At 38.6% G+C, this 60948-nt stretch overlaps 2 long non-coding RNA genes across 3 annotated transcripts; one reads left to right on the forward strand and one right to left on the reverse strand.

Moving 5' to 3' along the window:
* Window positions 1-21742: 21742 nt before the first annotated feature.
* On the reverse strand, window positions 21743-49560 carry LOC124903779 (uncharacterized). 2 transcript variants are annotated; one of them, XR_007065223.1, is made up of 2 exons: window positions 49440-49560; window positions 21743-21969 (listed from the first exon to the last, which is right to left on the reverse strand). It is a non-coding gene; the product is annotated as an uncharacterized LOC124903779 (long non-coding RNA). The 2 variants fall into 2 exon arrangements; XR_007065222.1 differs by having other exon boundaries at window positions 49396-49560.
* Window positions 43822-55304, forward strand: LOC105371313 (uncharacterized). Its single transcript, XR_933677.2, has 3 exons — window positions 43822-43855; window positions 47491-47572; window positions 54888-55304. It is a non-coding gene; the product is annotated as an uncharacterized LOC105371313 (long non-coding RNA).
* The last annotated feature ends 5644 nt before the right edge of the window (window positions 55305-60948 follow it).

Here is a 60948-nt window from a genome sequence, read left to right on the forward strand (position 1 = left end):
CCCGGCTCTGTGACTCATGCCTGTAATCCCAGCATTTTGGGAGGCTGAGGCGGGCAGATCACTTGACAAGGTCAGGAGTTCGAGACCAGCCTGGCCAACATGGTGAAACCCCATCTCTACTAAAAAAATGTAAAAATTAGCCAAGCATGGTAATGCATACCTGTAATCCCAGCTACTCAGGAGGTTGAGGCTGGAGAATCACTTTAACCCGGGAGGCGGAGGTTGCAGTGAGCCAAGATCATGTCACTGCATTGCAGCCTGAGTGACAGAGTGAGATTCTGTCTCAAGAAAAAAAAAAAAAAAAAGAGCAAGTTTTTCTGTGCTAGAATAGCAAAATGTCAGCTGGCAAGGTTGGTTTGAAATGCATCTGAGAAGCATGTTGAAGTTAAACGAGAGGGATTTTTTTGTTTGTTTTGAAAAACTCTCACTCTGCCACCCAGGTCTGGAGTGCAGTGGTGGAATCTTGGCTCATTGCAACTTCTGCCTCCCAGGCTCAAGCAATTCTCATGCCTCAGCCTCCCGAGTAGCTGGGATTATAGTGTATGTCGCCATATTCAGCTAATTTTTGTATTTTTAGTTGAGACAGCATTTCGCCATGTAGGCCAGGCTGGTCTCAAACTCCTGACCTCAAGTTATCCACCTGCCTCAGCGTCCCAAAGTGCTGAGATTACAGGCATGAGCCACTGCACCTGGCCCTCAGTGATAGATAAATGTTTATGCTGTGCCGATCAATTTAACTCTGAGAAAAATAGGAAACCAAAAAAAGTTTTTCAAACAAGAACTGAAGTTCTCAGATTTGAATTTGGAAGAGGCATTTGACAGTAAGTAGAGAGGCTTGACAGTGACTGGAGCATAAATAGACTAGACATAGGATATAAACACGAATGTTACTATAACAGACCAAGAGAGAGATGACAAGACAGACATAGGGCACTTGTAATTAGGATGAGAAGAAGAAGGAGAAAGAGGCAAGGGAAGGAAGGAGGAGGTGAGAGAGATGACAGAAGGCTACGTGAAAATAGGGGAAGAAATAATTTTACTCTTTAATTCTCTCCACAAATGCAGCTCAACTTGCCAGAGTCAGGTGGCTCTGGGGGAACTTGAACTAGGTGCACCCAAGTGGCAGACATTTTGGTGTAGGGTTTCAGTGGCAGGCATTGTTTTTGAAGTACCTCATGGGAAGAATCACCTAAATCTTGGGGATGCCTTATCCACTTTAAAAGCAAGTCTTTCCTGAAAGTACTGACCAGCGATAGTTTTTAAGCTGAAATAACATACCCATAATCCATTTATGAGTTCAGACTCCACTGAGGTTTTCAAAAGGCTATTATCATTATCTTCACTCAACATGCATTTGTTATGGGCAAAAGGCTGGGCCAGACTGCCCTTCTAAGCACTTTGCAGGCATTAACCTCGTACAGTTCTCACAATAGCCTATGAGACGGCAGTATAACAGTATACATTTATCTCCATTTTATGAATGAGAAAATTCTGGCTTAGGAGAAGTTCACGTTCAGGTAGGTTTTTTGTTTGTTAGTTTTCATGTACTAAATTCACCTTGTATAGACACATTAGTAATTTTGAAGAAAAAAAGGTGCTGAATATGTTTCCACTTCTTTATAGAATATTTGGAACCAGATTATAAGGATTAAATAATATTCAGTCAAATTGATGGATCATCACTTATTTTGGGGGCATTTAAGTCACTTCCACATTTTTTCTGGTATTGTAAACTATGCTATTATAAATACCCTTATTATAAAAGGGTGGATATCTGGTTATCCCCTGCAATGAATTCCTAGATATAGTTATAGTACTATGAACATGTCTTAGTCATAACACCTTTTTCCAAATTTTGAGAAAAGTTCCTAAAAACAATGCGGCAACTCAGTGATATTGTGGACAATCATAATTTTAAAACAAGGTTTGGAGGAAAAGTTACTTGCTTAATGAAGAAAGAGCTGGTAATGCAGTCAGTTACATTTCATACTGATTCAATTGGCCTTTTCTCCTCCTCATCACCAAATCATAATGCTTCCTTAGAAGAGTGAATCCTATTTCAATAAACAGAATTGTCCAGGTCTATAAATCAATGAGAGCTAAACTCTATTTTTTCTTAAATTATGAACCCCTATTTATTTTAAATTATTTTGTGCATTAATACATCTTTAGGTAAGGTAAATCATTTTTAGCAAGAAAATCATACAGCAATGGAAACATTCGCAAAATCTTTTCTCCATAGCATGTTTCTTTCAAAAAGAAGTTATTTTTATTTCTTCATGAATTAATAACTATATACTTAGGATAAGGTTTATTATGGATGTAGGAAATGAAAATATGTCTTTAAAGTGGCTTTCTTCCATTATCATCTCAAGTTTTTTTTATAGTTAATTGGCATTTTTTTCTTCATTGCCAGGATTTTCAGTTTATTCTATAATTATTTGTTCTCAATTCACCTTAAATTCTTTTAATAAGCTTTTTATTTTTGAAATAATTTTAAGTTTATGAAAAAGTTTAAAAGATAGCGTAGACTGTTCCTGTATAGCCATCACCCAGTTCCCATTAATGTTAAATACTTATGTAACCATTTGTTGAAACTATGAAATTAACATCCATGCAATACTACTCACTAAACTATAAATTTTATTTGGATTTCACTAGTTTTTCCACCAATGCCCTTTTTCTGTTCCGGAATCCAATTCAGAGTACTACATTGCAATTAGTCCATTTTGGAGTTTATCTAATTCATTATAATTCAGCCTAGGTGGTTGTTACGTTAACTTGAATTGTGGCTGATGAAGGCTCATACTCAGAAAGAGCAGTTTCTTTTCTTGTCTACGGCTCCATTTTGCATGTCTTATTAGTATTACTTTCGATCCATATTCTCTTTCCATGTATTTATAAAATTCACTTCTTTTTAAATTAGTTAATTTAATCAAACTCACATTATATAATCCATAAATTCACTTAACTGAGCAGCTCTAAACATCAGGACTTCACAGCAAAAGCAGTAGAATGATTGTTAAACTAGTGAGCTAGGGAACTTTCGCCTTTTTCGAGGATGCATCAAAGATTGTTCAAGATCTGCAACTCACTTAAACATGGATAGACTAATGGTGCCAGTTTCAATTAATGACTAAACATCAGAAAAAAAACATATTTTTGGATAAATGGATGTAAATTCCATGTATATCCATGAATATAAATATAGGTTCCAGCATGTCCAGCCCATATCCCCGTAGATTTGCTTGTGTACCCACTGGAAGGAGCTTGACCCGCTAGAAGACTTCCCTATTCCTGCAAGGCTTTCATGATGTTGGAGGGAAGTAGTAGTGCACACTGGGGCTGGACTGTTGTGCTCTCACCCCATAGCTTTTCTTTCTAGTCCTCATCACTCAGGAATGTATCCTTATTAAACCAGGCTCAGAAGCTCAATGTGTCTACTCTGAGTCACTGAAAATGCTCCTGAAATATGACATCTTCAGTGTTAGGGAGAGCAGGACTCTGTTGTTTGGGATTTAAACTTTCAGCAGGATCACAGAGCGTCTGTTATTTCAAGTTGGACTTGATTATTTTTTTTTAAACTGCCAGACTTTCAGACCATACAATACCAGCTTTCTTCAAATGTAACTCTTCCATTCCTTTTATGGTGAAGTTTAATACTGTGAACATATGGAGGGTCTGAACGTCTGCCAAATGTTTTAAAAGACAAGGTTATAAATACCCCAGCAGCGAGCTTTGTTCCTTAATGTATGGCTCTGTTACTCTGAGTCAACGTGGAAGATAAATCAGAACATAGAGCTGGCTTGGGCATTAACTTGATATTTCTGGCAAGAATTCATATAGTATCTCATTTCAGAGAGCAAAAGAGAAGTGGTTGTCTGAGGTAACATTAAGACAGTAAAAAAAATTAGCTTTTATAAAAAGCAAAAAGCAGAATTATAGCTTAACTAAAACATCTTAAATCCAAATACTCAGTCCAATTTTCTTACCATCAAATTTAAGCTTAAAGAGTCATAATCATGTCTGTGGGGTTGGTGATTACAATCTCTGGTCCCTGTACTCTAGATTTGGAATAGATACCTCTCAATTTCCTTGGTAGTACATTTCTCTGTCCCACCCCAGCTTGGTTTTTCTCTATTTCCCAGTACCCTATTCTCAAATGTTCCTCCACCCAAAACTGGGCTTGTCCCTGTTTGACTCAGTTCAGGGCCCACTTCTATCATCTCTCTGACTCTGCTGTTTCTCTGTAAATAGGAATTTGCTGAACTGCCCTCCACTCCCCAGCTTTTGACACAGCTGGTCCCATTTGTCACTGGGCTGACAGCTGAAAGGAACCCTTTCCATTTCTGCAACACAAGATGCACCATGCCTAACACTACTTTGAAAGGCGGCCTCTTGGGTGCATAAATTGCAGCATGGTATAAGAAAAGCCCTTTGCATGAACTTTCCAGGTCACTCGGATAATGTTCAATAATTCATGTCTTTCTCATAGTAAGTGCACTTAGTATCCCAAATGGTTTAATGTAGCTTCCAAAGAGTCCAGGAACTGCCTGGACTTAGCTCATTTTTGTAGCAGGATATGATTAAGGACAGAGAGATAAAAGAGGAATCAAGAGAACTTCACTAAGACTATTTTTTCCATTTCCTGAATGAGAATATTTTTTGTTTTTAGTAATCCATGTAAGCTTCAGCTTCTCTATATCTAAAATGGGAATACTAACAAATCTGACTTGCTTAGAATATTGATATGGGGCCCAAATGATATTAATGTAATGCGTAAGAAAGCATGCAAGACCCTGAAAAATGCCCTTACTATTTGTATTAATGAGCTGGGTTTTGCTGGCAGAACAAAAACCCTCCGATCTCAATGGTTTGCAACCAGAATATTGTCTCTCATTCATGCTACACGTTGTGGTTGCATGCCACTCTGCACCAAATGTCTTCTTCTTCATTCCAGAGTCAAGGCTAACCCTCTACCTGGGATATTATTACCTGATAGTAGAGAGAAAAAGCAATAGTAGAACCTCATGATGGTTCTTGAACCTTCTGCCCAAATGTGGTGCATGTCACTTCTGCTTAGATTTAATAGCCAAAACAATTCATGTTACCAAACCTGACCTCAATTAAAAGTGTACACCCAACAGGACGGAGCCCTATGGAAGAGCCCTATGGAGAGGGACTAGTAGAGAGGACCAGTGAATATCTTCAGCAAGTAATGCAAACATAAATCTCCCTGGAATTTGACCCAGCCAAGTCTCTGGGAGATGTTTCCTGGTTACTAGCTGTATTATTTAAAAACCACAAGAATAAAAACTCTTTAAAATTGTTTCTTTCCTTCCTTATATGAAGTTCTTAAATAGCTGTCATGAAATAGCCTAGAAGGAAGGGATTCATTTGCAATAAAATCGATAGGGACAGAATGGAGGATGAAGAATTTTTTGGGGGGGCGGGGGGGGCAGAAATTAGAGTAAAAGGCAATGAAGAGGGAAAAGGTGAAAAAGAAAGACTAAAACATCATTAATGAGAATTCTGTGACTAGGATTAGTAAAGAAGATGCTGTATTTGATAACACAAGTGTTAATGGCGCATTCTTAGTGAAAACCAGGGTTCACACACTCCATGTGTCAATCACTGTGACATCTTGGATTAGACTCTGGGTCTCAATGAGCCTTGGTTACTTGATTATAAACAAAAATAATTCATGTAAGTGCATCTCATTAGTTTCAGTGAGCTAAAGGACATAAAAGGATAAATCACAAAATGATGACGAAATAACAATTAAAGCAATGTTCTTTTAGGGGGTTGTCTATTTGTTACGTTTTTCTCATGTGAACAGTAATCACGGTAGATTGACCCAAGACCAATCAAACAATCTATGCCCCATCTACCTGGCCATGAACTGCTAAGTAATTTGTCTACTAATTTACTCTACAGTCTCCTACATAAATGACCTAAGAAATTCAGAGTACAGTGAAGATAACAAAAGTATTTGCTAAAGTCATTATCCTACAGCCATATTCATCATTATACACATTTAATTGTGAACAATTTTGAGTAGTACACTATAGTCCTCAATCCTTCCATCTGTAGAGTTGATGAGGCAAGGAAAACTCATAGAAATTTGGTTGCACAACCGGAGGTGGTGGCTCACACCTGTAGGAGGCAGAGGCAGGCAGATCAATGAGGTCAGGAATACAAGACCACCCTGGCCAACATGGCAAAACCCCGCCTCTACTAAAAAATACAAAAATTAGCTGAGTATGGTGGCGGGTGCCTGTAATCCCAGCTATCCAGGAGGCTGAGACAGGAGAATCGCTTGAACCCGAGCGGCCGAGGTTGCAGTGAGCCAAGATCGTGCCACTGCACTCCAGCCTGGACGACAGGGTGAGATTCCACCTCAAAAAAAAAAAGAAAAGAAAAGAAAAAAGAAAAAGAAAAAGAAAATTGGTCGCACAAAGTCCTGAGAACCCATCTCTAGAACACACTCCCCTCTCAGTCAGCCTGAGGACTCTTTCAGGACTGATTTTTGTTCTTTCTGCCTAGAACACTTCTCCCCCGTTGGTTAGCACGACTGGCTCCCTCATAGCCTTCAGTTCTCTATTTAGACGTTACCTTAAATGATGACTTTTGTGAAAATGTTACAGAAAACAATCATCCTGCAGCATGTTTGATTACAGATATAAGATTGCATATATATAAGATTGTGGGTGTATACATATATAAGATTATATACATGTGTATATAGTGTATACACACACACACACACACAAATGTAAACTCCATGAGAATACAGACTTTTTTTGTTGTTCACTGATCTATTTCTTAATAACTAGAATAGCATCTGCCTCAAAGTAGGCACATACAAATATACTTTGAATGAAGCCAACTGTGGTTTCTTTCAAAATTTTTCAGGTTTGTATGGTTCAACTTTTGCTTAAACAATGCCATGGGGGCAGGATGTGGGGGCTCATGTCTGGAATTTCTGCACTTTGGGAGGCCAAGGAAGGCAGATCACGAGGTCAGGAGATTGAGACCATCCTGGCCAACATGGTGAAACTCCATCGGTACTAAAAACACAAAAAATTAGCCAGCTGTGGTGGCGGGCACCTGTAGTCCCAGCTACTCGGGAGGCTGAGGCAGGAGAATTGCCTGAATCCAGGAGGCAGAGGCTGCAGTGAGCCAAGATCATGGCACTGCACTCCAGCCTGGGTGACAGAGCAAGATGCTGTCTCAGAAAAAAAAAAAAAAAAAGCAATGCCATGTAACAAATATCCCCCTAAAAATCTAAGTGACTTATCATGACAAGCATTTACTAATAAATCTGCAGGTAGTTTGTGCTTGGGTGCCAGTCTTCTCCCTGTGTTTCTAATTCCAATACTTAGGCTGCAAAAACAGAATGTGTTTAGTGTGCACTCTTCCCGTGGAAGAAGGCAGATATGAAAGAAGCAAGTCAAAACACAGACACACACAGACACACACAGACACACACACACACAGACGCACACACACACACACACACATTTAAAAATCTCCTCCTCGATGTGGCATATGTTATGCTCAATCACATTCCATTGGCCAAAGCAGATCATATGTCCGAGTCCAACTCTTTTAAGGTAAGAAATGTATGTCTGCCATGGAGAAGGGAAGGAAATAGGCAAATCCTCTTGACTGGGAAGTAGCTGCTGTAAGTCAGAGAGTTTCAAGAACTGAACCCAACACTTGGGTTTTTCTTACGCAAATGAATCCTAATTTTGACAATGTTATCTCTTCATAGCTGAGTGTCTATCACTCAGCAAGTCACTTCACCATTTTTTAATTCTGTGTTTTCATCTATAACATGGTAATGATAGTAGTGAGAATCAATGCATGGGGTGAAGAAATATAATTCAACTCAGTTGCTTAGTACCTGGCACTTATTTTAGCATTTTTTGATAAATCATAATGATGTAGAATCTTAACACTTTTGTCAGTTAAAACCTTTGAAGCCTATATGCATTGAGATTCTTGGATATGACCAACAGAAAGCAAAGTCAAGCCTAAGCAAGAAAGCTAGTTTATTGACTCCTATAACTGGGAAGATTGTAGGTGTATATGCACTCAGCAGATGCAAAGATATCATCCTCATCCTCTTCTCATTCTTTTTTGCCACCCTCTCTCCCCTCTCACATCTTTTCTTCCCTTTTGTTGTTCTCTGTGTCCCTACTTTTAGTTACCTAACAGACTGATTCTTTTCTGCTTCATGTATAGCATCTTCCTATAGCTGGAAAGATGGTTGTTGCCAGCAACAAACCCATATCCTCAAATTTATGACATAGGAGGAAAAAAACAACAACCTTGTATTCCCATATCTGTTCCTAATTTCATGGAAAAACTGCTTGAGTCAGGTATTCACCATTTGTACCCATCTCTGTCAACAGACAAATCATGCAAGACAATGTGCATGCAAGAAAAAGCATACAAGAGTCTCTGAAGAACCACACAGAGTGGGCAGGTGTAGCTCTCAATGGACCAGGACAGACACAAACAGATATTTTCTGAAAGTACTTAGATATATAGTGGTCATAACAACACTGTACTCATTATGCCAATAGGAATTTTTACTAGTGGAGCAATAACTGTCCACCTCTCCTACACTAAACAGTTAATATAAGCCTCCACTCCAAATCCCTAGATATCTCAGGTTTGCATTCCATCACCACAAAGTCAGAAGAAGCCTGATATACATGACCGCTACAGAGGATCCGTTCTTAAGACTAATAGAATATTACTTTGGTCTTTTTCTTTCCCTGTGCTCTGACCACCACGGGAACTGCAGAAACTTAACGATTATAATTTTTTATACACATTAAAAAATTAAAAGCAAAGTAAGCGAGGTTACAGTGCAAGTGTTATGGTGAGGAAGTTATTTTTTAAATGCATCAGTGACTCCTACCCAGTGGGACCTTAATAAATGTTTAATAATGACTATATTTGTTTACTTTCTATAATTGCTTCTGCCATTAAAATGCACTTCTGCTTTCTGGAGGAAAATGACAAGCGATGCCTTGTTGTGAGCATGTAAAGAAGGTTAAGATATGGAAACGGTATGCCACTAAGATGGGTGCAAGGGACATTATTCTGGCCAGAATAAAATAGCTCAGAGATTTTTACTTCTAAATTCCTGGTTTAATCACACATACTTTGTATATGTAGGGATTTCAGGATTTAGGGCCATTTTATTCACGTTGTTCCCAGTTCTGTGGTTTTTTGATAATCAGTAAACAGATCAATTCACCAAGCATTTTCAAAGTGCCTGAGTGAACAAATAAAAATGTCAGATGATGTAGATACTGCAGAGATAAAAATAGTGAGAGTTCCTGATTTGTTGGGAGGGAAAGATTTTTGCAAAATTAAATATAAAGCAGGTTATAAAATGTTTTGATGTGAGTGATTTGCATATGTGTGTATTGGTTTTATAAAGGCTCCCATTCATACAATATACAGAAACCATATTTTTGTAGACTCACGAACAAACATTCATTCAGGTTACTTAATGTCCTATTCCATATTTAATTACTTGCTGAGAACAACAAATTCCAATGCAATGTGTTAAATAATCTATTAAATTCCTCATCTAAAAATATCCAACGTTCTATTGTACTTCTGTGCTAACGTGCACAAACAAGTAACCAGCTTCTTTTTTTTTTTCTTGTTCTTATTTTTTTAACAGCCATGTAACTGACATTCTGAAAAATAACAAGTACTAGAAATTCTAAATGGTCAGAGAGACAAGGAAAAATGAAGAGATCTTTCACACCTTATCAAGTATTAGCTACTACTGCCTATACTTTTTTTTCACTAATCATAGATGTGTGATGTACTATTCTGTTTTATTTATATCATTGCACTCCCCGGAGTAACACACATGTGGTATATATTATTCTCCAGTGTTTCTGGTAATTAAACTTTCTCAGATACTAGAATGTGGAAGACCTGAAACCAGAGCTGGTCTTCCAATCCCTGCATCCCATGTGTTTGAAGTGTTTGAAAAACCCTAAATTGTTCTATATATCTGATCACACCAGCTGTGCATGGAGATATCTGAGGCAAGAATGACAGACAGCAGCTGGCATCAGGAGCCTTATCATGTCATAATGTGAGCATAGGGTAAACAATTGAAGATTTAAGCATTGATGTGGTTCGGTGTGTGTCTTAGAAATATCACCCTGATGTTTAGACCGTGGGCACCATGGCTTAGACAGAGAGGAGGAAGAATAGGAAGGTCAGTAAGGAGGCATTTTTCAAAATCACGGACAAGAATATAGATGGAGAAGGCAGAAGATTAAAAAGTATGAAGGAGGTAAACACTATTGGACTTATTAAACAGCTGAGTACGGGACTTAGGATTCAGGCATAATGGAAAAACAATCATATCAATATACCTTGTTGGTAACAATACCTGTAAGCTCTCCTGCATCATTTTCTTGTCCTATCCCTTGTCAGGAATTCTTAAAGGTAGTTTTATCTGTGAGAAAGCATATTTATGCAGAAATAAGGACAAGCCACTAAAACCAGTGTAGGTGAGAAGCCAGGCTGCCATCATTCTCCTTATTAGCAAAATATGGGACATGCTCATAGGTTTTTAAAATAGGTAGGGAAGTTCCTGCCTTCTTGTTCAAAAAATATTTTATTTTTGGCCTGAATAGATCTGCTAATTCATATTTGGGGGTGTGGAAATTACCTGTATATTATACTTGTAGTAAAAAAACAAAGAACACACCAAAAAAACCTTAATTTTCAGTACTAGTAATGATCTTTATAGCTAAATTTTATGTGGCAGAACTGTTGTGTTACTTTACATAGATTAACCTATTTAATCCTTGCAACACTTCTTGGAGGTAAGTACTATTACTAGCATTATTATGATGGATAAGATCAACTTATTTTACATAAAAAATCTTGCATCAAGAAGCTGCTTGTTAAGGAAAAATTTATCATTGTGAACTTAGACCTAAGGTCTGACTCCAAATTAGTCCACTAACCTTAGGACACAAGAGGACAGAGGGAACACAAAGTGAGGAAAAGTAGGCATGAATTTTGTTTCTGCTTCAAACTTTCAATATTACAGAATTGGAACCTTGGGTTTTTGATATGAGAAATGAAAAAAATTATACAAAATACTTTTTAAAATCTTTTTTTTTTTAAAGGTTCTATGGTTTAATAGAACTATATTTGTTAGAACAGGCCGGTCATTTGTGAAACTCTTTATGTCAGCATCCATTTCACACTATCCTAGTTATGACTCTGTCTCTCTGAGCCAAAATTGAAATAGGACCCTTCTCAACACAGAGATTTAGCAGCCATTACTAACTAGAGTTGCCACCTAAGATGAAACTTACATTCCATCCAAGTGATACAATATCTATCGTATTGCAAAAGAAACAAACACCTTTCCACAAAGGCATATCCCTCATGTAAATCTAAAACAATAAATGTTTCTGCAAACTCTTAAAGAGGACAGCATGCTAAGCCATGAAGCAGTGCTCAGAAAATTGAGTAATTTCTGCAATTCTCTCTTTAGATGTAAGTATCGCAACACCCTTTGTCCTGACTTTGTTAACAGATAAAGACCTGAGAAAATTCTGAGCTGAGAAAATCTCATTCAGAGACTGAAGAATTATTTTTAGTATCTGGAAGGATTAATAATAATGTTATCTAGGCAGTAGGTGTTAAATTAAAAAGAAAGCTGGTATATGAGTGTGTTAATGGGTCAACAGACAGACTTCAAGATCCACCACCTGGTGCATCCAAGCCCGCTGTTTCTCACATAGGCCCGAAAGTCTCACATAGGCCCGAAAGAAGGATCACACCCTCATTTTGTCTCTGAACTCAGAAGAGGTAGCTTGGGGCATGAAAAGAGCCTAGAAATAGAAGGCAGATTAATACAGTTGTGTATGGTGGTTGTGCTATTTGTTACTAGTTCTTGGGACTACAGACAGGTGCTTTCCAACTAACTAATAAAGTAAATGAGCTGATCTCTTGAGGAAGAAGCTAAGCATGACTCTCTGACTCATTAAAATTTAGATCTCTGGCTCTCTGGGCAAGATGACATGATCATTGCCTGGTTGAGAGGAATAACTTATGCCAAAGGCAGAGTGTGTCCATCCAAAAAGGTAAAAGGAAGTGATCTGTCAATGAGACCTAGAAAATGTGAGCTAGAGAGACACAGGCTGGCAGCATCTGTAGACATATGCAAGAGGAGGAACCTTAATTGGCCATTTCTCTTTTAAGATGTGGGGGGTCAGAGCAGCAATTCTATATTTCAAGGGGCTTCATCAAATGCATTCAGATAACATCTTCCAAGGAAATGGAAATGTCCCTAAATCCCCAAACAATCTTCTTTTTCTTTTTTTTTCAAAAGTCCAGAGTTGTACATTTCAAAGTAGAAACTTTAAAACCAAAATATCTAATCACGAATAAAAGGCTATAGCTTAGCTCTTGAAGAATTGCCCTGACTGGGTTGTTCTAGCAGTAAGAACAAATTCTTTTCATCAATACTCTTGTCTAAAAGCCAACGTTTTATGCTGAGAAGGGCAAGAGCGCTTTGAATCTCAGGGGAAACTTTCCTGACTTTAATTTTTAATTAAATCTTTTCTTGCCAGCAATAATATAGTTTAGGAAAAGGTCATCCACAAAAATCATGATTTTAAGTAGAGTCAAGAGAATGAGGATGGGGAATGTTTAACCTCTTCTTTAATACCCTGTAATACTTTTAGAGAGTGAGGCAATGTTTAGTTGAAAGACATCAACATTTATTGAGTACCTACTCTGTCCCAAATATTGTGTCCTGTGTTTAATAGAATTAATCATTTATTATCATCTCAAAACCTCCATGAGGGAGCTCCTAGTTTTGCCTGGTTTTCCAGGTGAGTGACCTATATTTGGATAGGATTAAGTAATGTATAGACCTAAAAAGAGGAAGGCCTAGGAGTTACCCTTCTGGCTTAGGAATTCAGTGCCTGCTTCCTCAGGCATAATCTTTCCCAGTAAAGGAACTAACTAAAGAAATTTAGAAAAAGCACAATGCAAACACTTAATAATGTGTACACCTAGAATCTGACATAAATTTAATTCCATAAACAATTTCCTATGAAATGTTACAAACATCCTTGCCCTTCTTTTTAAGTAGGAAACTATAATGCATTGGATTAATGTAATTCTTATTTTATTAATATTTGATATGTGCCTTTCTTCAGGAAACTTACTGTTTTGAGGATGTATAAGTGTATAATGTTTGTTTCCAAAAGAAGAGGGTCTGACACTCCTCCTTAAATGCCAATTCAAATTTACCGTGGAGAAGAAAGATTATATATTCATGATTTCTTTCTTTCTCTTTCTTTGGTTCTTTCTTTCTTCCTTCCTTCCTTCCTTCCTTTCCTTCCTTCCTTCCTTTCTCTTTCTTCCTTTCTTTTTCTTTCTTTCTTTCTTTCTTGCTTTCTTTCTTTCTTCTTTCTTTTCCTTCCTTTTACTGCTAATAGTAGTGTTATTAGTTAACAAGATAACACTATTAAATTATTTGTTTTGATTTGGAATATAATAAAATCTCATTTATTCTTTCAAAATGCAGAGAAACTTCACACTACTATGGATGCCACTTTTAAGTTTCTAAGTATATGGCAACCAATCATGCATTTATAAGGGAAATTATTTTTCTCTGGGGCAGAACTGCATAGCACTCTAGAAACATATAAATGAAATTCCAAAAAAAAATTAAAATACTTATGGAAATTAGAAAAAAGGGCTGCATCATCATCATGTGCTTGTAGTGGTTTTGGAGCACTCAGTCACCTGGTAAACACTTACAATATTAATAAGATTCTCATTGTCCCTACTCCAACAGGGTACTCTATGTATACTGCTTGTATAAAACAAGCAGAATCACAATTATCCTTAGGAAGTGGGGTAGCAATGCCTGAAATTCCTACAGCACTTTCTTATTTTTAAGAGTTTACTGTTTCATTAGTCTTCACAAAAATCACAGGAAGGGTCATAATTGTCCTTCTCTAGAGAGTGAAACAGAGGCCCAGGGACTTACATTGACTACCTAGTTTGATGCTGATAGTGACTTACAATACTCTCAGCTTCTGACACGAAGCCTAATGCCACAACTTCATACCAAAACTCCCCACAAAGGGCATCAGCATTTTAATTCCTTTACCTAGTACTGGACCATAGTTCTATATATCACTTATTCATTTACTAAGCAAAGGAGTCAGTGTCTACTAGTTGTTTAGAACAGTGCTGGGTACTGGGAATACTATATTGAGCAAAAACTGTCAGAGTTTCAAGGTGCAGGGGAGTAGTAAGCAATACAACCGCAAAAGTAAATGTATGGAAACTGACTATAATAGAAAGACGTTCGGGTAAGAAGCTGACCAAAGGTTCATGGAAGACATTTCTAATGAACAAAGAAGAAAGAACAATTTAGTGAGTATCTGAAGAGCGAGCAGGCATAAACATGTGTCTACAGCGTGGATGATTCAGTGTGTGTTAGGTCAAAGGCACAGTAGTGCAAAGGCCCTGTCATGTAAATAATACCAGCAAGGCTGGAGAAGCAGGTGGAGTTTTTCAGATTGTAACTAAGCCTTTAGGCCATCAAGGTTTAGCATGCTTCTAAAATCAGTGGGAAGAAACCCAAAGGTTTTTCCATCTTGGACAGAGAGATAGTGATGTGACTACATGGCAGCTGGCAATCTCAAGAAAACTCTACCTAGTTGGGATCCTCTGAAGTTAGCGAACGGTATCTCCACGACATTCTCAACTAAAATTTGCACTGTGAAATTAAACATCCCTAAATCAAATATCATGACCTTTTTTAAAAAACGTAGAAATCTTTTTTTGTTTGTTGCCATTTCTAACTAAAGAACATCTACTCTTCTTCTGGGTTGAAGGGATGACAATAACCTGGCTGCAAAAATTGAAGTGGTGATCGGCAATTCTTAAATCATTTTTAACTGAACAAACCTAACTATTTTCTTCTTCCTCCTTCTTCACTTTATCTTCCTTTTTTTGATTGCTAAAATATTTAATATTTAAAATATTTGATATTTAAAATATTTAATTCTTAAAATATTTAATATTTAAAACATTTAATTCTTAAAACATTTAATATTTAAAATATTTAATTCTTAAAATATTTAATTCTTAAAATATTTAATATTTAAAATATTTAATTCTTAAAATGTTAATTATGTTGGGATTATAGAAAACTGACAAAGCATATTATCAATTTTATAATTTCATAATATATTTCTATGCAAGTGCATGGAAACATATTGGACCAATATTTTAAGATGACAGAGCATGATTTAGACTCTCAGAGCTTGCTTACTATTATAATCATCATTTTTGCTAATTACAGATACAATAACAATAATTCATGTGTATGCTTTAAAAATTGTGGAAGTCTCTTTGAATATAATATAGATTCTAATGAAGCAATATTCTTCACCATTATTAGAATCTATTCTTTCTTTCTTTATTTCAGTAGGTTTCTGGGGAACGGGTAGTGTTTGATTACGTGAATAAGTTCTTTAGTGTTGATTTGTGAGATTTGGTTGCACCCATCACCCAAGCAGTGTACACTGCACTCAATGTGTAGTCTTTTATCCCTCACCCCCTCCCACCTTTTCCCTTGAGTCCCCAAAGTCTGCTGTATCATTCTTATGCCTTTGCGTTCTCATAGCTCAGCTCCCACTTAGAAATGAGGGCATACTACCTTTGGCTTTTCATTCCTGAATTACTTCACTAAGAATAATGGTCTTCGATTCCATCCAGGTTGCTGCAAATGCCGTTATTTCATCCCCTTGATGGCTGAGCAGTATTCCATGATATACATACGTATTGATTGATTGATGGGCATTTGGGCTGGTTCCATATTTTTGCAATTGCTAATTGTGCTGCTATAAACATGTGTGTGCAAGTATTTTTTTCATATAATGACTTATTTTCCTCTGGATATATACCCAGGAGTCTGGATCTGGATCAAATGGTAGATATACTTTTAGTTCTTTAAGGAGTCTCCACACTGTTTTCCATAGTGGTTGTTCTAGTTTACATTCCCATCAACAGTGTAAAAGTGTTCTCTTTTCGCCACGTCTACACCAAAGTCTTTTTTTTTTTTTTTATGGCCATTCTTGCAGGAGTAAGGTAGTATCACATTATGGTTTTGATTTGCAGTTCCCTGATAATTAGTGTTGTTGGGCATTTTTTCATATATTTGTTGGACATTTGTATATCTTTTTTTGAGATTTGTCTATTTGTGTCCTTAATCCACTTTTTGATGGGATTTTTTGTTTTGTTCTTGCTGATTTGTTTGAGTTCCCCGTAGATTCTAGATATTAGTCTTTTGTAGGATGTATAGATCGCGAAGATGTCCCCCCACTCTGTGGGTTGTCTGTTTACGCTGCTGATTATTTCTTTTGTTGTGCAGAAACTTTTTAGTTTAATTAAGTTCTATCTATTTATCTTTGTTTTTGTTGCATTTGCTTTTGGGTTCTTGGTCATGAAGTTCTTGCCTAAGCCAATGTCTAGAAGGTTATCCCAGCACTTTGGGAAGCTGAAGCGGGAGGATCACTTGATGCCAGGAGTTTGAGACCAGCCTGGCCAATATGGCAAAACCCTGTCTCTACTAAAAATGCAAAAATTAGCCAGGCATGGTGGTACATGTCTGTAATCCTAGTCACTCAGGAGGCTGAGGCAGGAGAATCGCTTGAACCTGGGAAATGCTTGAGCCCAGGGGTTGGAGGTTGCAGTGAGCTGAGATTGCACCACTGTACCCCAGACTGGGCAACAGAGCAAGACACTGTCTCAAAAAAAAATGAAGACCTCTTTTTTTTTTTTAACAAGAACATAATTTCATGGTATAAAAAGGTTAGAGTAAGGCCACAGTATTTATAATCAACCCCTAAATATTAGGAGTCTAAAAGATTGCACATAATTTCAAGAGTGGAGATAATTGGAGAAAATCTTGAGTCTTAGCCTTTTATTGTATAGTCAAGGAAAGTGAGGGTCAGGAATTGAGTTATCAGAATTCACAGAGTAAGTGAGAGTCAGAGAAATGATTTCTCTGGCTGCCTTAGCATTTTCCATTCCTAGAGAGACGTGAGTAAATTTCCAGGGAACTAATCTCCCCTCTTCATTCTGCACGATATGCAACCAAGATTGTATGGCACCTTCAGATAACAAAGAGCAACAGCTCTCAGAAGACTGGCAAATATCCATTTCAGAAGCAGTGGGAAAATTAAATGCAGGAGACACACACACATTTATGTATTTTCCATATCAGAAAATGACCTTGTTAACTGTCATCTTCCCATTGAGGCATCTCCTTCAGTACAACATATATTAAATTTATGGATACAAGGTATAAATACAGTCACCAACCATTCATTCCGCCAGCATGTATTAATCATTTGTGTGTATCATGCCAAAATTCAATTAAAATCAATTCATTTTTACAAGGATTTGAAAGGAAGCAAGAGAAAAGAACATCCGATGCAATATTGAATCATGGTTTCAGTACTTACTGACTGTAATGTTAAGTGAAACATATAACCCCCTGAGTCTCAGTTTCCTCATCAGTAAAAGGAGGAGGACTAATTATAATGACCTTGCTTTGTGCAGGAAAGAGTAAATGAAGTCATGCGATGCCCAATGCCTGGCACATAAGAGCTTAATAAATGTTTCCTAAAAAAATAAAAAAATAAATATTTTCTAATGCATGAGTAACTGAAATAAATACTCTTTTTCCTTTTAATGATTATAGCTGTTTCTGAACAGATACTTTGCTTATTTCTCTACTTGGAAACCTGTGCAAACCGGAATCCATCTATTCCTGTGGTAAAGCAAATGATTCCATCACTATAAAATAGCCCCTGGAGACTATGAAGTGGAGTGGAAAGGCTGGGCTAGGTTTTGCCAGGTGTTAGAACACCATCCCAAACAGGGAGGAGACCACAATGACCTGCCTTTCTCAGGCACCGGGAGACTGCTAGAATGATTATGTTTTCATAACAAAATGGAATTGGCTAGAAGCCTTTTTCCCTCTGTTCCTGCTGCACGGTGATTTGGCCCATTAGTGAATTGCCAATTGGCTTTCCAGTGGCCTGGGACTGTTCTGTGAACCCAGAGCTCCACTCAGCTGGGGAAGATGTGCTGTTTAATTACATTAGTCTTGACTGCCAATGACAGAATGACAGAATCCATGAGCTGCTGGGAGAACCATTTGTGTGTCCTATCTCGTTGACCGTATGGCACTTGCCATTTGTGTCAGTTTCTGGCTGGAGTCTGAGAAATGCCTTACAGTACCCATCTTTGAAATGGAGGAGATGATCACACTTGACTACTGAGCTTGCTGTTTGAGGAATTATATACTCTCTTTGTACTTTGAAAAATGAAGAATTTTACTGCATTGTGGTACACACATCCATATCCACAAATATAAGTGCCCTATGTACTTTACAATATGCTGGGCTTTTAAAAATCTACTGGTTGGTATAATGAAGAAGACATAGGGTCCAGAATAAGCTGGATTTGGCATTGATTCTAAACTCAAATTCTTATCAACCCCATGACTTTGAGCAAATTATTTCATCTCTCTGAGCAGGGCCAGGACTAAGGTGGTGTTAAGGAAGCATCTAGGGTGCAAAATTTAAAGAGACAAGCAGGACCCTATAGTATCCTCAACTTTTGTATACAGAGCATCTTGTTTGCCTCACCCTCATGCTGTCCATGTGTCTGGGCCTCAGAATCATAGGAACAGAGACATTTAAAGCACCTACTGCACAACATAGCGCAGCCACTTAGTAAATGCTGAGGTTTGTTTGTTTGTTTGTTTGTTTGTTTTGAGAAGGAGTCTCACTCTTGTTGCCTAGGCTGGAGTGCAATGACATGATCACGGCTCACCGCAACCTCCGCCTCCCAGATTCCAGCAATTCTCCTGCCTCAGCCTCCCGAGTAGCTGGGATTATAGGCATGCACCACCACACCTGGCTAATTTTGTATTTTAGTAGAGACAGGGTTTCTCTATGTTTGTCAGGCTGGTATTGAACTCCCGACCTCAGATGATCTGCCTGCCTCAGCCTCCCAAAGTGTTGGGATTACAGATGTGAGCCACTGTGCCTGGGCCATGCTAGCCTTTAATCGCAAATTTCACAAGCACAAGTGCCTGGTGCAGCCAGAACCACACCCAGATGTTATGCCTGGCTCCCTTCCATGTTAGGGTGAGGTGGGTGTCAGTGACCACCCAGTGACCCATGAGAAAGCAACCACTGATGGCCCAGCAGGACTGCTGAGACCCAGATCAAACATCAACCTGGTGGGCTTCTGGGGGAGAGTAAACCAGTCCATTTACACTGTACACGGAGCCACCCAAACAAAAGCAAAGGAATTCCAAAGTCACATTTGACATACCTTTCCTGCTTGAGTTAATTTTAAAGAAAAGATTTAATGTAAAACAAGAACAACCCAACAGTCCACAACAGAGTCACTATTGATTTCTAAGATAATTATTTCCTCTATTGTACACACTCTCACATAACATGGATTGGCTTTGCATATAAAGGTTTCTCTTTCATTTCTTACATAACATTGTGCTATGACTATTATCCCTCATCATGAAATGTTTCTCAATTTTAATGGTTGAGAAGTAGGTCATTTCATAGATCTAACATAACTGATGAATTTTACATTGTTGGATTTGCAGGTGGATCTGAAACATATAATTTGATGAATATCTTGTCTGCATTGATCAAACACGTTTATTTTAGTATTTATAAGTTGAATTATGCATCAATTATCATGAGCATTTTCAAGGCTTCCTATGTTAATTGTTGAATGTCTTTCTGGGGAAGTTGTACCAATTTAGATTCCCTACAGCTGGGTGTTACAGTGTACATATCACAGGACATTTGCACTCTACAATGGCTGGTGGTTGAGACAACAGACTTGGCTTTAAGCTATTTAGTCACAAGCAAACCTTTTAGGCCTGTGATGACTCTTCTCCTCCTAGCAGCGAGTTTTCCTCTCTTTGTTAGCTCTACCTTGTGTTCTATAGTTGGGGCTATAATATCTCAGGATCTGGCTGAAGGTTGGGACATTCTCTGATTATCCCTTCCTCTCTAAAGAGCACACTCTGTACAGTCTTTAAGAGTGAGTAGGCTCTGCTGAGCACAAATCAAGATGAAAGGCACAGGAAGTTGATCTTGTTTGCACAGCTGGAAAAGGGGGCAAGAAGTTTCTAGAAATTGGTTAAATATGGGAACAGCACGTTCTGCAACTCTGGGAGTATTGAGAAAATTGTTGAAAAGGTTGGTCTGGGCCCTTTATTTAAGTTACCATTTGTTAAGCACATGTATTTTACTTCCTTAATTCTTACTGAATTAAGAATGATCACTTGGGCAAGTGACATTATTCTCAAAATAGATGAGAAATTAGAGTCAGAGAAGTTCAGCAAGTTCCTCCAGAGCAATTAACTAGTGAATGACCAGGCTGAGATTCAACCCCAAGGCTGACCCAATGATTGCCCTCTTTGTGCAACATTCTCCTATCTGCTAAAGTACCTTTGGCTCCCAGCAAACTTATGTGGATATTGGACTTACCAAACAGATATTTTCAATCCTTCTTATCTTGGCGCTGTTTTGAAATTACTTGTTTATTTTTATGTATTTATTAATTTATTTTTTGAGATGGAGTCTCAGTCTGTCACATGGGCTTCAGTGCAGTAGTGTAATTTCAACTCACCACAACCTCCTCCTCCCAAGTTCAAGTGATTCTTCTACCTCAGCCTCCTGAATAGCTGGGATTACAGGCACATGCCACCATGCCCAGCTATTTTTTGTATTTTTAGTAGAGACGGGGCTTCACCATATTGGCCAGGCTGGTCTGGAACTCCTGACCCCAAGTGATTCACCCACCCTGGCCTCCCAAAATGCTGGGATTACAGGCATGAGCCACTGCACCCTGCTTACTTATTTATCGTTGATGCTCTCACTGAAGTGATTTAGTTTGTCCAACTCCTTTTGAAAACAATAATTGATAACTCGGCATTTGCACTCTTCCAGGTGCTTTTCCAAAGCTTTACCTCTTTCTTTGAAGTCATTTCACCCAAAACAGCTCTACAAGGTTATTATTATCCCCATCTTACAAATGAGTAAGCACAGGCCCTGAGAAGTTAAGTAATTGGTCTATGACTGCACAGTGACTGCATGACATAGTTAATTAAGTCTGTCACCAGATAACTACACACCCTTCTGCAGTGATGTTCCTGGTAGCACCTCACCATTGCAGATGACATGATGGAACCCATGAGAGGCGCCTGCACTGCATGGATAGCATAGGAGCAGTAGGTGACACTCACAGGAAGGTGGTTGTTAGACCTGGGGCTTGAAGGTTATTGAATGTGAATGAAAAATCAGCTGCTGCTATATCACTTTGCACCTAAAATATATTCAAAATCATCAATTTAGGCGGTATTACACCATCTCTTATGTGCTGGATTTTACAAGTCTGACCTTTAGTTACACACACTGGCTGCATGCCTGTGACCTACACTTGGCCCCTACTTGAGTGGGCGCGTGCTCAACATTAATGGCCTGAATGACTCCAACCGAGGAACGGCAGATGAATTTAAGCAGTCAACCATCCAACAAATAAATTTCTATTAATATTCACAGAACTTAGAGTGCAGTAGAGCAGAGAGTCAAATTGATGCTGGTTTTAATCTGGTGGTGAATACATTCCTATGCTTCTTGGTGGGAGGGAGTGAAGATAGTTCACTGACATAACCAAAAAACAGTGACGGTCTCATGCTCTGGTGTGGACACAGCCAAGTCTGTCTGCAATGGAGCCATCAGATAAAGAAAAAAAACATTTAAAATTCTTTAAGGACCATGATTATGTGATTATGTCCATGTGGTTCTACAGCATCTGAAAAGAAAGTGAAAAACATGGTTATTTTTCCAGACATGTTCTCCTTGTTGAGCATATACGTGTTTCCGTATCTTCAGGCATTTGGCAACAAACAGTGAAAAAAAAAAAACAAAAAAACAGGTGATATATTTCATGTTTCCTTTTACATCTACACATTTTTATGGCATATATCAAATGGTATGCCATAGGAATCTATTTCTGGTTTGAATGGATAAACTAGCCCGTGTGAGTTTTGCTATACTCAACAGTCACACAGCTTCCATTAGAAGTGTGACCTTGATAAAATTATTAACCCTCTCTGAGCTTTCATGTGAATGTCAGAGAGGCTGAAATGCTCTCCATTGCTGTCAAGTCTAATGAGGTAGCGTAGGTAAAGTCCTTACTAATATTGGGTGGTTTATATTGGCCATTTCATAACACACGCTATTCTAAGTTCTTTATGTGAATTTGCTCACTCATGTTATCCACAAAACAACTGTATCAGTTAGGAAATATCATTACACAAATGAGGAAACCGAGTTTCAGGGAGGTTAACACATCTGGCCTGTAAGTGACACAGCTGGGATTTGATCTAAGGTAATTTGACTCTGAAATCAATGTTATTAGCAATTATGCAATACTGCTTTTAATACATCAAAATTGATTTGTAAATGGCTACTATCTCATTATTGTTGGTTGCAGAGTTGACCATGTTCTCTTAACAAGCCAGTAACAATCAAAATACACACAAATGTGATCTCTAATGGTGGCCCAAGAGGTTTTAGACTTGTGATTTAAACACATAATGTGCCTCAAGCAAGATTCACCTGGAAATGAGGGGAAATATCCAATAGAAATAGAGAACATGGGCTTTGGAGTCAGTCTATGAGTCTGAAGCCCATTTTGCCACTCAGTTAGCTGAGTGGCCCATGCAGGGGCTTATACTGCTTTTCTGCTTGTCACAGGGAATAATAAACACCACAAACATAACACAGTTGAAGCTCAAGAGATATTACTAATTGTAATGGGAGGATCACAGTAGTGGTTGTAATAGTAGTAAGAAGAGCTATAGTTGCAATTGAAATCATAGTAGTAGTAGAAAAGTAAATGTATTCATTATGTGGGAATTCTATAACAATGCGCCACAGACTATGTGGCTTAAACAATGGAAATTTATTTTATCCAAAAAGTCTGGAAGCTGAATGTCCAACATTAAAGTGTCTGCAGGGTTCATTTATTTTGAGCCCTCTCTTCCTGGTTTATTGATGGCCATCTTCTCCCTGTGTCTGCACATGGTCTTTCCTCTTTGCATATCTATCCTTATTTCCTTTTTTTTTTTTTTAACAAGGACACCAGTCATATTGGTTTAGGGACCACCCTATTGACTTCATTTTAGCTTAATTTCATTTTTAAGACCTTATTTCCAAATAGTAGTAACATTCTGAGGGGCTGGGGGTTAGAACAACATATGAGTTTAGGGGGCGGAAACAGTTCACCTCTTAATATTAGGCCTTCCACATAAGAATTTCCCATGGGTCAGGAATCCTTTAGAATACTTCACGTGGAATTTAGGACAGTCAATTTCAGAAGTAATGACCTGTGCAATGGTTTGAGCAAGGCACTGGACTTGTGGCCTGCCACCAAGAGAGTATCACCTCTTTAGTATGAATGCTAAAAAAATCCATAAGGGATTGGGGTGTGTGTGTGTGTGTGTGTGTGTGTGTGTGTGTGTGTGTTGTGTTGTGTTCATTTTAGAGACAGGATCTCCCTCTGTCACCTAAGCTGGAATGCAGTGGCATGATCACAGCTCACTGCAGCCTCCAACTTCTAGGCTCATGCGATTCTCTTGCCTCAATCTCCTGAGTAGCAGAGACCACAGACCACAGACACACCCCACCATGCCTGGCTAATTTTCTTTTCTTTTCTTTTTCTTTTTTCTTTTTTTTTTTTTTTTTTGTAGACACAGGGTCTCACCATGTTCCCTAGGTTGGTCTTGAACTCCTGGCCTCAAGTGATCCTCCCACCTTGGCCTCCCAAATTGCTGGGATTACAGGCATAAGTCACCATGCCCAGGCAGTGTGTGTTTTAAAAATGGTGGGGATGAGGGGATCCTGGTTTTTTAATGGGTGGAGATGAGGGTTTCCATGAAAGAACAGTCCTGTTCAAAAAACCTATCCTGCATTCCATATGACTTTTTAGAGTCTATCAGGAAGACAGGTAGACTAGAAACTCTTTAAAATCATAGGTACTTAGATTTGCGTTCATTTTAGATATGAACGTGAGGAAATTATTTCATCGTTTGAAAATTTTTGAAATTTCCAGGAATACAACTTCAGTGTAAATTAGGAAACACTAGATTTTTTAAACTTTTGCCAAAAGTTGTTTAGCTTTTGGAAAAATCATAGTTACAGAAATATCCCTATTTATGTTTATGCTTCCATTACAGTACATCTGTTTGTCTATATTTTAGGCAGTCTCATTTTTCATGATTTTTTATATGGATGTAGGTATCTTGCTACTTCATTATATCTTCTTATAATGTCATGTCAGAATTCTTAACTTATGGGAAGTAGTTATCATTTTATTATACTCTATTTTCTTTAATTTCTTTTCTGCATTACAATCAGGGCATTGCATTGATTTTTAAAATTATGGATGTAGATAACTTATATTATCATGGGTTTTATTTCAGGATAATAAAGGAAATGTTTCAAAATACTTGTTGTAAAAGAAGGCATTGAATCAATAGAATTCCCAACAACTACAGTCATCAGTACTCCCGGGATTAGAAAGGCTACATGTGACTAAAGAGTCAAATGTTGGACCAGTGGAATTGAATCCAAGCCATCGAAAGCCAGAAAGGGAAACTGAGTCTAAGAGAAGACAGACAATTTGCGAAGGTTACAGAGCCAGAATCATAAGTCAGACTGCATTGTAGAAATATATACCATATTAGAAACTTAAGTCCAGACAAGCTTTCCCCACACTGGCTTTCACAGGGATGCAATCCAAACCATGGACAAAAACAGAAGGAGCTTTGGGTTTGTGGAGGGAAAGCAGAGTTTACATGCAAAGTTTGAACACTGTAATATGTCTCTTCTATTAGTTTCCTTCTGGGGGATAGTGGTTTTGTTTGTTCATAGTCCTAAATTAATTTTTCAAGTTTGTTCTTTCAGTTTAGAGTCTACAAAGGAAGAAGATGAAACACAATAATTAGCTTGTTGCCCTGCAATTATTAAAAGGCTACAGTGGCAGTCTCCACAGGAATCTCCCCCTTGGGTAACATTCTTGGAAGAAAATCTTACCTTATACTTAGCTTTGCATTCACTTATTTCATGGAAAGTTACATGCCTCTCCAAAAACATCCCTCCCTTAGTTTTAAATGTATGAACTGTGTCTCTTAGCTTCACAACAATCACCATGATTCAGATAAATATCTTGGTAAATTAAAGCCATTGACTGGCAAAACAAATGCCAACAAAATCTGCAATGATCCTTGCACACATCAGTGGCAAAATCTAGAGTCCTTAGAATAACATTTGCATTTTTCCCTGTGATATTATTTCTCCATTTGGAAATCAGCTTCGTCTCCCATCCTCTCTCCTCCAAACAGTGCCCAGTTCAGCCACACAAACTGCAGGCTATCCATTTCTTAGCATGTCTTGTTATCCAAATGATTTCCAGCATTTGGTTGTTCTAGTCAACTTGGTGAATGTACACTCAATATTGAAGACCCAGCTCAAGTGAGAAGCATTTCTGTTTCATCAGCTTTGACCTCTTTTCCTCATGTTCCAGTGTTTTTCTCACCATAAAACTTGTCAACTTAGAGTGTCATTATTAGTGACCCCATTTCTGGGGATCCCCATCCAATCAGACAATGAGTTCTTAAAAAAAATACCTTTTATTATTTATCATGTATTCCCAGAGACTAATATGGCGCCTGGGACATTGCTGCTTAGTAATGTTCAATGAGAAGAAAAGCTGAGGAGTACAGAGTAGAGAGAATTTGGTCTCCTTCTATTTCAACAGTGGTTGAAGTATTTTCTTATTTTAGTTGCCCCCTTTCAGGTTGAGCCTCCTTATCCTTCCATAGCCAAGAGCCCACATCTTATTAAATACACCATAAATGAGTTGACATCTCTCTATTTACTTATATGTAATTTCAGGCATGATTTCACACTGATGAAATCATGTGATCTCTCTTTCTCTCTCTTATGAATTCAGCACTAAGAGTGAAAGGAGAGAAGTGAAGAACTGAGAAAAATTAATCAGAATTGCTTGTAGAATCTTAAAAAGGGGCTTTGAGTGAAAGTAGTTTCCTCAAAATTATAAGCTGGTAAATCAACCCTGTTGGAAGTAGAGATCTTTGAATCTTTGGCAGAAGCCTGAGATAGAAGCCTTCTGGTGAGGCCATCGGTGTGTTACCGATGGCTACGGTGGGGGAGTGGTCAGCCGTCTTCCTGCTGAACTTACCAAAGCATCTGGGGTAGCTAAGGAGACACCCCCTCCTCAAGCACAGGTCACAAGACAAGGACATGATGCAAACTTTCTAGAAAGTAACTTCTGAGTGTATAGAAAATTTTGTTAATAAAGATGTAGAGATGTTCATTCTAGAATTATTGAAATTGGGAAACTAATGAAGAAACTAAATATGTAATAATAGAGATAAACAAATAAATTATAGGACATCTACATGATGAAATACTGTGGAAATACTAAATACTGCATTTATTAATTCAAAATAATACTACTAATAATTACCAAAAACAAAAGCCACAGCTAGACAAGTTTTGAAGAGGAACAGTTTTATCCTTTTACCATGCTTATGTTGTAGTTACTATCATCCCTATTTTACAGACAGGGAATCTAGGCTAAAAGAACAAGTAAAGTCTTGTTTACATCACATCACTGCTAATAAAAGCTGGGACTTCAAGTCAGATGTGCCAAACTTAAAAGTTCATGTTCTTTCCAGTATATATAATAGCTTATGAATACTTTTAGGGACATAAGAAAATGCTCAGGCTAGAGTGTTACATAACAAAGGTGAAAATAGATGCATGCATTGTATCAAGACCTTGAAGGGAAAATAGAAAAAGATGGAAGAGGAAGAGGAATTGGAGCAGGAGAAGAAGAAGGAAAAAAATGAAGTTGTGATTTGATTATATGCATCTTTTTCTTGTCCTTATGTTTTTCTTTTATTCTTTCTTTCTTTCTTTTTTTTTTTTCTTTTTTGAGACGGAGTCTTGCTTTGTCACTCAGGCTGGAGTGCAGTGGCGCAATCTCAGCTCACTGCAACCTCCGCTTCCCGGGTTCAAATGATTCTCCTGTCTCAGCTTCTGGGGTGACTGGGATTACAGGCGTGTGCCACCACCTGTGGCTAATTTCTGTATTTTTAGTAGAGATGGGGTTTCACCATGTTGGCCAGGCTTGTCTCAAACTCCTGACCTCAGGTGATCCACCCTCCTTGGCCTCCCTAAGTGCTGGGAATTACAGGCGAAAGCCACTGTGCCCGACCTTCCTTTTGTTTTTCTACAATGAGCATACATTACTTACATAACACAGATATTGAAATAATATAGGAAAAGAGAATATTCTAGTTTTATTACAGGTACAAAATTTGAAGGAATCTATCTTTCGTTTCCAGGAGAACCCTGGTACACCTATTAAGCAAAACTAGGCAAGAAGCCTTCTTCTCAGAAAGAAACTTTAATATTGCCTTTTTCCCCCCAGCATGTCTTGCTGCATTTATAACATTATTGGACAAAATAAAACAGAGTGGTGGGTCAGAAGGATTGGGTGGACAATGTGACAAATAATTGAATCTGGTTGAAGAGAGTTGCAACAAAGAAAACACATTTGGTATGGTGATTAGAAAGGTATTGGCAGCACCTGCCAAAGTCAGTGGGCTATCAGGGGCCAGAGCCAGACCACAGGGTGTGAAATGAGACAGAGAAACGGGGAAAATGTCAGCAGGCACATGCCGCTTTCAATAAATGGTAGAGTAATAGCATGTCAATTAAAGTGTGCCCAAGTTTATATGAAGGTTGTCCATTGCAATTAAACAATCATTTCAAGTTTCTCAACTGCAAATATTCATACACATTTGACTGGTGGTAGAAATTGGTGTCAGTGGGTTCTAAGGAAAGGGCTAAGACTGAACCATTTTGGATTGTCATCTTAATACCCTGCTAATTTCTAGATAGAGTTGAGTTTTTTTTTTTCTTTTTTTTCTTTTTTCTTTTTTTAGTTGTTCAATGGCTTTATCTTAAAAATGGGGCTGTCAGTGCCACACAGGAGATGTGGTATGGATTAACTACTGATCTGAATACTTGTGAACTAAATAATCTTGCTCCAGGTAGCTTTCTAAGAAAATAATACTACAAGAAAAGCAATTGCAATTAGCTCAGCCTGCCCTTGGAGAATTTAATGAAGAGAAGAAACCTGGGGAGAAAATAGCACTTTTTAGAGAAAACTTGGCTATCTCATTTCTGCTGGCCTCCCCATCCTTACTTGTCTAAGCTGGATCCATTTTTCTCCTGCACCCAGCAAAGCTTGCCAGTCTGCTTTTTTTCTTTTTACCTTAAGTGGCAGCCTCCAGTTTAACTTATTGGTGTTCTCAAGTGAGACTTCAACAGAACTGAGCCATTTAAGGGTTTGCCCTCATCTCATTATAAATTAGTTTTGAATATCTCTCAGTATGCACAACATTCCTCAGCTATCCAAGTTAGAACTCCTTATTAGGCTAGGAAGAATTTGCGTTTTAATGAGTTTTACCTCTGGTGTATGAAGCCCACTGAGATTACTACACTTAGTAAAATTTAATTAACTTGACAAAAGATCCTAATTGTTTTCGTGCCACTGGTCCTTTGCAAGGCTAAAAATAATGCCCTCCAAATTAAGTGGACACCACAAAGCTTCATTTTCACTGTCCTATTTTTTTTTTAAATTGTAATTCACATGAAGTTTTTATTTTTCAGACATTGGTGCAGTCTGTTGCTAAGGCAGAGATTTACGAACCCTTGAAGAAAGGATATCTGGGGGTGAGAATGAGTGGGAAGGGAGCAGGGAATAGACACCTCCTCTCACCTTCATTCTTGTGGAACGCTTTGTGGAAATGAGATGAAGAACATATTGATTTGTTCAATTCCGCACAGACTCAAGCAGACATAATATATCATGTGAATTAATAATGAAAGTTTATAAGTAAAAAATGCTGAATGAATGAACACCCATCCATTCATTCATTCATGTATCATCTATTTACTCTTTTAATGTGCATTTCTGGAAGATTGTTTTATTGTGTCAAGTGCTCACAATGGAAATACTCAATCTTTAAAAGCTTCAGTCCTTTGCAATGTCAATCCCAATGTATAGCTTTCCTTTCCCCTGCTCATTCTGGCTGACATTATATAGCCTTCAAGACCAGCACATTTCTTATTCATTCTTTTGTGATTCTAAACTCCTTTGTCTTCCTATTCCAATAATTCTAACTGCATTGGAAAAAAGTATCTTGACATAGTGTGTTGCGGCTGCTGATGGCTTTCATTGGTTTGTTTGTGGTGCTGTAGCAAAAACAGGTTTTCACCTTGACACTGACCTTATACAAGGAAATCTTCTTTGTGTTTCAATCTCTTCTTTAAATTAAAAAAATATGTAATCGCCTCTCTCTAGTGGAAGTTGCTGAAGGATTGAATGAGACAGTAAAATTAAGCAATGGAGGGAGTCTGACATGGAGTTGATACTCAGAACTCTATTATGTGTATCGCTTCTAAGAGTCACATCACTTCCCTCCACCTTGAGTCTATCAAGCCTAATTCTGTTACCTCCTTCCCTGAGCCACCACATAATTTGAAAATGCACAAGTCTATCAATCACTAAACCCAGCTGACTTATGGCATATTTTTTGACTCAAGGATATCATTGCAATCATTATTATTCCTTGTGTTATGAACATAAGACTAGGCATCCAGCAGAAGCTGTTATCTATTATTTGGATTTTTTTTTTTTAAGGCTGATAATGAGGATAGGCTGCAACATTTCGAAAGGTCCCACTTCCACTTAATTACAGAACTGGGCCACTCTACTTCATGGTGGAATATTGTAGATACGCCTAGAGCCTTACTTTATTTTCTCTCTGTCTATTCTTTTACCCCCATTAATTAAGGAAGACTCTGCAAAAGTTGTTTTTCACTCCACTGCTCACCGTTGTGAACTGCGGAGAAGAGTCTTTCCCCCATTTCTAAAATGGTCTAGTAGTCTCCTTCTCATGTCCTATTTTGTCATGTTTCCCCATTCCAGACATTTCACTAGGAACCTGCCCCTCCTCCACATAATGTGGTTCTACACAGGCTGTGAATCACAGTGTTCTGTCCCACTAAGGGTGGGCAAGTGATCCAGGTCAGGTCACTCAGGGTACGCCACCCCTCTGGCCACAGTGACTGCACAATGATGAGTCTGTCACCAACCTAGACTAGATACCTTCTCTGGATTGTGTGTAGGCTAAGTAAGTTTTCTATCTATTTCATGCTCAGAGAGTTAAGCTAATGGAAGCCTAGAGCTGGATATGCCTGTGCCTCTTTCTGCTAGCTACATGGAGGATGCCTCACTATAGGAAGACAGGCCAAGGACAACCTATTGAGAGAAGCAGAACTAAGACATGGGAAAGGGAAAGAAAGGAGAAGGAAGAGGGAAGTAGATGGAAAGAGAGGGACATGATATTCTTGAAGTCAATGTAGACATTTGGTTCCAAACTCAGGCTTTCTAATTATGTGAAAAAGTAAATACCTGTTTCCCACTTGGATTAGTTAAAAACAGATTTCTTCTTGCCTTCTTTCAAATTCTTGACATCTGTTCAGTAATAGCATGCCCAGCTCCAAGGATCAGGGCTACTATCAGTGTGCAGTTTTGAGAGACTATAGGTGAAAAAAACGTGAGGGTCCATGAATGGTGCTGGCCTTCACCCCTGCCTCCAGTCCACATACATCCTTAGCATACCAGGAAGGACATTGTTTCAGGAGTCCAGTGCGTACTCACTGATGAATTCTGATGAGGTCAGCCACAGAGGATCTCAGCACCTTTTAGCTCTGAGATCTTTACTAATTCAAAGGACAGCCAGAAACAACTGAACCTTTTCCAAGCCAGCGGACCCCACAAGTCAGATTCACAGCTCAGAAATGGGCTTCTTTCTCCAGAGGTGGGTAGGCCTTCTTGGCAATTTCCCCTCCACAATCTGAGAATGAATTTTGAGCCATTTTTTAAATGGAATGAAGTAATATTTGTTATTCAAATACCACATATTTCTAAGGCCAATCATTATCATCATGTGAAATGTGACAAGCATGTATTTTAGCACTGGGGGGAGAAATATGTATGTGATTGATCCCTATATCCATATCCATATCCATATTCATATTCATATTTATATCATCTCCCCTTTTTGTTCTAAACTTTGGGGATCATCTCTACAATACTTACATTATTGCAGAAAATTAATCATCCACAAGCCTTGTTTAATTTGTCCACAGATACTCTCATTCAACACACCATTAATGTTCACCAACTATGTGCTGACACAGGTGCCACGAAAACAAGGATCCGTGAGAAACAGTGCTCACACTTATAGTGTGCATAACATGTTCACTACTTCATAGTCACTCTATCAGTTTATATTGTTTTTCTGTCCTCAAAACCCTCTGTTTCCTGGTGTACATTGTTCCAATCCTATATAAACTTCACTATCTATGACATCATCTCTGATATACCTACTGTGGAACTGGTGTTTTCTTTTTTCTTCTAAACTCTTATAGCCTATTAGCTATATCTCTCTTTTGAAATATAATACTTTTGGTCATTTGGTAGTTATTTATGTTCATGTCATCTCTGCAAATCAGAGGTTCTACCATATACATATATACATATGTGCATAATGTACATAATGTGTACGTTTGTGTATGCACATCCTGTAGTACCTATTATAGACACTGTGCTTAGTACTGAGTATGACACACTGTTGGTGTTTAAAAAAATTAAAAAGGTTTTTAATGACTGTGTAAATAACTGACTCAAATTCCCCTGGAGCGTGGGATCCTTTCCAGTAAGAATTGTGCATTAGAGACAGTGATTGTCTGAGATTGTTGCATTTCCCAACAAAAATGCTGAGGTCTGTTTATACTGGATAGAATGAATTGCTTCCTTGTGACTCAAGCATCTGTTTGAGAGGTTACATTACAAGTTCCTGTAATGACCACCACAAAAGATGGTATTGATCTCTGAAACTGGCAGATACATGTCCTATGGATGGAATATTCATTTATGAAAATTGGAAGAATCGATAGCTCAAAGGTCATCAAGAATGATGACACACTGTAATTTCGATATATGGCCTGACACAAGTTAATGAAAAGGGAAAGGGCTCATTTGTCACATCTGGGTGATAAATCTTCTGTGTGCCTCTTTATTGAACATAAAGCCATGCAAGCTGTCAGCAACTGTGATCTGGGCATCCTAATCTGAGAAATGGAGTAAGGTTTATTTTATTTATCCAACGGACTATTCAAAGGGAAAGAAGTGAAAGTAGCATTTGTTAAAAGCATAAAGTGCGTGCTAAACATGACAAAACACACTTTACAGCTATTACTAAATCTAATAGTCACAATAGCCTCATGGGACAAACAATGTCATTTCTGCTTTGCAGACGGGAAACCGGAAGTCTGAAGGGTGGGTGCGGGGACAGGGCTTAGCACGGTCCTATCCATGTAAGAAGAAAGCTCATAGTCTTGCCTCTCACTAAGTCCAATGGAGTGAAGACAGCTTAGAAAAGGAAATGTCGCATGCACTGAGCTCCAGAAAGATCACCCTGATCCCCAAATGGATCTCCCACTTTCCTTCTGGCTGACATTCAGGCAACTCATTTCTCAGCCTCGGTTCCCTCATCTATAATGTGGGAATAATAAGATGTATTCGAGAGGTGTTTAAACACTGCAAGATTCTTGAAGCTTCTGCACATCACTCTTTCAAATGTCAGAGCGTTTTACTTACACCTTCAGAGAGGGGTATATTTTTACTGTGAAGATTAGGAGAATGCCACATATTAGAGGGTGGCTCTTTTATTTTTTAATTTGTTATTCATCTGTCTAATTCATTTATGATCCAGTCCATTAACTTTAACACTAGCACTGGGAATATAACCCTTTCTCTATCACATGGAAAGAAGAGAATTCACTTTAAATTCTCAGTTCCCTAAAAAAGCCATACTTAAAGCCTCCTGTTCATCTACTCACTATGAAATATATAGACATTCAACAGAAAATCTCTCCCCAATATTTTCTGACTTGTCCTAGAGGAAGAAGAGCAGAGTAGAGAAATGATTAGCCTCAAACAGATCTACAACCGAATCCCAGATCCTCCTATAAAAGTGATGTAAACTGAAATTACCAAGTTAATTTACCTTTGTAAGGCTCAGTCTATTCATCTGTAAAATGGAAATATTATCTAGTTTACAGTTTCATTCTAAGTATTCAAAGGGATGATGTATGTAAAATTCCTGCTCTGTAGCACACAGCAATCACACAAAAAGTGGTTCTTTGATAATTTTCACTGGCTCTCAGTGTCAGTATGTCTGAGTGCACATGAGAAAAATATCTGTCTGATGCATCTTTGGTAGACATCCATAAGTTTGGGTTCCTTACAGACACTGACTGTCTAAATTGATTACACTGAAACAGCAGATCAGAAGAATAATTTATGCAGCTGACTGACACACACCATTTGTGTAGGAGGGAGATTTTCTATGGGTGCTTTTATGGGTGTATTAGTCTGCTTTCACACTGCTATAGAGAACTACCTGAGACTGGGTAATTTATGAAGAAAAGAGATTTAACTAACTCACGCTTTTGCAGGCTTAACGGGAAAACAACTGGAAAGCCTCAGGTAACTTACAGTCATGGTGGAAGGTGAAGGGGAAGCAAGCATGTCTTACCATGATGACTGGAGGGTGGTGGATGGCGAGGGGGACCGCCACACACTTTTAAACTGTCCAATCTCCTGAAAACTCTCTCACTATCATGAGAACAGTGGGAGGGGGGTCTGCCCCCATGATTCAGTTACCTCCCACCAGGCCCCTCCCCTGACATGTGGGGATTACAATTTGAGATGAGATTTGGGTGGGTACACAGAGCCAAACCATATCACTGGGCATTGGGAAATTTAAATAAAGAACAGAGGATGAGAGGTGAGGAGTCACATAAGAAAAAATTGCATTGCAAATCATTCCAGTCTTCTTGTGAAAACTGTTCTTCCCAGCCTCCACCCACCCCGCCCGAAGATGGAGCCTCACTCCGTCGCCCAGGCGGCTGGAGTGCAGTGGCACAATCTCAGCTCACTGCAGCCTCCGCCTCCCAGGTTAAAGCAATTCTCTTGCCTCAGCCTCCGAAGTAGCTGGGATTACAGGTGCATGCCACCACACTCAGCCAAGTTTTTGTATTTTTAGTAGAGACAGGGTTTCACCATGTTGGCCAGGCTGGTCTTGAACTCCCGACTTCCTGATTCGCTCGCCTCGGCCTCCCAATGTGCTGGAATTACAGTCGTGAGCCACCTTGCCTGGCCATGAAAACTATTCGTTACCTGACAGTTCTCCAGCACTCTTTTCTTTGGTGAAAAGGGGACTTCTTCATTCCATTTAGCTGTCACTAACCAAGGTTATTGAAGGACTTGCCTTTTTCATAATAATTTTGAAGATGCAATTGCTGATGATAAAAATCTTTTCATTTGTTGTTTTTATTGTCAGGAGACACAAATGAGTGTTTTAGAGCCATTAGCTCACAATTCCTCAATGGAAGGTATTGTTTTTATAAGTATTTTGTAGAAAAGAAAATTGAGTCTCGGCTTCCTCAAATTGCTCATTGTCACATGGCTGGTTAGCAGCAAAGCTAGGAACAAACTCAACTTTGTCTTAAACCTGTAACATTGGACGTTCTGACAAACTGAATTGAGAATAATCAACCTTAAAAATGAATGAAGGGAGAATGATAACATTGATGATATCCTCAGTTTGAGCTTCCATGGCCAAAAGCTTCCTTTGAGATTATTTCACAGAATCCTGAAGAAGGGGAATGATATTAGGTCTGATTAAAATTTGGGGTGGGGGAGGAAGGAAATGCTGCTCAGAGAAGCCAGGCAACTTGCCAAGGTCACACAGCTTTTCATAGGCAGAACTGGAGGATTTCATAAGATGCTACATTCATGTTTGCAGAAAGATAGCCTATGCTTAATTCTTATGTCCTCAGGAGAAACATCTGTCTTACTATAATTAGTCTACATCAAGGTCAGCAGCACCATAAAGAGTGTCATATGTAAAAGAGAAACTAAGTCTGGTAGAGAAGGAACTTTTCAAGTGTTAAAAGGAATATGAGAAATGAAAGAAAACATCTGTTCCTCTGTCTAAGCTAACTAAGGCCATGCTGACTTGAAGAGCAGGAGACCGTACCTGCACCCTGATGAGGATACAGAGGAAGACTTCAGTAAGAACCTAATAAATATATGAAACTTAAATTAATAAATGGGCAAACAAATGACTACATTTAAGAAACAGTTTCAGGATGGCACAGTGTCATGGCAGGTGTTCCATTATAGGTGGCTTCAGAGCACAAGAGGTGGCTTCTCCCCTTGCAAGGGGAGGCCAATAGGAAGCCAGCAGCATCTGATTCTGGATCCTAGACAGAGGTGCAGAAATGCATGCCTCCCATACCAGGGCCCTTCAGATTTAGGCAAGGGAATCCAAACTCCCTCTCCAATATTGTTTTGATGGCACAAGCAAATTGTCTGGGGCTGCAAAACGATAAAAATGTAGACAAGAAGAAAGTAGCTGGAAGAAGCATTGGAGGAAGAGGTGAAGAAGGAATTAACACATGCTGAGTCCTCACTTTGTGCCAACCCTATACCAAGCATATTGCATCATTATAGGGTAAATTTGTCCAAATATCATGAAGCAGAGTCTATGTTTTTACAAATGAGGTTACCATAGCACAGAGAGGGTAAGATTTTCCCAGAGCACAGGAAGGGGAATATGGAAGCCCAGGCTCTCTGACAGCAAGAATATGCTCCTTGGGGCTGCAGATTTCTGCTCAGGGCTGGGATGCCATAGCACTCCATGCCTTGGCCCCAGCAGACTGCATTTATTTTTAATTTCTTTAGGATCTGGGAAGAGTCTGGAAGCAATAACCAGACACATTCTATTTTGCTGACAAAATGGACTTCGGTGTGGGATATAGCCTGAGGCCCTAGAGTATGCATTTCTAGCTAGAGAACTGGGAAGGAGGTGGTGTAGTTAGAGGCTAACGCTGTCAGTGCTGAGACTTTAAGGAGGAATGGGTGATCAGGTGTCTTTATCAAGCTCGTAAAGCCACTAGTGCCTCCCAGGGCCTCTGCTGAAGAGTCACCCTGGGAGCACAGCAAACAACAAAAAAGGCCTTCTCCTCTATTCTACTCTGTTATCTCTGGATCCTCCACCACCTTTGACCTCTCTGGCCACACTAGGAAGTCCCACTGCAATAACGAGTGATGAAGGTTATTGTCCATCCCCCCTTCCCGTCTTTGCCCTCTGTTACCCCTCCTGCATTTTTACTAAAATATTGTATGTCACAGAATTTTTCTTAAGTAATAAATTTATGGCAGCAAAATTGGAATAGCCTTTGAAGCACATTTCTTGAGATGAACATTAGGTTGATGTATTATAACATTTAAAGCAGGAATCCTGCACACAAAGAACTCATTGGGACCTGAAATGATTAGATACATAGGGAAAGGGACACTAATGGGAAAGGCAGGATTCTCTCCGACCTTTGCTTCCCACAGTCAATACTAATCTTGTTCACTTTCAGTGACAACTACAGCTCCTGCCTAATGAAAATGTTCTCATCATTAGCTGGGCATGGTGGTGTGTGCCTGTAGTCCCAGCTACTCGGGAGGCTGAGGCAGGAGAATCGCTTGAACCCAGGAGGCGGAGGTTGCAGTGAGCCAAGATCGCGCCACTGCACTCCAGCCTGGCGAGTCTCCATCTCAAAAAAATAAAGGAAAAAAAAAAAAAAAGAAAGAAAAAAGAAAGAAAGAAAATGTTTTCACCATGAGCTTCTGTCAGAAGAGTGCACCAGAATAACGCACATGCCCACATCTGGACGCATACTGGGGTGTATCGGCAAAGCTGAAAGAAGAACAAACTTTCATAATGACAAGTGCTTCCTTTCTACAAAGGGATGTTAGCTGTTCCCATTTTTGCATTTATCTCAAGGGTGGAATAAATCACCGGCTAGTTGTTATGAAAAATATGATTCTATTTGTCCCTGATGTAATTGTGTGGGGGCAGCTTCAGAGGCATGTTTTTAAATTGGCCTCTTAATTTATTTTAATGCATCAGTTAGACATGGGGAGGGAGTGGGCAAGATTGCCACACTTTTTGGAGCTCGTACACAGTGTATTGGTTGACTTCAAAATGAAGGTGGCCCTTTTGAGCCAAGTATGATTTCTTAATTCCATGCTATTGCATTTTAAGTCACCTTTGAAATTTTATCATAACCTATAATTGATTGGTTTAGTGAATCACATCTTAATTGAAAAAATATAATGTCTAAAAGCTATTTTAATTGGCCATTATACAGGCATTTAGCAGCTGAGCTGCTGTAGACACAGTGAAAATAAATAAATAAATGAATAAATAAGTTTATGGAAGATTTGCCAGATCTATCTGATGTCAGTGTTCTATTTCTGCACACAGAGTTGTGATCTGGGGCTCAAGGGGTAGTTAGAGAAAGACTAAAAACAGCACCTCTCATATGACAAATTTCAGTCCAGGAAAAAGTAGCTGATTTTTTACCCTACTTATTATACCCCACTGAATTTCCTTCATTCATTTACCCAGCTGCTGTTTCAAAAATAAGGTCTTCGGACAAAGTTTATTTTGGAGTTAGAATCATGAGTTCTTTACGAAAAATTAAAAGAGCATGCTTCATAAGGAAGTTTCTCTATCATTTTGGGGGTAACAGGATCTGAAAATCTATAAAAATATGCTTCGAAGTCTATTTTTAAAAAATCTGATTTCTCTCAATTTGGATGACAATTACAGCAGTACATACCTGTCAGAAGCCACTCAACTGCACATTAAAATGTTGAAATGTGTGTATTTATTATATGTAAGTTATGCTTTCATTTAAAAGAAGTATTAAGGAGAGTAAAAAAGCCCAGTTTACTTAGATCTGTCTTCCTTGGCTATTTTAATGTCTTATTACCCAAAATGAAAGGAATGGTGATTAAGAGAGCCACTGATCACTAGTGAAAAAACAGAAAATTAAAGGCTCTCTGCTACTTTATCTTTAAGAAGATTATTGTCATATAGTACTTTCTGTATTCATAGCATTCACTTTAAAAGGAACCAAACAAAAACGTATCAAATGAAAAATCCTTTCAAAGCCGAACATCCTGAAATTGTATAACTTTATGTCTTGCAGGAATTCAAAGAAAAGAGAAGGGTCAGGGTAGAGAACCCAGCCTGTTTATAATATATTTAACCAGCCAATTACACTGTTAGCCCACAATGACAAATTTCTCTCCGAATATTGCTTAGCTGTTCCTTGTTCATGGCACTAATTTTCTCTCATTTGGCACTATTTCATAAAGTTTTGTCAATCATAAGCATTTTTTTTAGAAGATTGAAATGACAAGTTAATAGTTCACTCTAAAAGAGACAAACAGAGGAAAAACAGCTGCAGTATTTAAACACTGAAGGAGAGCGTCAGCGTAATGAAGGAGCAAGCGGGCAATTAAAGAGAAGGAAATGCTCCTAGAGTAAAATTCTAACATTGGGGTTCTCTCATTTTTAAATCTATTGAGGATTGTTCAAACACATTTCTTTTGATCAATAAAAATACTTGTGGCTATTTGTATTCCCACTGAATGTCCCCAAACTGGCATCTGCAAGTTTAGCAAAGTTGAACACCAAGTAAGTTAAGGAAAACGCAGAATACTAGTGTATTTACCATCCCTATAAAACTTGGAACTCGGGGACAAAGACGATGTGGCTGCTAGAGTGAATTGCAAAGATAAAACAGAGTTAAAAGTATCTTAGAAGCATGCTAATGCAGAATTTTTCTACACCTCCCTCTAGACTACTTATTGTTTTTTCCCCCGCAATCTGGTGAGGAATGAAATAAGATATGAGAGTTGAACACCAATATTTTAAGTCTCTGAATTAGGAAGCTTCATATATCTAAAACAGATGTGAGGGAAAAAGATGTGTCTTCAGCAATACATTGCTAGAAACAGCTTGGCCTACCCTTAGCTTTTCTTGTTTATTCTGATCCTTTGAATTACCAGGCCTGTTCCTGATAGCATCAAATAAAAGACCTCCTCTGACTCTTGCTCTACGTTTTGCCCAGCCTTTCTACTAAATTATTTCTCTTGACATAATCCATGCTGTATTTACAAGGGTGTCACATTCTTCCTCTCATTTGATGGAGTGTGTGTGTGTGTGTGTGTCTGTGTGTCTGTGTGGTCTTACTTACAATTTGTTAGTAAGATACAATCTCTTGCTTCATTCTAGACTAAGATTGATATTCTCCCCTCAGTTCCACTGACTTTAGCTGCACTGAGTAAAAAGCCCTACCTATGTTTTGTTTCTATCTTTGCACATCTCTTTGAAAGGACTTTTCCAGTTTGTTAATAAGAGAATGAAGTCGCACAAGAATAGTGAAAACAAAGTTCATTCACACTCACTTTGGAAGCACAGGGAAGACGCATCAAATTGATGAGTAAGGAGAACAGGCTTAGCAAACAGCAAGGGTGTGGTCCAGTTGAGCAAGACAGATATTGGCTCTGAAATCTGATGTTGGGGACTCCAGGAATTCTCTCATCACAAGTTGGAAGCATAGAGAGAATGTGGCCCCCTTACCCCCACAGTGATGGGACATTCAGCTCTGTCATCTGCATTGGCACAGTAGCAGCAAGGCTTCTTCTCTGCAGTGAGGGAGAAGGGAACTAAGGACTGTGGTTAATTTCTATCATCTATTCATTTTAAGTAGAACCTTCAAAAGTAACACATTATGACATGAGCTAAAGTTTCCCATGGACTGCAGATGAAAGAATAAAGAACACTTACCTGGCACTTTACAAAGCTGAGAAATCTGAGGACAGATGAGTCTGAATGATGAGGCTTTCAATACACATTTTATATATATATATACATATAAAGGTACACACACACACATATATGGACACACACATATATATATACACACACACACATCCAGTTTTAACACAAACACATAAAGGAAACCTTTTCTCTTGAGAATGTCCTCTGTGCTAGCTTCCGTTCTAGGTGCTGGGGATAAAGAGATAGACATGACCATTGACTTCATGGAGCTTACAGGTTAGTAGGAGAGGCTGTTATTACAGAGCTGCTAATCCCCCTCCACCCCCCAGAAAAAGACATTACAGGCTTAAACTCAAATTTTACAAAAAGATAGGTGCTAATCCAATTGGAGATTTTTTGTTTTGTCTAAAAAGTGGAATGAGTTTATTTTTATTTTCAAAATTCAAATAGCATAATTATTTTTTCTGATTATGGAAGCAATGCATGCTCATTCATAAATATTTGATCATACCACATATATGACTCTCAAATTTTACAAAAAGATAGGTACTAATCCAATCAGAGATTTTGTTTTTGTTTTGTCTAAAAAGTGGAATGAGTTTATTTTTATTTTCAAAATTCAAATAGCATAATTATTTTTTTCTGATTATGGAAGCAATGCACGCTCATTCATAAATATTTGATCATACCACATATATGACTCTCTAACCTGCTTATGTTAATCAACAAGATTCAGAGCACATTTTTCAATGTCAAAATAGGCTTTATATCATCTCTAAAAAAAAATGGCTGCATGGTACTCCATTACATGAATGAACCATTTTACCTGGTTTTAAGTTCATTGTCTCCTTAAATAATAATTTTCCTATTTATTTCAAACTAAAGATAGTTCTTTTGATTTTACTGTATGATTTGAAAGCAAATTAGACAATATGTTTGAGAGCATCTGGTAACCTATAAACATGGTGCAAACTACTATTTTTTCTGTTTCTTTTCTGTTTCAAATATAGACCAATATTTCTGCCTCACACAAATCTTGAACAAATTCTGGCTCTACCAATCAAATAAATTTTTTGTTTTGTTTTTATCTCTCTGAAATATAGTCTCCTCATTTTCAAAATGGGGCTACTTACATTTCATGGTTCTCTCATATATTAGGACATCAATTCAGGTAAAATGTTTAGTCCTGTACCTTATAGTAAGCTGAACACATTAGATGTGTTCACTTCTGCCACTGCTCCATCTGTACTCCCAACATCTCTATTGTAATTCCCTCCCTCCTACTTGGTCTTTCCTCTTTGCCCAATCAGTTTATCTTCACTAAAGAAAACTTATTAATAAAGTGCTAATAAGAACTTTGTATGAATGTACTCAACTAGTCTTCCAACAGCCTTCGGGTAGGTACCATGATCATTATCATCATACAGGTAAGGAAGCTCAGAGAAATTAAGTAAATTCCCTAAGATCACCCTGCCTGTAGATGGTTCTCTACGATGGTGAAGACACTAGGAGAAGGGAAAGACATAGTTGAGACTAGAGAGGCAAGCAAGAGTGGAAGCACGTAAAGCACATTTTGCCTTGCAATATGAAACATGAGTTCAAAGAGCTCAGCTCCAGTACCACAGCAGACAATTGGACCCAAGTGCAAATAATCATCCCAAGTGGGGTGAATATGTAAGTCAGGTGGAGTATGGGATGGCTGAGACACATGGCTGTGTCACCAAGCTTTGAAGTGACCTGGCAATAGTGATAACACTACTTATTATTTATTGAACATATATACTAGGCACTGTTAGAGTTGGAGAGAAAGGTAAGATTGAATACCAGGACTGATCAGGATTGCAAAGCTCATCACCCCTCTGAATTAGCCCTATATGAACTACATGTGTAATTCTGAAACAGAAATGTCAATTTTGGTCTTTTCAATTTGAAATTCCAGCAAGAGAAGAGAAGAAACCAAGCCCTTGGTCATTATTGCTATACCCATCCTTGTCTTTGAATTCATACACCTTATTTAAAAGTATCTTCCAAATGTATCATTTGTCTCCAAACTCTTCAAGAAAGACAAATGCCAATATAATGCAGCCATATGTATCTGAGTAGCTTGATACATATAATAAGGGAAAGACATATATTACGACAGATGGCAGCATAAGGTAGAAAATTCCTTTACCACGTGATATCTTCTGCTTTGCTAATACATTAAAACCCAGTGAGAAATCTCTAAGGAGTGTGGTTTGATGGGTTGAGGTAGAGGAAAGCCCGACATAAATAGCTATTTGTATATGAGATCACATACCAAAGAGTTATTTTCACTAAGACTGAACTTGCTAACCACCAGCCCATCTGACAGCAGAATGGCGTAGACCCTTCATAATGCATGTGCATGAGTAGGGGTAGATGTCTCACGGGGGCCCCATGGTAATGCTGTTGATGTAGTTTCCGAGAAGGGTGATAATACTTTATCCTGGAGACAGCCTGAGTTACAGAAACACTGTTTTCCCACTTCACCCACCCTCATTATCATCAAGAGATGCCTTCATACTTGATTGTGTCTTAAGATGCTTGGCTAGCACTGGGATGAAAATTTTATAAACTATTATTTTTTAAAGGATGTACATAGCTGGCAGAAAAGCATCCCATTAATCTGAAATTTCTTCCTTGTAAAAATATTCTTAAAAAGATCAAAAAGATAATCTCACTCTGGTATAGAATGGTGGACTTCGTAATCCTGTTATTCCACACCCAGTATGCCTGACACCAAAGATGATCATGATTGCCAAGAAGATCCAGAAAGAGAAGTTATTATAGAAGGTATTTATTCAGTTATTCATTCAGCAATTCGAATATTCAGCAATTTGAATATGTCCTCTATGTAACAACTATGCTAAGACATGAATATACAGAGATGATTAGACCTTGTTTATGCTCTCAAAGAGTAGAAAGACAAACTGACAGTTATGATGCAATGTGATTACTTCTATAAGGAATGTGGATGCATAAGTGTGTGCACACGCCTGATAAGAATGACAAAGTTTATCTTAAAAAGCAAAGGATAAAAGGAGGTAAGGTCACACACTACAAACTTTGGGTTAGAATGAACCAACCTGCAGTACATCAGGACAAGGGAATTCGATAGAAGTATTTTAGGGCAGGTAAGAGGAAGGCATATGTCACAAAACAGCTAGTCATTTTGAGAAAATCATTTGCTCTAAAATGCGATGTGACCCAGGTGTAGCAGCTCATGTCTGTAATCTCAGCATGTTGGGAGGCCGAGATGGGAGGATGGTTTGAGCCCAGGAACTCAAGGCTGCAGTGAACTATGATTGCACCACTGCACTCCAGCCTGGATGACAGAGAAAGATCCATTCTTAAAAAATAACAATAATTTAAAAAACTAAAATAAAATTGACCGAGATGCTTCCTGAAAATAGAATAATCTTCATTAAAAATAGCACCTACTTCTCAGAATTGTGGACACAAGAAGATATGTCTAAGACCCCAGCAGAGGAACTGATGTGTATCCAGGACCAGTACCGTTTACTCCTCCTGCCTACCCAGGATCCTTAACCTACCGGGGCACTTGACTTCAGACTTGTAAAGATACATCTTTCTCCAAAGACAGCTAAGCTCTTCTTTTATGTAAAAGTCAAATTCTATCAACAAGAAATTCTTCCCAATCTTGTATTCTAGGTCAGCCTATATCACCAATTCACCATGCCCACCCAGAGAATTGCTGAGTTCCAGAAAACCACTCTTCCTGAAAATGTGAGCACCTTCCAATTTCCTATATGTTGGTTCTGTAAGCTCACTTCTTTTGTAATAGCTCACCATTCTATAAAATGTATGACACTCATGGGCCCTTTAGCTAAAGAAATATCCTCTGTAGTTTTTCTTTTTAAGAGAGTGCTGTAGACTGAATATTTATGCTGTCCTCAAAATTCATATTTTGAAACCTAATCCCCAATGTGATAGTATTAAGAGGCGAGGTCCATGGAGGTCATTATTGGAAAAGCATTTGAATTTAGAACCACAAGAGAAACACACTGAGGGTGGAGCCCTCCTGAATAGGATTAGTGCCATTATAAGGGAGGCCTGTAGGAGCTTGTTTTCTCCTTCCGCAGTGTGAGAAAGCAGCAGAAAGATGCCTTCTATGAACCGCAAGATGGCCCTCAACGTACCAAATTTGTCAGCACCTTGATTGGTTTCTCAGCCTGTAGAACTGTGAGAAACAGGTCAGGCGTGGTGGCTCACACCTGTAATCTTAGCACTTTGGGAGGCCTAGGCAGGTGATCACCTGAGGTCAGCAGTTCAAGACCAGCCTGACCAACATGATGAAACCCTGTCTACTAAAAATACAAAAATTGGCCAGACATGGTGGTGCATGCCTGTCATCCCAGCTACTCCTGAGGCTGAGGCAGGAGAATCCCTTGAACCTGGGAGGTGGGGGTTGTAGTGAGCAGAGATTGCACCACTGCACTCCCGCCTGGGTGACAGAGCAAGGCCCTGTCTGAAAAAAAAAACAAAAGCAACAACAACAACAAAAAAAACTGTGAGAAATAAGTTTTTGTTTCTAAGGTACCCACTCTGTGGCATTTTGCTGTGGCAGCCAAAATGGACCAAGGCAGATGGTTATTATCTCAGTAATATAATATATTAGTACTTACCTAGCCTATCTCAATTATTCCCAGGTATTGTTGTAGGATCTACTAGTATCTATTGGTATTAATCTATTTTTAAAATCTTATAATTACCTCTATTTTATTAATGAGGTAACAGATTCAGAGATAGAGAGGTCAAACCAGAATTAAAATTTATTTTCAACAGACCTCAAAGCCTGTGCTCACACCTTGTGCTGACTCTTGTGGCTCTAAGTCCCAAATGCTTTTTCAATCACTTGCCTGTTCTCTGGTTGATTCTTCTCATACCGTCCTGGCTACATAAGGTACCCAGGTATCTGCACTCATGTAACATATTTAGGAGGATGACCCAGTTTAATAGAAAGAGAGAAAGCAGAGAAATAGAAAAAGAGACAGAGAGACAAAGAGAAACAGAGGCAGGAGTGGAGGCACAGAAGGATTCAAACATGCCCTCACTCTTTACCATGGCTGAGAATGCTGCCATGTCATCAGAAAAGTTCTTGTCACGCTTAGGAAGTTAACGGGTCATTATTAAAAAGTATGCAATGTACCTCCCCACTTAGTATAATTCAGTTACTTAACTTTGCAGGTAACCTTTCTAAATCAATTTAGAAATCTGAGGAATTAGACATCCAAGGCCATAGGTTCTACTTTGGACTTCATGTAAGAAATGGAATCCAAAAAGTGCACTATATTACAGAAGAATGGGATTCCCTAATGAAATTCCATGAAGGAATCATCTGCCATTTTGTTTTGTTTTGTTTTAGAGTCAGGTTTTCACTCTGTCACCTAGGATGGCATACAGTGGAACAATCATAACTTCCTGTAACCTCCAATTCCTGGGCTCAAACAATACTCCCACCTCAGCCTCCCAAGCAGCTCAGATTAATACATGTGCCACCAGGCCTGGCTAATTTTTATTTTTATTTTTATTTTTGGTAAAGATGGGATCTTGCTATGTTGCCTAGGCTGGTCTTGAACTCCTGGGCTCATCAGTCTCCCCAACACTGGAATTACAGATGTGAGTCACTTCACCCAGCCATCACCCACAGTTTTTGTAAGATATGGAAGGCTAACAAATCCTTTGAGTATTGATCCCAAAATGTTATGAAGGGAAAGCTGGAGAGTGTCATGGAGGCAGAAGAAATTCCTAGAATCTTAGATTTTGGAGGGCCCTTAAACATCACCCAGCACATTATTAAAAACAGGAACTCCTCCATTCTGTTGTTACTAAGACAGTTTTCTATGAAACATCCAGGTATAGGGGAACCTATTGTCTCCCAAGACTGTGCATTTTACTTGCCTGGCAGCAGTAATATTGTTAAAAAAATTCTTACTTCTATTGAGATTAATTTTGCCTTTCCAGTTCCAACCTTGTCTAGAATGAGTGTGACCCATCTTGTTCATGACACATCCCACAAGACAAGGTGGGGCATCCTCTTTCCTCCCCTGACTCTCAGAGTCTTCTCTGGAGTGAGGTGGTAAGTTCTCTACTTTTTTCAGGTAGAAACAATTCATTAGAGAGTCAAAGTAGGAGAGAAGGGATCAGTAAATAAACTAGGCAAGATATTACTCAACGATTTTTTTTTTTGACACGGAGTCTCGCACTGTCACCCAGGCTGGAGTGCAGTGATACGATCTCAGCTCACTGCAACCTCTGCCTCCTGGGTTCAAGCGATTCTCCTGCCTCAGCCTCCCAAGTAGCTGGGATGACAGGTGTTTGCCACCATGCTCAGCTAATGTTTTGTATTTTTAGTAGAGATGGGGTTTCACCATGTTGGCCAGGCTGGTCCCAAACTCCTGACCTGGTGACCTGCCTGCCTCCACCTCCCAAAGTGCTGGGATTACCAGGGTGAGCCACCACGCCTTGCCTACTCAACAAATCTTAAAGGAAGAGAAAGTGAGCACAGGTCCTTTGCAATTGTTTGGATGCAGAGGCAGCTCAAATACCTAAAAAGATTCGTGGACCCTGAGATAGATGTCACTTGGAGGTGATTTTCCTCAAAGGTCTATAGCGATGAGACTAATGGGTGTTCAGCATAACCACAGCGCTGACAAGGATAATGTCTGTCCTGCAAGCATATGCACTTAAACCCTTTTCTTCCTGCATCTTTCTGGTCTTCCATGCATAAATGTTTAATTCTCCATTTTGCCATCAATCAGCTCACTGCTTTGGGAAGGGTCTGTGGATAAAAGCTGCCCAGTGCGGTCTGTCCAGACCTCCAAATGCACTCAAGGCACCCAAAGAGCTTCTAAAGAGCTGATGTCAGGACAGGGCCGTTGATTTATGATTCCCTAGGACATTCTGACACCCTTGCATGGATGGGAGAGATAAGAGCCTAGCCAAGGCTGCCAGAAAGCCTTGTTTTAGAAGAATGAGGTCAAGGTCAGAAGCATGTGGGAAATCCACTGAAAAAACACAAGGCACAGAGACTCCTCCGTGGGCAGTGAGCTGGCTCGCTAAGGCCAGGAAGAGAGGGAAAGATCATTTTGTAGTACTATAAGGCAAACAAGAGACAAGACAGATCGTGTTAAAGGGGACACTGGATATAAGAGAAAGAACTACAGATAGCTAGGGCAGGAGGCACTTGGGGATTTATTCTGAAATGCATGATTTCATTTATCAGAAGAAGGACTGTTTTGTGTCACCAGCCTTTGGTTCTGCTCATTTGTGTGTGTGTGTGTGGGGGGTCGTCTACTTAATGCAGGAGCACCTCAAATTACAGAGCTTTTTGATAAATTGCAATCCTATGTTTTCAATAGCTGGAAACAATATTCTCTGTGGCAGATATCCTCATCAAGGAAGGTCTCTCTGGGCTCTCATAAAGAGTTTACCTCAATCCAGGTACGGTGCTGTAATTGATGATCATCTCCAAGAGGAGGAACAAGAATGTCTCCTCATTTTTACCTCCCAGAAAGTCTCTCCATGCTTCCTTGGCCTAGGCTTTGGCACTTTCATCCTGGATGACCAAAAAGGGCCTCTGGTTGGCCTCCCTGACATCTATCCTAGTCTCCTCATAGCTACTCTCTAAAATCAGTGATCCTCAAAGGTTAGCAAAGTATGGAGGGTGACAGTCAGAAGGGGAGGAAGGTTAGCACTCAATGAATATTCTTTAAAATTCACGTGAATCAGTTTTTTTAAAACTGCATATACACACACGCATAAGAATGAAAGTACATGATATATTTATATTAATAGGTATATATGTTTGTTGATATAGATATATAAATATAGTATCTATCTATCAATCTATCTATCCTATTGCTCTATTGCTTTGTGTGACTTTAGCTGCTTCTCCCCATTATTCTCAGGCATCTATGAAAAGAAAGGTTCTGTTCATGGGATATCTTAAAGATCACTGCTGCATGTGAGCTTCTAGACCTCACATGTAGCTTCTAGAACTTGTCTGTTTGAGATTACTGATTTGTCAGAGAGAGAGACAATGTTGACCTTTAATGTTATTGTCAGAGGACTGGAACTACAAGCAGTATATCTTCATTTATTCATTCACCATTCATTTAGTCATTCACCATTTATTCATTCATTCATTTATTCATTCACCATTAAACTTACAGTACATTACATTCACCATTAAATTTACATTATTTATTTACAAGTTAGGCACTGTACAAGGTGTTGGAGTTACAACGATCAAAACAAGGTAGTATATTCTCTGAAGAGTTCCTAGTTTATAGGAAAATATAGGCAGTGAGACAGGCAAATTTCAATACAAGGGAATAATTTTTATAGCAGAGGAGTGCTTAAGATACTTACTATGACCCCCCACAAAAAAGCAAAACATACTCTTTTATATGTGCCACATGAGATATGAAAAAGCAAAGACTGATTTTAGGGAGTAGTTTTGCTCAAAGAAAACAGGGCCTCAACAAAAAAAAATTCACCGCAGCAGAAAGTTGAAACAAAACAACTGAGTGTGTTTTTATTTTGCTTTTGAATTTTTTTTTAATTTCAGCTGTTTGGTTTTAAATCTCAGCTGAACCTTCCATGGGTCTATAGGATTTGGGAAGGGGAGAAGTGAAATTAGTTCTAGACTAGTTTGTGAAGGTGGCTTAGTTATCTACGCTTTGTGTGTTCTGAGCTTCCGTATCCAGAGGCACAGAGTAGTAAGAAAATCTCTTAAGAACACACAACAAGTAATATAAAGACTAAGGGGGAACAAATTGATCATTTTTACTTTACCCTCAAGTCCCACTGAGGGGAAAGGTAAGGCTCATTTCCGGCGAATCCCATAGAATAAGTGAGGAAAGCCATGCAGGACACAGCCCCCAAGCCTTTCTGTTAACCTGCTGCTTCTGGCTTGGGAAGAACCCCTGGCTCCCAACCACAGGGGCTGAAAGCATGAGGAGACAGGTGCTGTCTCACACATAAGCGGAAGACACCAGTGAATTCCTTATGGGGTTCCTAATCTGCAAGGGTTTGGGGAAACAGGGCAGTTAGAAGCCAGAAAGAATCAGAATCATGGGAGGAAGAAACAGCTAAGCTCCAGGCTGTTTCACTACCTCTGAGTGGCAGCTGTAATACACCCCTCTTGCCAGTCAAGTTGCAAAGGTGGAATGGCAGATGGAAAGCCCATCATCACATACTGCAATGCATACAAGTTTCGTAACCAGTAGCCCAGCTTTCTCTCCATAAGGATGGCGTCTTACCCTGTCTGATTTAAAAGACCTTGATGATGCTCTCTCCCACTCACCCTTGATGAGTTCAGCCTCATTCTTTGTCTGATTCACTTTGTTGGCTGAAGCAGGAGACAGCCCAGTCCTCCCTTCCCAGCCTCTCATGCCCTAGCAGCAGGAACCAGCTAAGAAAGGAGAAATCCTGATCCCAGCGGGGCTCTGGTGTAGCTGAGCCAACACCCACACAGCTGCTAGACAGGAAACACATCAGACAAGCTCTCTCTTCCCAAGGGAATTTGGCTCACCAGCGGCAGGATTCTCAGGCAAAAAAACGCGGAGACAAGGATCAGACATTTGGCTGCGTCAGGCTCCCTTACTGCCTTACATATATTTAGATGATTTCTGAGTCTTTCTAAAGCTACCACTGAGAGCCTTCGGTTCTTATTGTTATAAACAGAACGTCTGAGATTCTAGTAGCAACACAGAGATAGAAATGCAAAATTAAGCTTTCGAGGAGCAATACAGTATTGTTGGGAGACACACAGACACTCTGAGCACAAAATAAAAAATACATTGGCTACCAAGTCTATGAGATTATTCTCAGCTTCCCTAGTAATCAAATGCATGAAAATCAAAATATGATATGATACGATTCTCAGTTGACAAATATGAATGAATGAATGAATAAGTGAATGAATGAAAGCATGTATGCATGCAGAAGAAACATAATACCTAGTGCTGGTAAGGGTGTGGGGAAACAGGCACTCTCATGTACCATACAGGAGCAAAAATTATTCTACCCAAGTATGTTAATAACATGGTTGAAAAATTTAAAAATGCACAGAATGCCTATAGAACCCCTAGGGATTTATATTAAATAAATAATGCCATGTGTTATGGCACACACCTGTAATTCCAGCACCTTGGGAGGCTAAGATAAGCAGATCACTTAAGCTCAGGAGTTTGAGAACAGCCTGGGCAACATGGCAAAACCCCATCTCAACCAAAAAAAAAAAAAAAAATTTAGCTGGGCATGGTGGTATGCCCCTGTGGTTCCAGCTACTAGGGAGGCTGAGATGGGAGGATCACTTGAACCCGGGAGGTCGAGGCTGCAGTGAGCTGAGATTGCACCACTGCACTCCAGCCTGGATGACAGAGTGAGACACTATCTCAAAAAAACCTGTCAATTCACCCATCCAGCCATCCACCCATTCGTCCATCAATCCTTGGATAAATATATAGAGATAGGCAGTTTTTTATTATCTCATAATCTTTTCAAATTCTGAAAATGTTGAAAAAGAAACTTTAGGTTAATAATGGTACATTCCTATGATGTAATATTATTCAGGCTTTACAATGACAATGATGTTCTATCTGTATTTATTAATAGATCTTTGGAATTTAGTAGCAGGTAAATAAGTGGTTGTTTTCCATTTACCACCTTTTCTCAATAAAATGTTCTTTTTCTTTTTATTTTATTAGTCATGCTTTTATTTATGTTATATAAATAAGACATATTTATTTCAAATTCTAAAACATATTGAAAAGCATTTAAAAAATCATTCGTGATTCAACATCATTCGGAATGGAGTGTACTGTATATTTCTGTTGCACATCTTTTCACAATTTTCTTATGCAGTTACAAGAATATATTATGCATATTTTCTGTGATTGGAACAGATTATACATGTTTTGTACTCTAATTTTCTGATGAGTAATACATTATTAATATCTCTATATATTAATAAATACAGATGGATAGTAATGTTTAATCATACCTGAACCTCATAGTCTCCCTGAGGGTAAGTATGATTAAATACTATTATTCTTATTTATACGTAACCATATACAAGGCAGGCAATTTCATTATTTCACTTCACATAATTAAAAATTTTAAAATGAAAAAAACCTACCAACCAATAGAAAGCAATTCAAATTATTTATTAGAATTTCTTATTAATATGGGGAAAGACGAAATAAAAGATGTGATGAAGAAAACACACTATGAAAACTTTATACATAGCATAATATTAATTGTGAAAAAAATGCATACAAACTCACACACAAAAAGAGATAGAGGGAAAAAACAATCTACCAAAAGATTTATAGATGTTTTTTCAAGCTGAGAAATTTCAGGTGATTTCGAGTTCTACATTCATGTTTTTTCAACTTCAATATGAGAATAAGTTCATTTTATATTCAGAAAAATTTATAATGAGAAAATGTGATAATCCATGTAGTATTAATTTTAAGATTATAAACACACAAATGTGTAAATAAATAAATAAATACAAAATAAATATTTTCTCTTATTTAACTTTACTGAGGCCCAAGGTAGTCTGGTTTTGTCTCTAGTTTAGAAGATAAAGAGGGACGGGGGTGGTGGAGCCCTATATTCCTGGGATTTTATAGGAAGAGATCTGATGATATTTGCATGCTTACTTGACATAGGATCTTACTCTTGGCTGCACATTAAAATCACTTGGGGGACTTTTAAGGGTTACAGAATCCTAGGCTACATTCCCAAGAAATTCTGATTTAATTCGTTAAAAGTGGAACCCAGGCATCAGTATTTACAAAAAAAAAATTCCTTTTTTCTACTGATGTGTAGCCAGGGCTGAAAATAATTAGGTTATATCATTTAAATTCCCAAGGCTCCCTCCAAAAACTGTGTCAAATATCTCAGAGTGTCAGTGTTAGAAAGTCTTCCTCTTGAAACCTGCCGCATACATATATGTTCAATGGCTTGAGCTGAGCCTCCTTCTAAACTGGACGGTATTGTAAATGTGCTTACATTTCCCTGCTTATTCTGCTTTTTAAGTTTCTGACAATGCTCCGAAGGACAACTGGAGATGTTACAATTTTAATCCATTAAATAATTTCCTTAATATTAATTATTTGATTAGTGCTTAAAAAGACTTGGAAATTTTTACGGCTCTTGATGCTTTATATATTACTTTCTGAAGTGTTTCTATGGATTTCCATCATCCCCAATACATAGCAATTTACCAATTCACCACAAATTTAATATATCCAATTACTCCATCTCTCTGGTTTTGGTTATCATAGCAGATGAAAACATTCCATTTCTTTCCTCATTTCTGATTACTCTTTACTCTTTCTTACTTGGGACTTTTTTTTTTACTAATATATCTATTAAAATCTGAGATAATTTTTACTATAAATATGTACAAATTCTACTGGTATCAAATATCATCACCCGCACTGATGATTTTAAGCATTTTATTCTGAATCCAACTTTTAAATTTTGTTTTTATTTTACTATAGAGAAAATTTTCATTTTATGAGAGAAAAACTCTTAGATTTTTTCCTTTAAGGTTTTTTATCACTTTGAAACTTACAAGCACTTCCTCATCCAAAGATCTCATAAAGTGTTAATTCTATTCTAACTTTTTATGCTTAGATTATTTTATTATAAGCCCTTTATCCATCAGGGGTTTATATTGGTAGATAAATGCAAAGGATTTATTGTAATTTTCATTCCCTCAAAGATTAGCTAATTTTACAAATGCCATTTATAAAATGGCCCCTTCCATTCAATTACACAATGATAGTTTGAAGCCATATGGGTAAGTGCACATATGGATTTTCCCTCTCTCATTGACCCAGCCATCTAATTTCATGTAAGTACCACACTGTGTTAGTTTTGGCTACTCTATAATATCTTTTTATATCCAAAAGATCTAGCATCCTCTAATTCTTTAAAATATTACTTGACTTGTAATATTCAAACATGTTTTAGAAAAATTTTAATTTGTTTCAGGTATTTCCTTTTGATGATTTATTTAGGATTAGATAAAATATATGCATTAACTTGTGGACAAAAGATATGTTAAGCATATGGCTTTTTTGGATACATTGAAATTTCATAATACAGCCATCCCTTAGGGATCAAAGCAAAGGGTGATTACCTTGTGTCTCTGGTCAGGACTTAATTTTGATACTGTCCTCTTAGGACTGAATTTCCTGCCTATCAGAGGTCTAGGTTTGAGAGCTATAGAGAAAATATTGAGATTTTTATTCATAGTTTCTGACAGTGACATTAAACAAACAGAGCAATAAGAAATCAATGGCTGGCATTGGATTTAGATTTCACCTGCAAGCAAAGCAAGCAGTGCCGTGCTGAGCTCGGGTGCATAATCTTGCCTTGTGAACAAGAAAAGGGCCGAGGTGATTATGCAGGGCAGTCACGTTGGGGTGCCAGCCTTTTTCCTTGCTCAGTTCAAATATTATTGCTTTTAAATGTCAGTATATAACCATTGTAAGCATGTATATTTATGAAAACTCCTCTTTCCTAAGACATTTCAGGTAGACATCTTGGAGCAAGGTATATATTTAAATTTTAATCAGAACTGCAGGCACAGCAATGCTTCTGTTAGAGCTGAATTCTTTAGAGGAAGAGCACTAACTTTACTTGAGATCCCACAGTAGGTGTGGAACTGTCCTGGGCACTGCATATATGCAGCCTCATGTGATCCTCACAGATGCTTTGTGATGGAGGGATGTTTCTAAAGCCCCATTTTATAGGTGATGAAATTAAGTTTTAGCCTCTAGTGTTGAAGTGGGCCTTGAGGGTCACTCAGGTCACTGCCTTCACCATTCCCTGCTCACCAGCATCTTTAATATCTTGATAAAGTTCTAACAAAGTCTTTCTGAACACTTAGGTCTGAATGCCTCTGAGGGTGAGCAACTCATTCCTTTCCTTCCAAAGATGGTTCAGTTCATTATTGGATGCCTCTGATCTAACCATTTAAAAACAAACAAACAAAACTACAGTCTTTATATCAAACTAGATCCCATTTCCTTAAATTTCTGAACTTAAACACTATTTCAGCCTTCTGAAGTCAGGGAAAAAGGCCTATCTCTCTGCCCAGAAACAACTCAAAGGAATTAGAGGGGCTTATTCCCACTGAGTGGTAAACTCTCCATTTCATGAGATGCAGAAACTGCCACCAGCCCTGGTACTTCAACAGTTAGGAACCCAAAGTGAAGTGTCTGATTTTCAAGGCACCATGTTCTTCATAACTGGAAATATCAAGGAAATCTGGTTTTCCCCTAAATGTCAAAGCTTTCACAAAAAAAATCTCTGGACCTCACGCTTATCCCAGGGAAAGTGATGCCTCCACATCCATTTCTAACATCAGTGTGTTCCAGGAACAAGTTTCCTTTTAATTTCCTGGAGAGCTGAGGGAAGCCAGAAAGTTGTTTTTTAATCTCCTTTGCAACCTCTCAGGTTAGAGCTTTTCTATGTCTTGTTTGATATACATTTCAGTCCCTTGGAGAACGAAAGGATGATGTGTCTCTTAGCTGGTCTTCCTGAAATCTTATTTCTCTTGCCTCTGCTTGAAATAGGAGCTACAGACCAGGCCATTCAAGGTCATGCCCTCTAATGATGGCCTGGAATAACAGCATCAGGGTAAGGGATTTGATATCAGGAACTATCAACATCCAATCAGTACAAAAGTATTTTCTGAGTCCAGCTAACCATGTACTTTTCTTTGCAGCTGCAACTTCATTAAATGGAGGACTGAGTTTCCAACAAGAAAAGGTCAACATTTCCATTTGGGCATTCAAACATCTCCAAGATGGGCTTGAAGCTTTAGTGTTCTATTGATTCAGCCATCTCCATGCTGAGCACAGAACTTTGCCCAGAATAGATGGGCTGTGTCAATCAAAGCCCACCAGTGGGGTTATTTATTTTCAGTTTGATTCACAGGGCTATCAAATATCGAAACTGAAGGAGATCAAGGTAATTGTACTTCAGTTTAAATTTGCAAATGGAACTTTCACAACTGATACATTACTGAAGCTGAAATTCATGAGAAACTCTTTGAAATGACAAGGTTTTCTCCTGCTTTCATTTGGCCTGTGTTTACCAAACACTCACTAAATACAAAAACACTAAATTAGGGTCTCCAGAGGAGAAGCTGACTCTAAATTAAAAAAAAAAATGTAATTACGTGCCAAGTGACATGGAAATATAAAGTACTGCTGATCAAGGAGGGAGTCTATGATTTGGAACATAACTGAAAATTGGTGGCATTTGTTCATGCAGATATAGAAAATACTCTCCTGATAGAGGGAACAGTCCATCTGGTAGTTAAGTTTACCTAAATTATGTAAGTAATTAATGATAGCAACTTCTCAAATGAATGTCATACGTTTTGTGAAATTTTATGGCATTTAACTGCATCCTGAAAATGTTTTTATTTAAAAAGCTTATTTTTATATTACATATTTATATTTATTATCTTAACAACATGAACTATAATAAAGGTGTTATTAATTTTTAAAAACCTTGCATTATTGGAGTTATGTTTTTCCTTCAAGTGTTCTCCTTCTCATCTTCATAAGGTATATTTTGCCCCCTAAATGGATTGCACTGTCTCCCCAACACACACTTAAATCATGTCAGTCTTTCTGATGTTTTGAAAAGTCTTTGTTCTTCAAGTTTGCCTTTGTCCCTCCACTTCCAGATAATTTGCTTTAATTTTAAACATATTTAATTAGCAGTGAATGTATCAGGTCAACATTAAATAACATGATTCAATCACCTATAATATCAACCACATCCAAAGGCTATGTATAAACCTTTTAATAAAATGTTTTCCCTTTACTTTGTAAATGTGTTCAGATCTCTAGCATTTCTACATCCTTAGCATCTTAATTAATTCATTTTATACAATTTATATTTTACTTTTTAAAATTTTCTTACAAGAGATGAGGGGTCAATTTCTTTTCTTTTTCTTTCTTTTTTCTGTGAGATGGAGTCTTGCTCTATAGCCCAGAGTGGAGTGCAGTGGCACCATCTAGGCTGACTGCAAGTTCCACCTCTGGGGTTCACACCCTTCTCCTGCCTCAGCCTCCCGAGTAGCTGGGACTACAGGCACCCACCATCACGTCTGGCTAATTTTTTGTATTTTTAGTAGAGACGGGGTTTTACTGTGTTGGCCAGGATGGTCTCGATCTCCTGACCTCGTGATCCACCTGCCTCAGCCTCCCAAAGTGCTGGGATTACAGGCGTGAGCCACCGCGCCCAGCCAACGAGGGGTCAATTTCTATCTCTTTAAGTTTTTTTATTTTCTTTAAACTTTTCTTTATAGATGGCCAGTGTATTAGTCTGTTGTCATGCTGCTAATAAAGACATACCTGAGACTGGGTAATTTATAGAGAAAAAGAGGCTTAATGAACTCATAGTGGCTGGGAGACCTCACAATCATGGTGGAAGGCGAGGAGGAGCAAAGCCAGGTCTCACATGGCGGGAGGCAAGGAGAGAATGACAGCCAAGTGAAAGGGGATTCCCCTTATAAAACCATCAGATCTTATGAGACTTATCACTACCATGAGAACAGTACAAGGGAAAACCACCCCCATGATTCAATTATCTCCCACCAGGCCCCTCCTGCAACACATGGGAATTATGGGAGCTACAATTCAAGATGAGATTTGGGTGGGGACACAGCCAAACCATATCAGCCAATTCTGGCTTTCCTGACCCAGGATTTAATACTTATGTTTATACAAATTATATATAAATAATCTCTTCACATGATAATATTCATGAATACAGAATGAATCTATAAGGCAAATGTGATGAAGTACTAAATCTACATATGTAAAAATCCTGTAGCAGGAGGAGGAGAAAAACCTGAATAAAGCAATTCATTTTGTCCTTATGGCGTTGCTATGGAACACGAGTTACAGTGGCAACTATTTCTTCCATCCTTTATGTTTGGAAATTGACCATGTCTAATGGAATCACCAGCTCTTCCTGAGTGGTCCCCAAGGTGATGCATCAGGTATGTGCAGGAGCAGATCCCATGCCCTTTCCTGTACCTCCTCATTCTGAAGACTTCTGCTCACTCTCCAACAGTGACTCTTAAGGAGTCGGTCATGTCAAGATGATGACTCCATGCATGCCAGTCCTATGCTGTCCTCTGTCTTCCTTTCTTCCTTTCCTGGAATGTGCCCTTTTCTGAAATCTACGAAGGCTCACTGAGATATGCCTCTCAATGTTTGTGAAGATTGTGCTAAAAATCTAATTAGTGTAGAAGAGAATACTACCTATGTTTCTCCTCCTGGGGACATAGGCCACACTAACTTGCCTCTACAGAAACAAGCCAGGTTCCTCAACCCAGTTCTTTCCCACCCAAGATCACATCTTCCCAGGATGACTGACAGCTGGAGTGCTCATTCCCCTTCAGAAACGCTCTCCCCCATCCCCAGCACCACCTGCAGGAGAGTGGTCTGGTTAGGACCCCCAGTAGATGCTATCACGTACACAGACACTAGCTCACTTCTCAAAAATGAGTTGTTCAATCTCATCTCCCCACATGTGGGATGACTTCAGCCTTATCCGCATTTGGCTATAACAGTTCTCTTTACTATCTCCTCATTAATGGCTTCAGAAAATCTCCATGTCAATTACGTCTTTATCATGACCAAAGAGAAAGCAAAGTTGCACTGTAAACTGAACCACTAACTTCACCCTCTCCTTCCATGACCCTCCCAGCTAATCTTCCTTCTTGATTACTTTCTTTTCATGGCCTCGTAGCCTTAGCACATGCAAATATCAACCAACCATCATTGTCTGAGCACCTGTGCTGAACCTGGGCCTGAGAAGGCACTATGAATAGAACTAACTTTAAAAAGAGGGGTGAGAGGAAAGGTTCTGAAGGGAGATGCAAGAGAAAAAGAATGGCACATTTTCATTGGAGAGATGTGAGAAGATGTCATCGGGGTGGTATCATGGAAGTCAGATCTCAAACAATGGTGATAACCTGAGAATAAACAAATATTTATTTTTCAGGTATATGAAAAGAATAGTCTCGGTTTGTACAACACTAATGTAATTTTATTTCCTTTTATCTCTTTTGTGATTCCCTGGAGCTCATTCCATTAATTCTTACCTAGAGACTCTGGCATACTTTCTTTCTCTGTGTCTTAGTATTTATCTTTCTAAGAACTCCCACATACCACATGGGAATATAAATTGATGTGAATGTCTTACAAAGCAATTTGGCATTAATGGATCCAGAGTCTTAAAAATGTTCATACAAGGTTATTATGAGCCAGCAATTCCACTCCCAGAAATCTATCCAAATGAAATAACCTAAGACATAGGGGAAAATAAATATGTATAAATATATTTGCAAGAATATGCTTATTACACCATAGCTTCTCACTTTGTTGATATGATAAAAAACTAAATTGATAATAAAAGAAATGATTAAATGATAACACATCCATATGATGGACTGTTAGGCAGCCATTAAAATGGTGCTTATGGAAAACTGGTAACATAAAAAATACATATAATATATTGTTAGGAGAAAAATTCAAGCTATGGAATTATGCATAGAATATGATCATGGCCATGCAGAACTTGCATATCAAATGGATTATGAGCAAAAAAAGTAGAATGGGAGGGAAGAGGAGAAAGTGTCACAGCAGGATTGTTGTGTGGGTTGTTTTCACCCTTTGTTTCCACTTTACTAAATATTCTAGATACTCTTGAACAGACAGGTTCCTTTTCAAGGTATAATATTTGCAGTAATTTTTTGAAAGTACCTTGTAATCCAAAAGTGCATCTTCTTCCTCACCAGGGTGATGTATTGTGCAAAGGAACCCAGCTCAGATGTCTCCATTTGCTTTCCTTCATTATCGGACTTGTATCCTAATAAATTTCATGTTTGAGGCTTCTCAGCCCACACTGGCAGCATCAGTCACAGAGGTCAACTCACTTCCTCCCACCCTCTTCAGGGTTATTTCCACCCAGCCCACCCACAGAGCACAGAGAGTCTGGCTATTTTAATATACAATAAACATACATATTTCTGTCACTTGTCTGGTGTTCTTGATCTGCATTGGACTAAAAAGAAAATTCCAGTTGGCTCAATAAAAATTTTGTTCTTACTTCAGCTGTCACTTCTATCCTATCTGCCTCTCTCTTCTGGTATGCCCTGTGGTTTAATGTTGCACAAGCACCAATATCAGGTCTTTTTGAAAGGTCTCTGTACCATGCACTGCAAGCCCCTGTTATCCCAGCAAAGTTTTGCTGCAAGATTTCCATAAACTCCTACAATCCTTATGTAGCAATGCCAGTGCATTCTTTCCACTGCAGATGGTGTATTAGTCCGTTCCCATGTGGCTAATAAAGACATACCAGAGACTAGGTAATTTATAAAGGAAAGGTTTAATTGACTCACAGTTTGACAGGGCTGAGGCCTCAAGAAACTTATAATTATGGCAGAAGGGGAAGCAAGCATGTCCACCTTCACATCGTGGCTGCAAGAAGTGCAGGGCAAAAAGGGTAAAAACCCCGTATAAAGCCATCAGATCTTGTGAGAACTCATTCACTATCATGAGAACAGCAACATAGGGGCAACCACCCCCATGATTCAATTACCTCCCACTGGGTCCCTCCCATGACACATGGGGATTATGGGAACTGTAATCCAAGACGAGATTTGGGTGGGGACACAGCCCAACCATATCAGATGGCCTCTCTTTGTCACCTTTTACAATGATTGCTTCTGTAGGTCTTCCACTGCCAATACCTCTCATTTGCCAATACCTCTCATTTACTCCTGACCAACCAGCATAAGATTTAGTCCATTATTAAGTGAGATTGCCCCAAAGTCTCTTCCACAGTTCAGGATGCTGCTCGCACATATATAATCTGATGCTGGGCTCTTTCTTGTCTCTTTCTCTCTATTTGCCCTCCCTCTGAAAGAACTTCAGGATGGGCAATTTTACTTTATACACATAAGAAATTAACAAACATGTATTGAGTGCCTACCACATGAAAAGTATAGTGACAGCAGCAGGAAAAATTCAGAGGAAGAAAAATGGGTGTCCTTGTTCTCAGAGTTTGAACAGTCTAGTAAGAGAGAAAAGGAGGTTTTGGTTAGCACCTAAACAAAAGGCATAGGATGTTATGTGATGCAAAGGAAGAAAGGGAGGAAAGGAACCAGCATTTATTAAGCCCCTCCCTTATGCTGAGCACATAAAAGTCTGCCACAGAGAAATAAAGCCGAAGATTTGAAAGAACTCAATAATTTTCTAGTTGTGTGCATAGAAGACTTCATAAAATCTCTTTCACATGTTTTGTGGGATCAGTTGTGATGTTGGAACCTTTATTGTTTCTAATTGTGCTTATTTGAATCTTCTTTCAATTTTTTCTTTGTTAGTCTAGCTAGTGGTCTTTTCTTTTTTCTTTTTTTCTCCTTCCTACTCCTCTTCTTCTTCCTCCTCCTCCTTCCCCTCCTCCTCCTTCCCCTCCTCCTCCTCCCCTTCTTCTTCCTCTTCTTCTTCTTCCTCTTCTTCTTCCTCTTCTTCTTCTTCTCCTTCTCCTTCTTTCTCCTCCTCCTTCTCCTTCTCCTTCTCCTTCTTCTTCTTCTTCTTCCTCTTCTTCTTCTTCTCCTCCTCCTTCCCCTCCTCCTCCTTCCCCTCCTCCTCCTCCCCTTCTTCTTCCTCTTCTTCTTCTTCCTCTTCTTCTTCCTCTTCTTCTTCTTCTCCTTCTCCTTCTTTCTCCTCCTCCTTCTCCTTCTCCTTCTCCTTCTC

Source organism: Homo sapiens, chromosome 16, assembly GCF_000001405.40.
Source record: "Homo sapiens chromosome 16, GRCh38.p14 Primary Assembly".
NCBI lineage: Eukaryota > Metazoa > Chordata > Mammalia > Primates > Hominidae > Homo > Homo sapiens.